Source organism: Lutra lutra, chromosome 5 (genome assembly GCF_902655055.1).
Source record: "Lutra lutra chromosome 5, mLutLut1.2, whole genome shotgun sequence".
In the NCBI taxonomy this organism is placed as follows: Eukaryota; Metazoa; Chordata; class Mammalia; order Carnivora; family Mustelidae; genus Lutra; species Lutra lutra.
In genome coordinates this window covers 54,352,018-54,424,106 of record NC_062282.1, presented here as the reverse complement: position 1 = coordinate 54,424,106, position 72,089 = coordinate 54,352,018, and the positions used below count along the sequence as shown (strand labels likewise).

Here is a 72,089-nt window from a genome sequence, read left to right as displayed (position 1 = left end):
CCCGGAGCCCCAGCTGAGCCCTGAATAGGGCTCAAGGCAGAGTCTGCTTCAGATTCCCTCTCCCTCCCTCCTGGCTCCTCCCCTAACTCACTCCTGAGCACTCTCTCTTTCTAAAATAAATAAATAAAATCTTAAAAAATAATAAAAATAATTGACAGTCCAGAAAAAAAAACCACATACATTTATGGACAATTGATTTTCTTTTTCTTTTTCTTTTTTTTTAAAGATTTTATTTATTTATTTGAGAGAGAGACAGTGAGAGAGAGCATGAGCGAGGAGAAGGTCAGAGAGAGAAGCAGACTCCCCATGGAGCTGGGAGCCCGATGTGGGACTCGATCCCAGGACTCCGGGATCATGACCTGAGCTGAAGGCAGTCGTCCAACCAACTGAGCCACCCAGGCGTCCCGAGGACAATTGATTTTCAACACGGGTGCTAAGATAATGCATTGGGAAAAGAATAGTCTTTTCAACAAATGACATTGGAACAAGTGGATATCCACGTGCAAAAATTATCCCAAAATAGATCAAAAACCTAAATATAAGAATTAAAAGCATAAAATTCTTCCAGGAAAATATATGTAAATCTTTGTGACCTTGGGTTAAGCAATGGATTCTGAGATATGACACTAAAAAAATGAGTAAAAAGAAATGTTAGACTTCATCAGAACTGCAAACTTTCCTGCATCAAAAGACATTTTCAAGAAAGTAAAAAGGCAACCTACAGAAGGGAGAAAATATTTGCAAATCATATATCTGATAAGAGTCTAATGTCCAGAATATATAAAGAACCCCTATGACTCAACCACACAAAACAAACAAGCCAATTAAAAATGGGTAAAGGACTTGAATAAACATTTCTCCAAAGAATATATACAAATGGTCAATAAGCACATGAAAAGATGCCAGGATTATTAATAAAGTACAATTTCACTTTACAGAAAAAAAAAATCACCATGAGGTATCACTTCATGTGCTTCAAGATGGCTATGATCAAAAAGACAGGCAATGGGGGCGCCTGGGTGGCTCAGTGGGTTAAGCCGCTGCTTTCGGCTCAGGTCATGATCTCAGGGTCCTGGGATCGAGTCCCGCATCGGGCTCTCTGCTCAGCGGGAAGCCTGCTTCCCTCTCTCTCTCTCTGCCTGCCTCTCCGTCTACTTGTGATCTCTCTGTCAAATAAATAAATAAATAATCTTTAAAAAAAAAAAAAAAAAAAAGACAGGCAATGATATATAGACTTGGAACCTCCATACATTGTTGGTAGGAATATAAAATGGTACAACTGCTATGGGAATAGTTAAATCATTCCTCAAAGTGTTAAATGTGGCATTTCCATAGGACCCAGTACTTCCAATATACCCAATAGAACTGAATACATATAGCCACACAAAATGTATAACAACAGCAATATTCATAGTAGCCAAAAAGTAGCAACAACCCAAATATCCATCAACTGAGGGATGAAGAAACAAAATGTTGTACACCCATATAATGGAATGTTATTCAGGTATGAGAAGTGAGGAAGTACTAACACATGTTACAACATGGATGAATCTTGAAAACATTTTGCTAAGAAACCAACCAAACAAACAAACAAAGGCCACATAATGTAGGATACCATTTCTATGAAATGTCCAGAATAGGCAAGCCCACAGTGATGAAAAGTAGGGTTATGGTTGCCTTAGGGTTGAAGGGAGTGTGGGGGATGCAGTGGGACAGGAGGTGACAGCTAAAGGGCACAAGGTTTCTTTTTGGGCTGATGAAACTAGTGCAGAATTAGTGGTCTTTAACTGCACGACTCTGTAAATACACTAAAAAAACACTGAATTGTATACTTTGATTGTATACTAAAAAGAGTACATTAAGTATATCTCAATAAAAAAAAATAAGGGTTGGGGATGCCTGACTGGCTGAGCCGGAAGAGCATGTGACTCTTGATCTCAGAGTCCTGAGTTTGAGCTCCAACTTGGGTGTAGAGATTACTTAAAATAAACAAACTTTAAAAAATAATAATGAGGCTTGATCACTGTGGCCCAATTCAGACAATGCAGAAGTACATCAGTGTTAGAGTAAGCATCTGCGTTCCCTTTCCCCCACAGGATTTACTAAATTCTTGTCCCTGGGCTCCACATCTGCTTTCCCGTAATCTGCTTTGTGATGATACTTTATTTGGGACGTTGCACCTGGCATTTCTCATAAGAGCGAGATTAGGAAGCAGGATAAGAGAAGTCTCACTTCCTGTTGGCTTGCTGCCCCTCTCAGCATCACTCCAGCAGCCATGGGAGCCACGGGGTGCAGCTCCTTCTAGCCCCCTGTGCCCCCCCAACTCCCCCACCCTGTCCCAGTCTTGAGCGTCCACCAGCCCTTCTAGCACCTTCGCCACAACACCCCTTTGAAAGGCACCAGGGGAAAGCAAAGCCTTGCCCCCTTCCCAGTGGCCAGAGTCCTCCTCTGAGGTTCCAATAACATACAAACTCACCTTTCTTCCTCACACCTAGATGTCGTCGCTGCTTTCCACACTACTGTCTTTGCGACACCTCAGTAGCCCTCCTGCTCTTTGAGCACTTCCAACCTTGTAAGCATGTCTCTATATGAAATCTCTTATGTTGAGATATTTTGTGTGGTTTCTTTTTGCTTAACGGCATCCTGACTGACAAAGCCCATCGCAGACATATATTCCTCTAAGTTCCTTCCAATTCATATTGAAATATTACCTACCATTTTTCTTTATATAAAGGGATAGTATGCTAAACCATACCTGTTTTATATTGTGGGCATCTTTTTCAGTGTACTCTGCATCACTTTGTATACAGTTTATCATTTTTATGGTAATTGGATCCAATTCATCTTCTCACATGATGTTCATTGCTCTGAATTTGTCTAAAGTATATTGATCTTTTAAGGAACTTTAATTGTACTGAATTCTAGTTATATTCATTTATTTATGAAGCACCTACTCTGTGAAATCTTTATACTGAGTGTTTGAGGAGATACAGGTAAGTCAGACATGGTCTTGTCCTGAAGGAACTTGAATTTCGCGGGGAGATGTGAACTATAATTAACACTATAAAACTGAATTTTTAGGACATTTCTAATTTTAATTAGTCTGTGCGTCCCCTCAAATACACTAATTCTCAAACCTGGATTTTTATTTTCAAAACCAAACACAAACCTCCATTTAGTGGCTACTATGCAACTCTTTACCCTCATGTTCATCTGTCCCATAAAAAGAGGGAATCTGTTCATAGCTTGTAATGGTTTTGAGATAGGAAGAAATTCTGAGAATGTACCTAAATTTAATTCTTCTCCAGACAGAAAGATGAGAGTTCTTAGGGGATATAAGATTTATCAAGCTGGAAAACAAACATTAATATAATTACACTTCATATTATACTGGTTTTCAGAGAATTATCTGAACCAAACTCAACTTTGGCCCTACTGGAACTTAAATAGCCTCCTACTGGGTCACCAAAAGGTATTTTCCTAGACATCCTAACAAGATCGTTTTTCTTAGTCTACATTTTACCCAAGGGTGAGATATCAATCCTACATTTCATTTACAACTGGGAGAAGCCCAAAGGCCCAGAATAATTTATTAATGACATTCTCTTTTAAATAAGCTCTCTTCCTAAGTCCATAACATATTCAAAAGAAAAAAATGGGAACAAAATAAGCTCATTGGACATTACTAAATGTTGCCAACTCATTACTTTGGAATTTGACAATCAAAACAGAACAAGAGTGCTTGCCTGGCTCAGTCACTAGAGCATAAGACTCTTTTTTTTTTTTTTAAAGATAATAAATCTTATTTATTTTAGAGATAGGAGTGGGAGGAGCAGAGCAGAGGGAGAGGGAGAGGAAGAACCTCAAGCAGACTCCACACTGAATGCACAGTCTGACCTGTGGTTCAATCCCACACCACTAAGATCATGACCTGAGCAGAAATGAAGAGTCAGACACTTATCCAACTGAGCCACCTAAGGCATCCCTAGAGCATGCAACTCTTGATCTTGGAGTCATGCATTCAAGCCCTACATTGGGCATAAAGCTTACTTGAATGAATGAATGAATAAATAAATAAAAGGGAAAAAATATCAAAATAATCTATAACTTTCTAGAGTAAATATATTCCAAGATAATAAAATAGACTTAGGGAAAGAAAGTTTTTCTACTGAAATAATTCCAGCTAATAAATACATAAGAAATGCCAGAATTCAAATATTACCATTTCACAACCTTCAATGAAACCACCAAATCCAGGAAACAGACATTGTGCTAATTCTCTAAGGCTGCTGTAACCAAATCCCACAGCCTGGGTGGCTTAAAACAACAGAAAGGTATTCCCTCACAGTTCTGAAGGCTGGTGGTCTGAAATGCAGGTGTCAGCAGGGCCTTGCTCCCTTTGTGACTCTGGATAGAGCCTTCTTCCTCATCTCTGGTGGCGACCCCATCAATCCTTGTGCATTCCTTGGCTTGCCCCTGTATAATTCCAGGCTTTGCCTTGTTTTTTTGTTTTTTGCTTTTTTTTTTTTTTTAACTGGAACCATGAACCCATTTTTATTGTCAGTAAGAAACAGCAACACTTTAGAAAGATCAGCTAGGAAAAAAACTAGTTGTTGTATTAAAAAATATAAAGTACAAAACTATTAACCAAAAATAAAATAAAAGGCCTTTTTTTTAAGGGGTGTTTGGGTGGTTCAGCCAGTTAAGTGTATGCTTTCAGCTCAGGTCACTATCTCAGGGTCCTGGGATAAAGCCCCAAGGCAGGCTCCCTGCTCAGTGGGGAGTCTGATTCTCCCTCCTCTCCTGCCACTCCCCCTGCTTGTGGGCTCTCTCTCTCAAATAAATAGATAAAATCTTTAAAATATATATTCTTTTAAAAAAAAAGATTTTATTTATTTGACAGAGAGACCATCAGAGTCACCCAGGCACCCCAAAAAGAATATTTAAAAGGCTTTTCTGTTAAGTGCTAGGATTTAGAAAATGAAATAAAAATACAGTTCCTGGAGCAAGATGGTGGAGAAGTAGGAGACCTAAATATCATTGATACCAGGAATTCAGCTACATAGTTATCAAACCATTGTGAACACCTACAAACTCAACAGGAGATCAAAGAGAAGAAGAGCAGCATTTCTAGGAACTGAAAATCGACCACTTTCTGGAATGTGGGACCCACGGAGAAGTGAATCCAAGGTGATATATGGGAAGATAGACTGTGGGGGGAGGGTCAACTCCCGGCAAGCAGTGGAGCAATGGAGCACAAAATCAGAATTTTAGAAGTCTGCTCCACTGAGGGACATCACACCATAGGCTAAGCAGGGGGTGGAGCCCTCACAGGGACAGTGTGGTCTCCGGACCAGTGTCACAGAAAGACTAGGGGTGTCTCAGTGTGACAGAGCCTCCAGGTGTCAGAGTGGGGAAGCTGGCTGCAGAGATGGAGCGGAGGAGTGGGCTCTCAGCTCAGGGATTACCTTAAACCATGATCCAAGGCACAGTCAGGCCACTGCTCTTCAAGAGGGACCCCATAAGTGGCAGATCCATGGAGACCCCTCCTTTCTTCTCTGGGAGACACAGTGCAGAGGCGCGCTGCAGGAATCTGCTGGGTCCGGGGACTCTGGAAGGAGCTGTGCACCAGAGATAAAAATGCTCGTTCACACGCCAGGTGAGCACGGAGCTCAGCCAGAGACCAGAGAGACAGGACGGATTGACGGCTTTTCTCTGAGGGCACACTGAGGAGTGGGGGCCTGGAACTTTTGGCTCCTACGGCAGGAGACTGGGAGGCCGCCATTTTCCTTCCCGTCCTCCAAAGCTGTATGGAAAGCGTTCAGGGAACAAAAGCTCCAGAGAACAAAACCAAGCATATTAATTAGCCTGGCCCCTGGCAAGGGTGGTGCAATTCCACCTTGGGCAAAGATGTTTGAGAGTCACTGCAACAGGCCCCTCCCAAAACCAAGTTTACTGATCAATGAGAAATGCAAAACTTCAGAACTATGAGAATACAGCACACAGAATTCAAGGCTTTTTTCCCATAATTCTTTAGTCTTTCAAAGTTAAATTTTTTAATTTTTTTTTCTTATTCTATTTTTAAAAAATTTTCCTCTTTCCTAGTTTAATGTTCTTTAACTATTTTATCTTATCAATACCTTTTTAAAAAGCCTTTTTTAATTTTCATTGTTAGAGTCATATTCTATCTCTTCTTTGTATTTAACCTTATTTTTTATATACATATAGGTTTTTCTTGCTTTAAAATTTTGGGATACAGTTTCTTCTGATAGATCAAAATAGACCCTAAATCTAGCACATGACTTTGTTCTAGTCTCCAGCCTGATCACAGTCTTTCCTCTTTGTTTTTCTTTTTCCAACCAACTTCTTATATTAACAATTCCTTTTTTAGAATCTTTTTTTAATTTTCAACTTTATAGTCATATTTCATCCCTTCATCATGTTTACCCTTATTTTTGTATATGTATATTCTTTTTTCTTTAAAATTTTGGGACACAATTTCTTCTAACAGACCAAAATACACCCAGAATCAAGTGTGTGGCTCTGTTCTGTTCATCAGCCCCCACCACCCAGTTTTGGGTCTCCTCCGATTTGGTTAGTGTATATCTTTCTGGAGTCATTGTTACCCTTTTAGTATTTTGTTCTCTCATTCATCTATTCTCATCTGGATAAAGTGACAAGGTGGAAAAACTCACCTCAAAAAAAAGAACAAGAGGCAGTATGGAAGGCTAGGGACCTAATCAATATGGATGTTAGTAAGACATCACATCTGGAGTTCAGAATGACGATTATCAAGGTGCTAGCTGGGCTTGAAAGAAGCATGGAAAATACTCGAGAATCCCTTTCTGGAGAAATAAAAGAACTAAAATCTAACCAAGTTGAAATAAAAAAGCTATTTATGAGGTGCAATGAAAAATGGAGCCTCTTACTGCTAGGATAAATGAGGCAGAAGAGAGAATTAGTGATACAGAAGACCAAATGACGGAGAACAAAGAAGCTGGGGGAAAGAGAGCTAAACAACTATAGGATCACAAAGAGAGAACTGAGAGATAAGTGGTACTGTAAGATGAAATAATATTAGAGTAATTGGGATCCCAGAAGAAGAAGAAAGAGAGAGGAGGGCAGAAGGTATGTTGGAGCAAATTATAGCAGGGAATTTCCCTAATATGGCAAAGGGAACAAGCATCAAAATCCAGGAGGCACAGAGAACCACCCTCAAAATCAATTTAAAAAGGTCCACACCCCATCATCTAAGAATAAAATTTATAATTCTCAGTGACAAAGAGAAAATTCTGAAAGCAGAGAGAGAGGGGAGGTCTGTAACAAACAATGGTAAAAATATTAGACTGGCAGCAGACCTATCCACAGAGACCTGGCAGGCCCGAAAGGACTAGCATTATATATTCAGAGCACTAAACGAGAAAAATATGTAGCCAAGAATACTATATTCAGCTAGGCTGTCATTGAAAATAGAAAGAGAGATAAAAAGCTTCCAGGACAAACAAAATCTAAAGAAATTTGCAAACACCAAACCAGCCCTAAAGGAAATATTGGAAGGGGTCCTCTAAGCAAAGAGAGAGCCTAAAAGTAACAGATCAGAAAGGAACAGAGACAAATACAGTAACAGTCATGTCACAGTCAATACAATGGCACTAAATTCATATCTTTCAATAGTTAGCCTAAATGCCCCAATCAAAAGATATAGGGTATCAGAATGGATGAAAAAACAAGACCCATCAATATGTTGTCTACAAGAAACTGATTTTAGACCCAAAGACACCTCCAGATTTAAAGTGAGGGGGTGGAAAACAATTTACCATGCTAATGGGCATCAAAGGAAAGCTGGGTGGCAATCCTCATATCAGATAAATTAAATTTTAAGCCAAAGACTATAATAAGAGATGAGGAAAGGGACTATATCATACTTAAAGGGTCTGTCCAACAGGAAGATCTAACAATTGTAAATATCTAGGCCCCTAACATGGGAGCAGCCAATTATGTAAACCAAATAAATAAAAATCAAAGAAACACATTGACAATAATACAGATACTATGATACTTTCTGTGGAAAACCCAAAAGACTCCACTCCAAAAATGCTAGAACTCATACAGGAATTCAGTAAAGTGTCAGGATACAAAATTCAAATTAAGGAGTTGATCCCATTTACACTTACACCCAAAACCATAAGATACCTAGGAATGAACCTAACCAAAGAGGCAAAGAATCTGTACTCAGAAAACTATAAAGTTCTCATGAAAGAAATTGAGGAAGACACAAAGAAATGGAAAAACGTTCCATGCTCATGGACTGGAAGAACAAATATTGTGAAAATGTCTATGCTACCTAAAGTAACCTACACATTTAATGCAATCACTATCAAAATACCATCAACTTTTGTCACAGAAATGTAATATATAATCCTAAAATTTATATGGAGCCAGAAAAGACACTGAATAGTCAGAGGAATGTTGAAAAAGAAAACCAAACTTGGCGGCATCACAATTCCAGACTTCAAGTTCTTACACAAAGCTGTCATCATCAAGACAGCATGGTACTGGCACAAAAACAGACACATACATCAATGGAACAGAATAGAGAGCCCACTGTTCAATGCGACTGGAAATCTATCCTTCTTTCTCCCCCCTTCCCTTATAAATTGAGACTATGGGGTAAGAGAAAAGTGCACAACCCACCACCCTTCTTCCCTTCCCCTATTCATTAAAATCCCTTATTTTAACCCCCCCCCTTTTCTTCCCACTCCTTTTCTGGCAAAAAGGAGTCTTTTCCCCTCCTTGACCCTAAGAACATACTGCACAGGGGAAATTGCCCCCATCTGAACCTGGCTCCACTCTTAGTTTCTCTTCTCCTCTTCTGCTCTTTTCCTGGTGCTATTTTTCTTGGTGGTGTGTGGGTAATAGAACAGCCATAGGCTTTGGGGGAACTTTAACTATTTTTTTTCTTTTTGGTTTATAAAAACACTAAACATTCAATTCCAGAGAACCAAAAATCCCACCTCCCACTGAACACTACTAATGGACATGTTTTCTGCTCCATACCTTTCCTGTTTTTCTCTCTCTCTTGTTAATGCTCTTAAAAACAAATGAGTTTTTTTTTTAAAGATTTTATTTATTTATTTGAAAGAGAGAGATCACAAGTAGGCAGAGAGGCAGGGGGAAGCAGGCTCCCCGCTGAGCAGAGAGCCCGATGCGGGGCTCGATCCCAGGACCCTGAGATCATGACCTGAGCCGAAGGCAGTGGCTTAACCCACTGAGCCACCCAGGTGCCCCACAAATGAGTTTTTTATATAAATAAAGTTTTTAAAGTATGATTTAAAAAAAAAAAAAAAAAAGAATAGAGAGCCCAGAAATGGACCCCTCAACTCTATAGTCAAATAGTCTTCGACAAAGCAGGAAAGAATGTCCAGTGGAAAAAAGACAGTCTCTTCAACAGATGGTGTTGGCATAATTGGACAGCCAGCCACATGCAGAAGAATAAAATTGGACCATTTCCTTACACCACACACAAAAATAGACTCAAAATGGATGAAAGCCCTCAATGTGAGACAGAAATCCATCAAAATCCTTCAGGAGAACACAGGCAGCAACCTCTTCGACCTCAGCCCCAGCAACTTCTTCCTAGAAACATCGCCAAAGGCAAGGGAAGCAAGGGCAAAAATGAACTTTTGGGACTTCATCAAAATCAAAAGCTTTTGCACAGCAAAGGAAACAGTCAACAAAACCAAAGGACAGCTGACAGAATGGGAGAAGATATTTGCAAATGACATATCAGATAAAGGGCTAGTATCCAAAATCTATAAAGAACTAATCAAACTCAACACCCAAAGAACAAACAATCCAATCAAGAAATGGGCAGAGGACATGAACAGACATTTCTGCAAGGAAGACATCCAGATGGTCAACAGACACATGAAAAAGTGCTCCACATCACTCGGCTACAGGGAAATACAAATCAAAACCACAATGAGATACCACCTCACACCAGTCAGAATGGCTAAAATTAATATGTCAGGAAATGACAGATGCTGGTAAGGACGCGGAGAAAGGGGAACCCTCCTACACTGTTGGTAGGAATGGAAGCTGGTGTAGCCACTCTGGAAAATAGTATGGAGGTTCCTCAAAATGTTGAAAATAGAGCTAACCTATGACCCAGCAATTGCACTACTGGGTATTTACTCTAAAGATACAAATGTAGTGATGTGAAGGGACAGGTGCACCTGAATGTTTATAGCAGCCATGTCCACAATAGCCGAACTATGGAAAGAGCCTAGATGTCCATCAACAGATGAATAGATAAAAAGAAGTGGTATAGATATACAATGGAATACTATGCAGCCATCAAAAGAAACGAAATCTTGCCATTTGCAACGACATGGATGGAACTAAAGGGTATTATGCTAAGCGAAATAAGTCAATCAGAGAAAGACAATTATCATATGATCTCTCTGATATGAGGAATTTGAGAGGCAGAGCGGGGGGGGGGGGGGCTTGGGGGGAGAGGAGGGAAAAAATAAAACAGGATGGGGCCAGGGAGGGAGACAAACCATAAGGGACTCTTGGTCTTGGGGAACAAACTGAGGATTGCTGAGGGGTGGAGGGTAGGGATGGGGTGGCTGGATGATGGACATTGAAGGAGGTGAGGACATTGAGGACATGTGCTATGGTGAGTGATTTGAATTGTGTAATACTGATGAATCACATACCTGAAGCAAATAATAATATAAATAATACATTATATGCTAATTTTTAAAATTCTGGAAAAGACAAAATCCATGGAGACAGTGAAAAGATCAGTGGTTGCCATGGGTCAGAGAGAGGGAGGGATGAAGGGGTGGGGGATATTGACAATGGGTGAAACTGTGTGTCAAGCAGGGAGTGTATGGGAAATCTCTGTATCATCCCCTCGATTTTGCTGTGAACCTAAAACTGCTTTTTTTTTTTTAAGATTTTATTTATTTATTTGACAGATATCACAAGTAGGCAGAGAGGCAGGTAGAGAGAGAGGAGGAAGCAGGCACCCTGCTGAGCAGAGAGCCTGATCCGGGCCTCGATCCCAGGACCCTGAGATCATGACGTGAGCCGAAGGCAGCAGCTTAACCCGCTGAGCCACCCAGGCGCCCCCTAAAACTGCTTTTTTTTTTTTCTAAAACTGCTTTTTAAGTGTAGTCTTTTTAAAAGGGAAGCTCTTTGCATCATTATTCTTACCAGTATTTCAAAAGCTTATAATTTTATCAAAATAATGTTACCCACACCATGAAACCAGAGCACTCTCTCTGCACATGCACAGAGAAAAGGCCATGTAAGCACTCTGCAAGAAGGTGCTGTCTATACCACAAACAGACGTGTATGGAAGAGGTCAAGTGAGAGAAGGTAGAAGGAACTGTGGTCTAAAAGGATTTCAGATCCTGCTTGCCAGTCTTTAAACTGGTTTTGTTGTTCCTCTCCCTTTCTGGAAATGTTCACATTTCAAAGTCTTTTTGTCTATAACCCTGTATAAGAGAGAATTTTCAGATAGTTAGAGAAAGAAGAAGAAGAACGAGGACGAGGAGGAGGAGAAGGAGAAGAAGAAGGCGGCCCTGATACCTATTGTAAAATCGAGTTTCAGAATATAGACATTTTGGTTCTGATTTGGCAGAACATCCAGGAATGCTAAAAGCAACAGCATAATAAGGCAAGCCACAACCTCAAAAGCCGGCAGTAGGGAACTGATTAAATACCTCGTGTTACATCTGCAGCCTGAATTAGTATGAAATAGATATTTTTAAAGATTATTAACTTTCATGATTAAATGTCTATAACGGCAATATTGAGTAAAATAAGGTATAGAGAAACCCATACAGGTGAATCAATCTATGGGGGTGTGTGGATGGGGAGTACCCTAAGTACATTATCTGTACTTAACTATATTATCTGTATGCATCATAGTAGTTTCTAAGAATGGAAGTTAATGAGGTCTATCTCTCATGAATGCACAGTATTTAACACATAACAAATACCACTTAAAACAAAGGCCAGGTGAAAATAAGCCAAATGTTAACAATGACTATTTCATCGTGGTAAGATGATGAGTTTGCTTTCTTGTGTGTGTGGTTTGCTCTTCCTCTTCTTCTTCTCCTTCCTGTTTCCTATGATGATCATCCCCAATCTTTTTTTTTTTTTTAATCAGGAAAAATAAATAAATTTTCTTCTCCAGGCCATGCTGTTTTTACCTGAAGGTTAAAGAACCACTAACTGACCAGACATAAGGTTCCACGTAGGCATTCCGAGAAAGTCCTATAATTGAAAAAACAGACCTGATTTCACCAGCAGCAAGAGCATGTATGTCCAAAGAGAGCACAATTATTCCCTTATGAAGACTGAGAGGCTTGACATATATAGAGTAGAATGAGGCAGGTTAAAAAATTACATGAACTTGGGACGCCTGGGTGGCTCAGTTGGTTGAGCAGCTGCCTTCGGCTCAGGTCATGATCCCAGCGTCCTAGGATCGAGTCCCACATCGGGCTCCTTGCTTGGCGGGGAGCCTGCTTCTCCCTCTGCCTCTGCCTGCCATTCTGTCTGCCTGTGCTCGCTCACTCTCCTCTCTCTCTGACAAATAAATAAAATCTTTAAAAAAAAAAAAATTACATGAACTTGAAGTTTCTCAAAGAGCACAAGGAAGACTACATGACTCCTTGACAAAAGTGGTCATTAGATATGCATTAAATCCAGTTCAGAAATACATGTTTAGCTTGGTTGGGGACTGACACTAAAGGTAAAGGAAAAGTTGACTTGGTTATTAATAAATATATTTCTTGGGGAGCCTGGGTAGCTCAGTCAGTTGAGCATCTGACTCTTGATTTTGGCTCAGGTCATGAACTCAGGATCCTGGGATTGAGCCCCACATCTGGCTCTGTGCTCAGCACAGAGTCTGCTTGAAATTCTCTGTCTCCTTCTCCAGCTGTCTCTCCTGCTCTCTCTCTTTCTCTCCCCCGTCAAATAAATATATAAATAAAATCTTCTTTAAAAAAAATAAGTGGTTCTTCTCTTAAGTAAACAAACAAATATGTTTCTTACTTAAGAAAGAAAGAGGAGAACTATTGGTAGACTAAAGTATTACATTACTCTGTGGAAATTCTCCAGGCTTGAGTCTGGGCACCCTCGCATAGGTAGTGTGAAAAGTTTCAACAAGCACCTGAACATGGTGTTCTGGGTCTACATGAATGCTTTGGTCTGAGGCTCTGTCAGCACTAAAAAGTCCCATTTCAAATTATCATTCCCCTCCCTACCCACTTCAGTGATAGAGGCTACACGGGTTTTCACACTTGGGAAGAGCCCTTTCAGAAAGATCCCACACAAAAGTCCCTCAGGATTATTCTATCTGTTATGGATTGAATTGTGTCCCTCAAAACTCAAATAGCAAAACCCTAACCCATAACGTGACTATTTTTTTTTTTTAAGATTTTATTTATTTGACAGAGAGAGATCACAAGTGGGCAGAGAGGCAAGCAGAGAGAGAGAGAGGAGGAAGCAGGCTCCCCGCAGAGCAGAGAGCCCGATGTGGGACTCGATCCCAGGACCCTGAGATCATGACCTGAGCCGAAGGCAGAGGCCTAGCCACTGAGCCACCCAGGTGCCCCTAACGTGACTATTTTTGAAGATAAGGCCTTCAAGATAATTAAAGTTAATAAGGTCACAAGGATGGGGTCCCAATCCAATTGGACTAGTCCTTATAAAAAGAGGAAAAGAAACCAGAGCATTCTCTCCAAGCATGTGCAGAGACAAGGCCATGTAGGCACTCGGGTGCGGTCTGCCAGCTTGGAGGAGAGCTCTTAACAGAAACCCACCCTGACAGCACCTTGATCTGGGACTTCCAGCCTCCAGAACTGTGAGAAAATGAATGTCGATTGTTTAAGCCACTCCAGATGGTGATACCTTATGATGGCAGCCCAAGCCAACTAACACATCTCCTTTTCTTTATAACCTACAAAAATTCCACCCTTATATAGTAAGGGAATAGATTCTACAATAGTCAGACTTACCAAATTTTGAACTTGCACTTCTTAATTCCCTTCCCATAAAAATAAAGCTAAAAGGATGTTTTCCTCTAATGTGGATCGTTTGTAACACTTGATGGTTCACTTTATTCTGACTTTACTTTGTTTGTCTAAGGAATTGGATGTATAAGAAACAAAATAACTTCCCCTGATTACCAAATAAATGCATAATGAAAATATGCAGAAGCCACCAGGGTCTACATGAAGCCATCCTAGATATCATTATTGCTCCCTTCAAACCTACTTAGGTTTAAATTAGAGAAAAATGTTGGGAAATTTCTTTAAGTTGTTTAGCTGTGATGCTTAGAAACACAGAAGGGATCATGGAGATTTTATCTTTGACACTAACAGAAAAGAACTTCCACTGGAAAGCAAAATGCTTTTATGCTTCAACGCTCTCTAAAATGACCAGGAGGTCACTCGAAAATTGACTTCTGATAAAGTGTCAGATTTTTAGTGACCTCATGTGAGCCAGATTTTGGTTAATTAGCTCATCTATGAGGAGACATCTGAAAGTTCATTGCGGAACCATAACAACTTTTTGAAGAGGTTTCTCTTCATCTGTGGGCTGATGGAGAAGTCAGATAGTATTGATATCCGTCCCTTTTTCTTCAGACACAAAAGTCCAGCTTTTGCCACAATATGCGTTCAATGAGCTGGTGACTTCCGAAGGACGTGCTTTTGTTGGCCTCCTTTATTGATTTGCTTGACCCCAGAAATACGCAACAAATAGCTTTCCGCTCAACTTTAAAAAGAGAAACCAAATTCCCAACATTGTCCATCCAGTCTAAATCCTTCATTGATTAAAAGAAAGAAAGAAAGAAGCAACAGCAAAAGAAAAACCACAAAAACAGCAGGCAGCAAGCCAAAGGCAAGACCATTATAAATAAAATGACCTACTTCAGAAAGGAGGCCTGGTGTTCACCACCTAATTTAAAAATTGTCCTCCATTGAGCTAATAATCAGATCACGTCTTTATATGGTATGTAAAAAGGGGAAACCAGGAAGACAATCAGTGACAGAGCAGGAAGCGTACATATATTGGAGGAGAGGGGGTCCTTGATCTCCTCTTGACGCACTGTGACCTCAGCCTGCTACCCTGATTTTGCTGACAGTAATGTTTGTAGTATAACAGGTGTCCTTCCAATTAAGAGCAATAAATCTAGACTTATTTAAGTGATTCTGCTCACTATTTGGCATTATATTTATTTTTACCCATATATTCCTTTGGAGCTCAAACCAGAATCAAAGCCATCAAAGACAGGGTTTGTATCTGTCACCTCCATTTCCTCAATATTTGATGAATAAATAAATTAACGAAGGAAATACAAGACGTTGAGACTGCTACAGTTGCTTTCAGAAAGCCCTTAAGGATGAAATGAGAACTTAAGAGATCTAAAGAGAGGGAAACAGAACAACTACTATAATCAGAACATTACCCCTTAATCATTAGGCAAGAGCTAGGAAAAGCCATCTGGTATAAAATAGGGAGCTCTCGTTGGGAACTATCAAAGGACAATGCATTCCATAATCAATGACTATGTATATAAACCATAATATCAATACAATGGGGAACCATGTAGCCATTTTAAAAATCAGAGCACAGAATATATTTTAAAGGGGAAAAATGGTGACAGTGTTTATTATTAGGTGAAGATGGCAGGTAGTAAATACATAGAGTCATTCTGTTTATTTGATAATCTCAAATCCCACACCACTTTATACTCAGTAATCATCAGATTAATTTGGTAGGATTAGATTTTTTTTGCATTTATTGCTGCTTTTACAGATGTCCGCAACAGATACGTATTCATTCGGAATTAGAAATTGCTCAAAAAAAGAAAAGAAAAGGAAAGGAAAGGAAAGGAAAGGAAAGGAAAGGAAAAAAAGTTGCTCAGTAATGTTCAAGAAGACTTTGCCTCAGCCTGTAGCTCATAAATAGATCACGGGACTAAATTTACTGCCCTCATATTCCTGTCATCTACCCTTTGGAGACAGCATGGGTAAATGAAAGCAATTTTCTTTTTTAAAAATAGGACTCTTTAAGGAAACAAACAAAAATAAGTCTACCTCTGTTTTGTGCTGGTCTCAGCCTATCAATAGTGATGCTAGAAATGCCTAGGGGCACACACCTGTGCTTCCCACACACACCTTTCCAAACCAATGTTACCACTGGACTGACCCTTGTGGTTCTTATTATGATAGCAAGAAACCCTTCAGCAACAACCACCCGGAAACTTTAAAAAAATAAAGGTTTATTATTTACAAGACCTGGAAATTACACAGCACACCTGGGGCCACACAGCGAGGTCTCAGGGAGGAGTAGAAGGGGGAGAGGGAGAGAGAGTGAGCACAGGAGAGTGCTGAGTGTTCTGTTTTTATTGGGGTTGAAGGTGAGGACCTAGGGTTTCATGGCCTCTCTTTTTATTGGAGAATTGAAAACATAACAGGGGGAGTGTAAGTGCAGGGAAGGAAAAAGACAAGTGGCCCAAATGATCAGTCACCAAAATCAACCAAGATCTCTAAAAACCAACAAATCTCAGGGTGGAGAGGTCGTCTGGTTCTTAATAAAATTATGAATTATGTGGCTGGCATTTGTTTCTGAGAAATAGCCTTCTTTGAAGTGGACGCCTCTTTGAAAGGGATGTCTGCGCTATCAAAGCTGAAATCAGGTACTCATATCGCGACAAACAAACACCACCAATCAGGGTTTATGCCACACTCCCAACCTAATCAGTCCAACTCCGTGGGACCCACCCAGGGACAGCAACGTGGCTCTTCCAACTATCCTCAGATCCTGATCCTTTTCTCTCTCTTTGGATTTCCTGTCTGTGGAGCAGAGATTCACTTCCCCACTTGTCCATCACAGATCTCTGTGCTTCTTGCGAGTGCAAAGGGGATGGCTCCTGTCCTATCAGAACCTACCCAGAAACTAAGACTCAAACTGAAAACTCATCATCTCCTACTGCCTCGGGCTTACTAATGCCTGGCGAGTAGCATTGTCTCAAGAACAAAGTGGTAATCCCAACCCGAAATCCCACAGCGCTGGGCGGGGTTGCGCAGAAGTTCCAGAGGATATCCCCTTAAACTGAACTCAAGAGTTACCTGGGGAGCTGGGTAAAAGACAAGTTTCCACGACCTGGCTTCCGAAGTTTTTTCGGTAGGTCATTTTTAATTCGTACACTGAATAGGTTTCTAAGGCAATTCTGCTGCAGGTGGCCCACAGATCACACCTGGAGAGACTGTGCTCTCAGTCTTCATCTAATGACACAGGGCAGACTGTCAGGACGACGGAAGCACTTCAAAGTTTTACCCCATCTGTGAATGAAGTCAGGAGGCTTGCCTCTAGCTAGCTGTAAACAAGTTGAAGTGGAAAGTAGATTTTCTGAGCATTTGGGACCTAGATCTCAATTTCTCCTTTTAGGAATGTGACAGTGCTCTCACCTGGAGACTTTAGTCAATGCTGTTTTGCATTTATAGATTATTTTGCTCGGTAATTATTCGCAAAGTGTTTTTGCAGGGTATGTTTGGTCTCCCCAGCTTGATCGTAAACTCCTGGGGTAGTTGAAAGGCTTTCAAAATATTTCTTAACGACATGGAAAGAAAGAAATTATGCTTAGCGCAATGTTGTTGACAAAAATGCATTCAAGGTCATTAGGTGTATATTTCCTCTACACCTCATTTAGTTCTAAATCTGGAGTAGGCTTCCTTTTAAATTGAAGACCAGGAGTAGGAATGTGAGGTAGAGAACATAAACTTTTTAAATAGTAAAGAAAGCTTACATTTTGTAATGAGGGGAAATTTTGTTTTGATGCAGTTGTCCTTAAAATGCAGTCCACAGGGGCGCCTGGGTGGCTCAGTGGGTTAAAGCCTCTGCCTTCGGCTCAGGTCATGATCCCAGGGTCCTGGGATCGAGCCCCACATCGGGCTCTCTGCGCGGCAGGGAGCCCGCTTCCTCCTCTCTCTCTCTCTGCCTGCCTCACTGCCTACCTGTGATCTCTGTCAAATTAAAAAAAAAAAAAAAAAAATGCAGTCCACAGCCCTGCAGAATTAAAAAAGAAAGTGATCTTGTCAAAAATGCAAATTCTTGGGGCGCCTGGGTGGCTCAGTGGGCTAAGCCTCTGCCTTCGGCTCAGGTCATGATCTCAGGGTCCTGGAATCCAGCCCCACAGGGGCTCCCAGCTCAGCAGGGAGCCTGCTTCCTCCTCTCTCTCTGCCTGCCTCTCTGCCTACTTGTGATCTCTTTCTCTCTCTCTCTGTGTCAAATAAATATTTTTTTTTTTTTAAAATGCAAATTCTCTCAGGGAGCCTGGGTGGCTCAGTTGTTAAGCATCTGCCTTTGGCTCAGGTCATGATCCCAGGGTCCTGGGATGGAGTCCCGCATCTGGCTCCCTGCTCAGTGGGGAGCCTGTTTCTCCCTCTCCCTCTGCTGCTTGTGCTCTCTCTCACTTTAATAAAAATAAATAAAATCTTTTTTAAAAAGTGAGCTCTGTAACAAAATACCATAAACTGAAGGGGACGTGGGTGGGTGCTTAAACAACATCTATTTCTCACAGTTCTGGAGGCTGTAAAGTCCAATATCAAGGTGGTGGCAGATTGAGTTCTTGGTGAGGACACTTCCAGGTTTGATGAAACGTGTCTTCCCGCTGTGTTCTCACACAGCCTTTCCTAGGAAATAGTATTCCTATAAAGGCACTATATCTATCATTACAAGGGTCCCACCCTCAAGATATAATCTTAATCTAATTACCTCTCAAAGGCCCCACCTCCAATTCCATCACACGGAGTCTTAGGGCTTCAACCAGGTAATTTGAAGAGGATATATTCTGGGGTGCTTGGGTGGCTCAGTTGGATAAGCCTCTGCCTTTGGTTCAGGTCATGATCCCAGAGTCCTGGGATCGAGCCCCGCATTAGGCTCCCTGCTCCTCAGGAAGCCTGCTTCTCCCTCTCACCCTGCTGCTCCTCACTGCTTGTGCTCTGTCTCTGTCAAATAAATATATAAAATCTTTTTTTAAAAATGAAGAGGATATATTCAGTCCATAACACACTGAAATGTGCACTTAAAAATGGGGTTGGAAAGGATGGGGGAATCTGTTCTATGGATTTTAGAAACCAAAAAAAACAAAACAAAACAAAAACTTGAAGACTATAAAATAATAAAGCTACCACGTGATCAACATGTGCAATCTCCTTGCTAGAAATCCAGAAAGTGTCAGATGTTCATGAAAAGAGATTCTCCTGTCTAAGAAATAAGTAAAACAAATACACAGCAACAACCGAAAATATCTCTGCTGCATTTTACAAAGTGTTTTGTCTCACTTGATCTCAAGGGTGTCTCCTCACTTCCTTGAGATGAATATTAAGTCCTATTATTTTCCTATATTACAGCTAAAGATTCTAAGTTCAGGGATGACCTGGGGAAGAGCCACATGGGTACCCAGAGGTGCCTAAATTCAATATTTAGTTCCCTCCACCAAAAAGCATTCCCCTCCTTTATTATAACAAATGAATTCCCCCGTCCCTTCACCCTGCTTTGCAAGGATTGGGGTAAATGTTATCTTCCAGAGCTCCTTGCTAAGTTTGTTTGTTGTCTTTAGACCTTTATCTTCATTCACAAATTAACAGCTTGTCCTCATATTAACCAGATGGATGGCTGCACCTGATTAATTGCAGTTGTAAGATGGATAAGTAGATTAAAGAACACAGCTCACTGCTGGCCAGACATAATTAAGAAAGGAGGAGTGAGCAAGTTCTGCTGGGGCTTCCATGAGGGAAAGCCTCAGTGGACTGATTTCCTGGAACTGCTTCAACTGCTAAATTATGAGAAGCACTTGCTGCCCACACTGGGAGAATGTTGAAATCCTGCTGCTGAGAGGGCACAAATCCTGCTTCTTCCCTAAGATGTTCAGCATTTAAATCAATATTTCTCGGAGTGTGTTGTTTGACCACCTGTCTCAGAATCAGGTGGGTGTTTATTAAAAATGCGTATTTCTGGACCTCATCCAGGACCCACTAATTTGGGAGGGGGTGGGGGACCAGGAATCATTGTTAACTACCTCTAAACCACTGACTTACTGCTATCTTCAAATGTGTAGAATTTCCAATTACCAAAAGGACTGCACAAATCCATACTTTGTGAACAATAAAGAGCCCTTGGCTACCAAAAACTCCAGCAACTGAATCTCTAAAACCCCCAAAGATCTGGCAAAGCAGAGACTATGCCAGAATCCAAGCTTTTTTCTCAGAAGTCTCCAGATAGCCTTGCTAGAGATGCCAATTCTAGGCCTCAGCCCAGACCTACTGAAACAGAAACTCTGGGGATGGGGTATCCTTCCGGATGAGGTATATTAACATTTGAGGATTCCTGCTCTAGACCTGTGCTGCTCAAACTTCAGTGAGCACATGAATTATCTGGGGAGCTTGTTAAAATGCAAATTCTGTTCCAGTAGGTTTGGGAACTAATAATCTCCCAAGTGATGTTAATGCCACTGGTTCACACACAGATCACACTTTGAGTAGCAAAACTCTAGGTAACTTTTCATCTAATGTCATGAAAGAAAATTCATATGCACACACACAAAAAAAAACAATGTCAGAGGCAGGTCCCCAGAGCACCTGGGTGGCTCAGTGGGTTAAAGCCTCTGTCTTCGGCTCAGGTCGTGATCCCAGGGTCTTGGGATTGAGCCCCGAATCGGGCTCTCTGCTCAGCAGGGAGGTTGCTTCCCTTCCTCTCTCTCTGCCTGCCTCTCTGCCTACCTGTAATCTCTGTCTGTCAAATAAATAAATAAAATATTTAGGAGCGCCTGGGTGGCTCAGTAGGTTAAAGCCTCTGCCTTCAGCTCAGTTCATGATTCCAGGGTCCTGGGATCGAGCCCCGCATTGGGCTCTCTACTCAGCAGGGAGCCTGCTTCTCCCTTCTCTCTCTGCCTACTTGTAATCTCTGTCTGTCAAATAAATAAATAAAATATTAAAAAAATAAATAAAATATTAAAAAAAAGAAGAAGAAGAAGAAGCAGGTCCCTAGGTCTGGGCTGAAATGGTTGGTTAATCAGCACACTCCAACTGCAGGAAGGGGAGCTGCTAAATCACCATCCCTTGGCTTTGAGTTTTGAATACTGAAGAAGCATGTGTACTGACTGGCCTACATGCCATCCTCCAAAACCCTGATAATTAAGTTCACCAATTTTTATGTGGCTGGCAAAGGAAGCCAAAATAGCTTTGTAAGAATCAAACTCGCTTTGCCCCAACTTTCAAACAGCTAATAGGCTCCAATAAAGTATACTAAACCCTCTGTCTAGTGACACGGTGTTGTGTAGCCAGCTCTGTCAAGACCTTGGAGAGTGGTACTAGCCCATATCACTTCAATGGGCCTTGATGTCCTTGTTTACTGAGTGAGGGGCTTGGGGTCTTTGCCTACCCTTAAAAGTCCATGATTCTATGACCCATTCAGTCCTTTCTACTGACTACCCTCCCTCTATTGTTTCTGGTGCGTGAAGACTGCCACAGCCTACCCTCTGTACTTAGGAGTTCACTGAAAGCGCAGGCGTTTTGTTCTGAGTGAGCCTCTCTTGCTGATCCAGGGATCACAAGCTTTGGCAACATGTGTATGAATTTGGATGCTACACGGTTCTTGTGTTTGTACTTTTCACCTTTACCTTGGTATGTTTTAAATTATTCAGCCTTGATGTTCCATCACGCTAAAATTACTAATTGGGAAAATGGTCACATACAGGATTAGTTTGCCAGGCTGTCAAGGGTTTACTAAGTAGCCGATGTCCACTGAGATGAGGTATGTATAAATTAGAGAGTGAGGATTTGCTTCTAATAGAGGCCTACCAGAATAATTTGTGCAATAAAGACTTCGAATAGCTAGTAGGTTTATAGAATTTCTCTAGTGTAATTAGGAGAGGCATTGTTGTGTAATGAAGAAAATTAATTAGAACTAAATGTTTAGGGAATGTGTAGTTAGGTAACCAAAGGCATATTTGCAGCCTAATTGTTTTTTGGCAGCTGGAGGCATTTTATACCCTTTCAGGGTGTTCAGTTAATAGATATTTTAACATGCCCAACTGTTTGCTTTTTCTTAAATTTAAACTACTCCCATATAAAAAAAAAAGTTCATCAAAGGCTTAAACCAAGTATGTATCCCATTGGAAAAATGCCTCTGTCATCTGGTTTATTAGATCATACTGTCTGTCAAATGTTAATTATTTTCAGAGGAAGTCCATACTGAGGCTAATTGGTATGCCCTCCTATACCACATTATTAGACAATTTTAATGTTTATGCTTATAAAAGACAAACACCAAAATATTTTCCAATATTTTGCCAATATTTCTCCTAACCTGTACTCAAATCTCAAATATTCTGCTTCAAGTCTCTGGAACAAGGTAGAGTTTTTGAAAATACAGTAAATTTTCACATAAGCTAGATTGCTTATCCAGTTATTTTTTATAATATGCATAAAATTTTGAAGTCGAGCAGATGTAGATTCAAATCCTGGCTCTGTCATTTACTATGTGATCTTGGGAAAATTATTTAAGCTACCTAAAGCTTTATGGGACTGTTGGGAAAATTCAACAAAATAAGTATACTTTATTAAATTACAGAATTTTTGGTTTCAGATGAGAGAAACTTAAAATAACTTAAAATGACAACAAAGAGAGGAAATAACTTTTATTTAGAATAACTTTAGATTTCTGAATTACAAAAACATTACTCAATTTCCATATAACCTTCACCCAGCTTTCCCAAAAAATAAACAAATTAACTCCCATAAACTTTTTTTTTTTTTTTTAAAGATTTCATTCATTTACCTGACAGACAGAGATCACAAGTAGGCAGAGAGGCAGGCAGAGAGAGAGGAGGAAGCAAGTCCCTGTGGAGCAGAGAGCCTGATGCTGGGCTCGATCCCAGGACCCTAGGATCATGACCTGAGCGGAAGGCAGAGGCTTTAACCCACTGAGCCACCCAGGCACCCCAAAAGAGAGAATTGATGGTCACAGCAAAAAATCCCACAAACAGGTCAGAATAACACAAACTGGGTCATATGCCCATTTCTGATCCAATCCCTTTGGCCAAGGAAATGGGGTACTCTGCCTATGTACCGATTAAATGACCATTCCTTGACAGGGAGGGATGAGGAAGGAGTCTAGTCTCATGAGAACCACATGCAATGGGTTTTCCCCAAGAAAAGTAGACTCTGGTGTGGTACAGATTGGCTTCTACCACACACTACAACTACAAAGCTATTTGCTTAGTGTACCGCACAGCGAATATTATACAAAGTCTTTTCCATCAACTCACTCTTCTGGCTCATCTCATCACTTCCATTTCCAAACAGGCAAATTGGAGATGAGATAAAATTCATATAAATCAATCTGGTTACCTATTGGCAGTGCTGGCCAAAGATTTTCAAAGTGAAAAGAGGAGTATAGTGTTGTTACATTATGGGGGTCTAAGCCCTCTATCTATCTACAACAAAAAGCTACCTGGAATGGCTGAGTACTATTCTAATTAACATTGTGGGTAGGTGTGCACATATACGATTGCCTTTATGTACATGACATTCAGATCCACAGTTTTCAAAGATATAGAGGTAGTGTGGCAGAACAGAAATACTAGGCCTTTAGATACAAATAGATCTCAGTTCCAACTCTGCCACCCTGTATGATCTTGGGTGAGTTACTTAGTCTCCCTGAGCTTTTCTCATCTGTAAAATGGGGTAATACATACCTCACATGATGTGAAAAGTCAATGACATAATGCATATAAAGCATTGAGCACAACAGTAAGTGCACAAGAAAATTTAGAATATGGATAAAAATAAAGGGAATATATAGAAAAAAATATATATAGGAAAAAACTAGCATGAATTTTATCTTTCTTCAGCAATAATACCAGCATATTGGAATTTCTAAAACATCACTATAAACATCAGTTATTAATGAATAAAAATGTGAAAATTACCAATTAAAGTTTGCTGAGCATGTTATATCTCTTTTTATGTTGCCTTAAAACAAACAACAGCAAAAACTAGAGTGAGGAAAAAGAAACAAGAGAATGAAAAGGCAGACTGTAGAATGGGAGAAAATATTTGTAAGCCATATGCCAAATAAGGATTTCGCTTCTAAAATATATAGAAGCTTGGGACGCCTGGGTGGCTCAGTTGGTTAAGCAGCTGCCTTCGGCTCAGGTCATGATCCCAGCGTCCTGGGATCGAGTCCTGCATCGGGCTCCTTGCTCAGCAGGAGCCTGCTTCTCCCTCTGCCTCTGCCTGCCATTCTGTCTGCCTGTGCTCGCTCTCTCTCCCTCTCTCTCTGACAAATAAAAAATAAAATAAAATAAAATAAAATAAAATAAAATAAAATAAAATATATAGAAGCTCATACAACTCAACAGCAAAAAAAGCTAATAACCCAACTTAAAAATGGGCTAAAACCCTTATACAGTCATTTCTCCAAAGAAATAGCCAATAGGAACATGAGAAGATACTCAATGTCACTAATAATCAGAGAAACAAATCAAAACCATAATGAGATCACCTCCCACCTGTTAGGGTGACCATCAGACTAACAAAAATAAGTGTTGGCAAGGATGTGGAGAAATTAGAACATTGTTGTTGGAATGTAAAATGGTATAGTCACTATGCAAAACAGTATGGAGATTCATCCAAAAATTAATGGATTTATCCATAAAAATGAAATGAGGAACTGGAAGAGATTATCAGTACTCCCATATTCAATGAAGCATTGGTCATAATAGGCAGGATATGGATACATCCTAAGCTTCCGTCAATGGATAAATAAAGATGTCATATATACACACCATGGAAGAGAATTTAGCATTAAAAAAGAAGGGGCAGGGGCGCCTGGGTTGGTCAGTTGGTTAAGAAACTGCCTTCAGCTCAGGTCATGATGCCAGAGTCCCGGGATCGAGTCCCGCATCGGGCTCCCAGCTCCATGGGGAGTCTGCTTCTCCCTCTGACCTTCTACCCTCTCATGCTCTCCCTTAGTCTCTCTCTCTCTCTCAAATAAATAAATAAAATCTTTAAAAGGAAAGAAAAGAAAGGGCAGACAGTCTCTGCTATCCTGCTGGCAGCTTCCTTGCTTATGTATTCAATAAACTTCTATTTCTTTCGTTCTGCCTTGGGTGAATTCTTTCACTGCCCATGCTACCAGTCTCTAAATAATTGGTAACCCCACATTTGGTGGCCCCCATTTGATCAGGAGAGACATCACACTTGGTGGCCATATTGGCCAATTTGGTGGACCCCACACTGGGAGCCTTTGCCAGCCCCGGGGTCTCCCTGGATTCTCTGGGAATTTCACAGGACTTTCCCCTAGTGGACTGACTCTAGGACTCCTTGGGGAACTGATGACCTCCAGCCAGGGTTACTTCTCAGTGAGGACCCAAAGCCCCAGGGGAAACCGGCCAGATCTCTCTTGCCCAAAAGGGTGAAGGATATCTCTTTTTGTCTTTGAAGGATCCTTCCTTCCCTCCCTCCTCTCCATTCTCTTTTCAGCCCTTCAGTAGCCTATCTTCTTTAAAAAGAAAAAAGGAGGGGCACCTGGGTGGCTCAGTGGGATATAAAGCCTCTGCCCTCAGCTCGGGTCATGGTCCCAGGGTCCTGGGATCGAGCCCCGCATCAGTTTCCCTGCTGAGCAGGGAGCCTGCTTCCTCTTCTCTCTCTCTCTCTGCCTGCTTCTCTGCCTACCTGTGATCTCTGTCAAATAAATAAAAAATCTTTAAAAGAAAAAAAAAGGAAGGAAAGAAAGAGAGAAAGAAAGATAGATAGATCCTGCAACATGAAACAGATGAATCTTAAAGACATGATGCTAAGTATAATAAGCCAGTCACAGGACGAATACTGCATGATTCCACTTGTATGAGGTATCCAAAATAGTTAAATTCCTAGAAGCAGAGTAAAATGGTGGGTGCCAGGAACTGGGAATGAGAGGGTGCAACAGGAATGAGGAATTCCTAATCAACAGGCATAAAGTCTCAATTATGCAAAATCAGTACATTCTAGAAATCTGCTGTACAACCTTTGTGCAACATTAACAATAATGTATTGTACACTTAAAACTTTATCAAGAAGATATACAATGTGTTTTGGGGCACCTGGGTGGCTTAATCAGTTAAGCAACTGCCTTTGGCTCAGGTCATGATTCCAGGGTCCTGGGTTTCAGCCCTGCATTGGGCTCCCTGCTCAGTGGAGAGCCTGCTTCTCCCTCTCCCTCTGCTTGCCACTCTGCCTACTTGTGCCCGCTCTCTCTCTCTCTCTCTCTGTCAAATAAATAAATAAAATCTTAAAAAAAAAACTTTATCAAGAAGGTAGATCTCATGCTAAGTGTTCTTACCACAATAAAATAGAATTTTAAACCTACAGTGATTGAGGAAGTTGAAGCCCCACTTTCAAATGTGGGTAGAACAGCGGGGTAGGAACTACACCTACTGTTATTTGTGGCCATGAAACATGAGAGTGCTGCTTTATGGAAAATTACTCTGACAATTTCTCCATACACAGAACCCCTTTAACATTTTCTTAACATTCATTTGGTATGTTGATTGGACTATGATTTAATGAGGCTGTTTTTCTTAAGCAAATAAGCCAGAATATAAATCCAAATAAGTGTCAGCACCTTCAAAATAAAGATATAAATTTGTTTTAATGAAGTTCCAAATTTCTGTATCTAATTTTTTTTCTCATTAAGAGCAGACTTTTTTGAACATGACATCAAAAACGAATGATATATTACATGTTGGCTAATTGAATTAAAAGAAAAAGAGCAGACTTTTTGCAATCAATTAAAAGCCATTTAAATCCAAGACTCAGGTGAGTGGGCAAGTTTGATGTACACGTTTGGAGTTTAAAAACAATAAGGCAATAATAAAAGAAAAGAACTGGTTTCCATTTAATAGGATACTATGAAGCTGTCAAAAATAGTGAAGCATAGGAGCGCCTGGGTGGCTCAGTGGGTTAAAGCCTCTGCCTTCGGCTCAGGTCATGACCCCAGGGTCCTGGGATCGAGCCCCGCATCGGGCTCTCTGCTCAGCGGGGAGCCTGCTTCTTCCTCTCTCTCTCTCTCTCTCTGCCTGCCTCTCCGCCTACTTGTGATATCTCTCTCTCTGTCAAATAAATAAATAAAATTTTAAAAAAATTAAAAATAAATAAAAAATAAATTAAAAAATTAAAAAAAATAGTGAAGCATAAAAAAAATAGTGAAGCATATATATGTGTGTGTGTGTGTGTGTGTGTGTGTGCAGTTATGAAATGGCCTAGAAAATATATTGTCCAGTGACAAAACAGCCAGAAACCTAAGAGGATTACAGCACGCTTTTAACTACATTAAAAAAAAAAAAAAAGATGTATGTAAATATGTGCTTCATCAATGAACAAGCTAGCTCCGGAAAGATACCTAAATAATCGGTATTTACAAATAGCTGTTGTTCCAAAAATATTAATATGCTTGTGTAGCATCTTTACATGTTTGATACTTAGCACTTACTAGATTTCAAGATCCTTTAGGACAAGAATTATGCCCCAATCCTCTTGATATTCCCATATGCACAGGAGATTACGTAGTACTCAATAAATGGCTGGGGATAAACATGATCCGATTTATATATGGTAAAGCCAAGTAAAGAAAGGGGTGCAGAGAGAGGGATTCCTCCAAACTAATAATGAAAACAATGTGAGGGCTCATTTGAGGAAGTATTTGAGTACAATACAACCACCTCATATTCTTCTTATAAAAATAAGTATAACTGATTTGGCAAAGAGCTTCTGCATTCTACTTGCTATTGTGGTAAGTCACAGAAAAAACTTTCTATTTGGTCCCCAGAAACTGGATAACTCATCAGGTGGATTCTGCAACCCAGTCTCGCACACAGACATCTGCAGTTATATTTGCCATTGTAAAATTAATAGACCGTGTGATTCCCAGAAGGAGTCCAGCTTGGAGAGAGAACTTCCCACCACACAGCATACAGTTAGAAACAGCTGGCCCCAGGGCCAGGGAATATGCTGACTGCTGCGGAAGCATTTGCCATGGGTCATTGCCATTCTTGGAGCACTAGACCAGCCCACCATCTCTTCCTGACACGATAGAAACCCACAGGCAGGTGGTTGCTGCTCCACTTCATTTCTTCATTCAAAATATTTTCTGAAGATCATATCCAAGAGCACATGTCATGTGAAATATTAAAGTTTCAGATCAAAAACCAATACACCTCAGAACATGTAACTTCGTACAACTTCAGAGATGTCCTTGCCTAAGTGGACTGAAGGGGTAAAAAGTCTGCCAGCCTGAAAAGTCAGGATGCCTGAGGTTACCTCAGAGAGAGGAAATATATTGAACCATTTCCCCCAACAACATACAGAAATCAACCAGTATCATTTGCAAATTCCATAGAGAGAACACTGAGGGAGATAAAGGGTTAGCTACACTTTAACATTCTCAAGCACTTACTGTGGCCATGGAAGCTGATAAGGGTTATCTGGGTTTTGCACACAAATAGATACTTACTGTTAAGGAAACTAAAGCTCAGAGAAGTTACTTCATTTTCCCAAGGCAAAACAGCCTTTAAGATATCAGGATCTGCCTTTAAGCCCAGGTCTATCTTACCTAAAGTTGATGTTCTCCCCACTCTAAGAGCCAATGAAAAGCAAAGGTGAACAATATGGGCTCTGGGGCCAGATCACCTGGGCATGAACCCTGACTCTACCAACAGCCAGATGTAAGGCCTAAGTAACATGCCTCATTGTGTCTCCCATTCCTCCATGGATAAAATAAGCACAAGAAGTCAATACCCCAGAGGGTTATTTTGAGCATAAATGGCTTTGTACTTTTCTGTACTCGGCAAGCATTATTACTGTTATTATGTCAAATGCTGACTCTGGAGAGAATCAGGACAAACATACTTTGATGAGAGATGGAAATTAACATGATCAAGTTGTAAATCAGGAGAAGGCAGATCAAGGTAAGAAATAATGAGGTATGTAGCTGTGATGGTATTTGAGGATGGATAGGAGTGGGGGAAAGCTCACCAGGAGAAAACATGATGAAACTGGAATAGAACATTAATGAAGACAAACTTAGAAATCAGAGTCATCGTGCTGATTGGAATACCCTGAGGTTTGTTTTTCATTGGTTTGTTGTTCCCCTTCTCTGTTCTTTAAACAGAAGAGACATCTCTTTGTTGAACGATCTCAAAAGCAATTGTGTAAAAAGTAAAGTCTATATAGTTTGAACTCCTATGAGGGATTTAGTCCACCTTCCTCAGCTCAGGCAAAGGCTTCCAGAAACAAAGCACCAACTTTGATTCCTAAATGAGCATCAGTCCCTGTGGCTGTTACTCAAAGCTTCGGAGCAGCACAGAACCTAATAGTTCGTGCTCCACAGCTGGGTTCTGAGCCTGGGGCTCCCAATGACTTTTTAGAGAGCTTCATGATTGGTTTGCTTCCATGGGATTTGGATCAAGATGAAAAATGAGCCCAAGGTTATTTGGAAACAGTTCATATTTAAGAGACCTTCAAACACCTCACAAATAAAAAGTGGTCTATAAATATTGTATAATAACCGTAGAATAACTTCCCACTTGCTAATGTTTATCACTGGGGAAAAATTAGCAATGGGCACACTCATACTTCAAAAGTTAGGAAATTGAGGATAAAAACCAAGTAGTTTGGAAGAGTTGAAATAATTTTACTCAGAGGGGAACAGCAGTTCATAAGGGAAGGAAATTGTGTTTGAATTTCTCAGCAATGAGTGTGATAAAAGTACTCTATCTAGATGATACCTATTTCTCACTGAGCATCCCTAGCCTCCAACACCCAACCAACCTCTCACCCTACTAACTCATTACTGGTCATCCATGGAGATGGTCATTAGTCACAGGAATAGGGTTATGCAGATTGAAGATCACCTATCTTTCATGCATAAAGTAGAAACCAAATGCAACAATCTCGTAGACACATAACTAAATGTCTTTTCAATCATCATCCATTACCACCCTTCTGTGGCATGGTGCTAACCCTGACCCTTTATTCTGGTGAAGGGTGGCCCTTTAGGGCCTGTGTTACATTAGTGAGTCGAATCGGCCATTTTTTCATTACAGATCTGCTGCCTTAAAAATCAGCATTTACAAAGCAGCTTGTGATGCAGTGAAGAGCCCAGACAGAGATGTAATAAACAATGTTTTAAATTACATTGTGGACATTTTAAAATGCTCTGGGCTCAATTTCATAAGGCATTTGCATTTGTAATGAAAAAAATCTCTGAGCTTCAGTCTCAGGTTAACAGCCTCTTTTATGTTGTAAATTTTTTGCAGGAGCAATTACAAATTATACACAGATTCATTATTTCTCAAGTACTTTATCAGGACATTTCCCCATACATCTAATTTGTCCTGTCTGAAATGTAACTTGACATAAGGGATTTTCTTAATTGCTTTTGAAGCCCTTCCAAGATAATCAACTGCTTTTTGGAGCATGATAAAAGACAGTAGACAATATTGCCAGTCTGTCTTAGGATCACACGCTGAAGTTTTTGGGTAAAAGCAAAGAAAGGCAACATTTGCCTCCTAAACTATTCAGTATCTCCATTTTAATTTGACTTCCCTTTAAATGATAGTGTCTAAGAATACAGAAAAAAGAAAATGTCCCCACCATTTTTATCTGCCCCATTGCAATGGCTGTCACTCTGGGGGTAGATGCAGTCAATATTTAAAAAAGGACAAAAGGATAGCCTGTGTTATTCTGAAGAATCTTTCTTTTTTTTTTTTTTAAGGTTTTATTTATTTATTTGAGAGACAGAGAAAGAGAGAGAGAGAACTGGAGTGAACAACAAGCAGGGGAGCAGCAGAGGGAGAAGCAGACTCCCCACTGAACAGGGAGCCCAAGGTGGGGCTCGATCCCAGGACCCCAGGATCATGACCTGAGCCAAAGGCAGATGCTTATCTGACTAAGCCACCCAGGCACCCCATGAAGAATCTTAACCCAAAGACTAAATAAAGATTGCAGCGGGGTGCCTGGGTGGTTCAGTCAGTTAAGCATCTGCCTTTGGTTCTGGTCATGATCCTGGGATCCTGGGATGGAGCCCTGCATGGGGCTCCCTGCTCAGCTAGGAGTCTGCTTCCCCCTCTGCCCCTCCCCCTGCTCATGCTCTCTCTCTAAAATAAATAAATAAAATCTTAAAAAAAAAAAAAAAGATTGCAGCAAAAATAAAATAGCCAAATTTGGGGAGGAGAAGGAATACTGTCAAAAGGAGGTTGTTTTTGCTACCCTCATTTAACAGATTTAAGTAAATGATGGAACACTTACTTACTTTAAGGGAACATTTCTACTTGTGTTTTTAAGCTGCCAATTCTAAATAATTTCATTTTTTAGTTACAGAACTACATTTAATGGCAGGCAGGATTATGCTTAACAACAGATGCCCACACCCTTGTCCCCAGAGCCTTAAATGGCAAAATAGACTTTGTAGATGTGACTAAGGCCACCAGCCTTGAGATGGGGAGATTATCCTGGATTATCAGGGAATATGCAATCTAAGCATATGCCTCCTCAAATTTGGATAGCCTCTCCCAGCTGTGGTCAGCAAGATGAGACAGAAGGGTTGGAGAAATTCAATATTCAATCCACTGTTGCAGGCTTTGAAGATGGAGGAAGGGGGCCACAAACCAAGAAATGTGGTGGCCTCTAGAAGTTGGGACTAGCAAGAAGGGACTGAGTTCTACCAACTACCTAGGTGAGCAGGAAACTTAATCTTCCCTAGAGCCTCCACAAAAAGGAATACAGCCTGAGAACACATTCTTTTTAGCCTAGGAAGAGCTGTGTCAGTCTTCTGACCTACAGAAATATGATAATACATTTGAGCTGTTTAAGCTTCTACATAGGTGGTAATGTGTGAAAGCCACACATAAAATCAATAGTGTCTATACTGTAATATCCTATCTTTTAAAAAATCAGCTCTCTGCCCAATGTGGGGCTTGGACTCACGGCCAAGACCAAGAGTCACATGCTAGATCTATTGACTGAGCCACCTAGGTACCCTGTAACATCCTATTTATATTCCTCAATCATCATCACACCATCTTTATATACCTCGATCATCCTTGAAGTACCCAAATACAAGAGATTTAATATTAACTGTATTATCATATAGCATTTAGTACCACCCTGTGCAATGGAAATTCAAATACCTCTTGCTGAAATCAAATTAAATTGTATCTGACAAATGGAAAACATGAAGAATCTAGTGTCCTTCCAGGAAGCTGACATTATTAACTTAAGGACAGTAATTAGGACAGTAGGTAAAGGATGAAAAGCATTAGCTTTTTTTTTAGATTAACATTGTTAATATTCCATGCTGATCCTTACTCATTTCCCAAGAACTGTTCTTGGAAGGAATAGAACTGATTCTTCTTAATTTTAAAGCTTAGCCTTGACAGTCTGTAACAAGAGGTTCACGGGAATTCAAGGAATATTAGATCTTTTCAACTAAAACCACTCCAAAATAATAGGAATCATCCCTAATAACAGCATCACTTTTTCTAGGTGAATGCAGACAGTATTAATAACCAAAAATATAATGGTTAGTTTGTTGCTTCATTTGTATTAAATGATGGATGACCTCATCTAAGGTACTTATGTTCCAGGTGTAATCAACTTTCCCAAATACATAATGGCAAAGAATAGCCATTAAAGTGAGCCAGGACATTATAAAATCTGCTACGGAAGGCATTAAGCTAAAGAAAACTGAGAGTGTTTGGCTCATAACCTGGGTTAGGAAGAGATTCGTGATGCAAGCCTATGAAAATCAATGTAAGTATGGTGCTCCATTTTAAGATAGTGGATGGAAGGCATGTATCAAATTTGGTTTCCTCCCAAAACCTCAGTGAAAAATCTTTTTGAACAAAAGACAAAATAACAAGGACAGGGAGAACAGGAAAGCAGACAATAGTGACAAAATTTTGGAAGCTAGAAAGCAAAGAGGACTAATGTAAACCATTCAACCACCCCAAAAAGCTGAATTATAGCCAGTGGCTGGGAGAGCTGAGAACCATAATTTATTCTGAAATGGCCTGATCCCTTCCCAACACACCCATATTATTGGACTTCTATTCTATAAAGACCCGGACTGGAAGGAATGTTAAGGATGGAGGTACTGCACAGCAATGAAAGGATTAAGTGAACAGATGAAAGCTAAATGCTAATCACAGTAATTTTCAACTGTATGAGAGCTGTCACATAATCTAGCAAAGAACCCAAAACTGTTTACACTGTATTTTGGGACTAGGTTTCTACTGGATGAACTGCACAATCTTAAGAAAGCCTATTATATATAAGGTGAACTTGGTTCTGACAATAGTCTAAACAATTACTAATTATGGAATCTCTAAGATGAATTAGCATAAGTAGGAAGCAGGAAGTGAGAGAAACCCTGGGTGCTATGAGTGCCACCAGCCCCCAGGCTGGTTTCCCTCCTGGCCCCTGTATCTCCAACCTCTCAAGATAGCTCAAAGGTAGGGCAATGACATGCTGACAGGCTTACCCAACTCCTCCCGTAGCAACACTTTTTTTGTGGTAACTACCACAGAAAGAGCTTAACAGCATTGATCCCAGGCTTCATCTCCCACCGAACCACCAGATACCAGGCAGTCAAATCTTTGCCCTTCAAACAAGGGACAGGAAGACCCTTTTCTGAGAAATCTGACCTGTCCAAAAGGGAAAAAAAACTAAAAATAATGACAGTGGGAGGTCCCCAATTAAAGGGAACCCTTCACATAGACCAAGAATAGCTGTTTTTGGTTGGGTTGACTTTGCTCCCAGGGAACATTTGGCAATGTCTGGAAATATTTTTGACTTTTTTTTTTTTTTTTTAATTGGATAGAGAGAGATCACAAGTAGGCAGAGCAGTAGACGGAGAGAGGGAAGCAGGCTCCCCACTGAGCATAGAGCCGGATGTGGAGCTGAGGACTCTGAGATCATGACACAAGCTGAAGGCAGAGGCTTAACCCACTGAGCCACCCAGTGCCCCCATTTTTTACTGTCTTAACTAGATGGCTGTGGTTGGTACCTAGTTAGCATAGGCCAAGGATGCTGCTAATCATTTTACAGTTCACATGTCTGTCTCCTGCAGGCATATATTCAGCAATTCCAATAATCCTCTTAGTGTCTCAATTCCAATCACAATCAGACAGCCAAAGGTTACAGGACAACTTAGCAAAGCCTTAAGAGCAAAAAAAAAACCCAGACCCAGACAAAGAAACAAAAGCAGTTTGGAGGAAGAGAGATCTTGCAGCCAAAAAAAAAAAAAAAAAGAAAAGAAACAAAAACAAAAATTATCACTAATATTTCAAAGAAGTAAGAGTCCATACATTCATGAACATGATAATGACAGTTTTTGTTTGTTTGTTTGTTTTACAAAAAGGAAATACTGAGGAAAGAAAAAATGCTCTTGGAAACTAAGGTGGCAACAACAACAAAAAGGAATAACTTAGTAGAAAAACTGAGGAAAAAATTTTTTAAAGCTAGGGCAATCTCCCAGAATATAAAAAGATAAAGAGCTAAAATATAGGAAAGAAAATAAGAGTCAGAGATCAGAGTACAGTTAACCTTTGAACATGGACTGGAACTGCATGGGTCCACTTATATGTGGTTGTTTTAAAGTACAGTGCTATAAATGTTTTTTTTTTTAAGATTTTATTTATTTGAGAGAGAGAGCAAGTGGGAGGGAGAAGGAGACACAATCTGAAGCAGACTCTACACTGAGGGCAGAGCGCAATTTAGGGCTCGATCTCACAACCTTGAGATCATGACCTAAGCCAAAACCAAGAGTCAGACATTCAGCCAAGTGAGCCACCTAGGCGCCCCTGTAAATGTATTTTCCTTATTATTTTCTAAACATCCATTTACTCTAGCTTACTGCATTTTAAGAATCCAGTGTATAATACATGTAACATACAAAATGTTTTAATTGCCTATTTATTAATAAGGCTTCCAATAAAAAATATGCTACTACTAGTTCAATTTTGGAGGGTGGAGGGGGAGTCCAAAAGTTTGACAGATTTTCAACTGCACAGGGGGTCAGCGCTTCTAATACCAACATCGTTCAAGGGCCAACTATATTACTTCCTATTGCTGCTGTAAACATATTACCATGAATTTGTTGTTTTAAACAATTTATTATCTTACGGTTTGGGAGATTAGTCTGAAATGGGTTTCCCTGGGCCAAAACCGAGGTGTTGGCAGGCTCTTCCCTCCAGAAGCTCTAAGGGAAAATGTTTCCTTACCCCTTCTAGCTTGTGAAGGCTGCTGCATTCCTTGCCTCCCTCTTAAAAGGACCTGTGACAATACTGACTCACTAGGACAATTCAGGGTAACTTCATCTTGTTGATTCTTAATTATATATGCAAAGTCTCTTTGTCATATAAAGTAACATTCATAGGTTCTGGAGATTAGCACATGGACATCTTGGGGTCAGAGGCACTACTCAGCCTACCACAATCAAAATATGAGTTACGATAACCATGAAGTAGGATGAACAAGAAAATGGGGAAAAGACAGCAATGCAACAGCGAAGGATGTAAGTTTAAAGACAGAGGGGCTCAGGGCTAAGCAATATGGATAGAAATAGATCCACAATAAAGTATGCCACCATAAAATTTCACAATACCAAAAACAAAAGGAAGATTCAACAAACTTCCAGAGAGGAGGAAAGAAACATAACAAAAAACAAAAGATCACAATGGCTCTGACCTTGATACCAGCACAGGAGGCACAAATATAACGGAACATGGTCTTTAAAAATTTGGGAAAAAATTATTCCCCTGTCAAAATATTACACCCAGGCACTGAGTCAAGTTTAACATTTTTATCTCTTATGGACTTTTTCTCAGGAAGCTACTGAAGATAAGAAAAATGAAATATAGGAAAACAGGAGACCCAACACAGAAGGAACAGGGGAAATTAAAGGACAACAGTGAAGGGAAATCAGAAAATACAAGGTAATGGGTCCAGATTAGAGCGATCTGACTAAAGAAAATTGAGGGCTGTTCCCACCAACATGTTTCTGCAATTATACCTACCAATTTTTTTAAAACCAGAGAATGCCAGATGAGCCCAAGCAAAATGTTCATCGATTCCTACTCTGTCCTTCATGCTGTGATGCCTGCAATAGGTGGGTATCCTCATCTTACTCCCCCGAAAATGTCTAAGAGCCAGAGGTAGGCCATGATGAGCTTAGTCCCCCTTACCACATTACTACTGGCCATCCAGTCACTGGCTCATAGTGTTATTCTATAGTAGGACCAATTTTCCTTTCCCTTATGCTTTTATCCATTGAATTCCCAGGAGTTCTGTACATACTCAGGAAAGGTAAAGCCAGAGGCATTATGGTTCATCACCTCTGGGTGCTGTCACTCGGCTATGGCAATATTACCTTTTTCTTCCCTGGCCAGCTGTATGCTTATTATCCATTTTTCACAATGACATAAATATATAGCTAGAGATACATATATAAATTGCAAATAACCATAAAAATAATCAAAATAGTGACAAATGCAAAGGTTAGGATACTACCTCAGAAGGATGGTAGGACGACTACTATTTTTTTTTTTAAGATTTTATTTATTTATTTGACAGAGACACAAGTGAAAGAGGGAACACAAGCAGGGGGAGTGGGAGAGGGAGAGGGAGAGGCAGGCTTCCCATAGAGCAGGGAGCCCTATGCGGGGCTTGATCCTGGGACCCTGGGATCATGACCTGAACCAAAGTCAGCCTCTTAATGACTGAGCCACCCAGGTGCCCCAGGATGATGACTATTAAACAGAAAATAAGTGGGGTGCCTGGATGGCTCAGTGGGTTAAGCCTATGCCTTTGGCTCAGGTCATGATCTCAGAGTCCTGGTATCAAGATCCGCATCGGGTTCTCTGTTCAGCAGGGAGCCTGTTTCCCCCTCTTTCTCTGCCTACTTGTGATCTCTCTCTGTGTCAAATAAATGAATGAATGAATAAGTAAATAAATAAGTTTACTTATTAACAGAAAATTAAGTATTGGAAAGTCTTGTACATGGTTAGTGGGAATGTAAAATGATGCAGCCACTATGGAAAACAGTATGGCAGCTCCTCAAAAAACTGAAAAATAGAATTGCTATATGATCCAGCAAATCCACTTCTCAAGTATGTACTCAAAAGAACTGAAAGCATGGTCTCAAAGAGATACTTAACAACCATGTTCACTGAAGCATTATTCACAATGGACAAGAGACGGAGGTGTGAATGGATGGACAAAATTGGCATATACAATACAAAGGAATTTTTAAAATATTTTAAAAACCTTAAAAATGAAAAGTTCTGACACATTACAACATGGATGCATGTTGAGGACATTATGCCAAGTGAAATAACTTGGTCACAAAATGACAAATATTGCCTGGCTCTACTTATATTAAGTACCTAGAATAGTCTAATTCATAAAGAGAGAAAGTAGAATGGTGGTTCCCAAGCCTCAGTGGGAGGGGGGAGGAAGGAAATAGGTTTAATGGACACAAGAGTTTCAGTTTCATAAGATGGAAAGCGTTCTGGAAATTTGTTGGCAAATACAATCAACACTAGTGAAGTATATATTTTAGCATGGTTAAGATGGCAAATTTTATGTTATGTGTATTTTACCACAATTTAAAAAATTGGGCGGGGGGTGCCTGGAGGGGTCAGGTCATGATCTCAGGGTCATGTTATCTAATGCCACATCCAGCTCCACAGTTAGGGTGGAGCCTGCATGAGACTCTCTCTCTCCCTCTCCTACTCACATACTTTCTCTCTCCCAGATAATGAATAAATCTTTAAAAAAAATTTTTTTTAAGTGAGGATACTGGTTGACTCTAGAGGGAAAAGTGGCACTATAGTGGTTAATTTTATGACAATTTGGGTAGGCCACAGGGAGCTGAGATATTTGGTCAAACATTATTCTAGTTGTTTCTGCGAGGGTATTTTAGATGAGATTAACATTTAAGTCAGTGGACATTACCTAAAGCAGATTGCCCTCCATAATGTGTGTGGGCCTCAATTCAATCAGCTGACCAAGCAGACTGCCTTCACATTTTATTTGCAAAATCAGCTCTCCCCGGTTCTACAATGGATTGCATTTGACCTCAAACTGGAAGACTGGCTCCCTGGGTCTCCAGCCTATGGGTCCAACCTTCATGTTTTCAGTTTGCCACCCTTCATAATCACATAAGCCAATTCCTTATAATAAATTTCTTTCAACATATATACACACCCTACTGGTTCTATTTCTCTGGAGAACCCTAATGCAAGTAGACTATTAGAAAGGCATACAGTAGTCTCCTTTATCCATGTGGGATATGTTCCAAGACTCCCACTGGATGCCTCAATCAGCAGACAGTACAGAATCCAAGCATTACTATTTCTCCTATACAGGCATACCTATGATAAAGTTTAATTTGTAAATAGGGAATGTAAGAGATTAATAATAGCATAACTATAATACACTGTAAAAGTTACACCAATGTGGTTCCTCTCTCAAAATATCTTATTGTGCTGTACTCACCCTTCTTCTTAGGATGATATGAGATGAGAAAATGCCTATGTGATGAGAAGTGAGGTGAGTTTAAACTGTATAATTTTAAAACTTTAACTGTATATACTTTATATATATATATATATATATATATATATATATATATATAAACTGTATATACATCTTATGCACTTTTGTACATATGACTTACCACAATTAAAAGCTTTTTTTTTTAATTTCTAAGATTGGGATGTAATCAAATTATGTCCTGAGGTTCACATCCAGATTTTTTTTTTTAAGATTTTTATTTATTTATTTGACAGACAGAGAGAGAGATCACAAGTAGGCAGAGAGGTAGGCAGATAGAGGGGGAAGCAGGCTCACTGCTGAGCAGAGAGCCCGATGTGGGGCTCAATCCCAGGACCCTGAGATCATGACCTAAGCCGAAGGCAGAGGTTTAACCCACTGAGCCACCCAGGCACCCCACACATCTAGATTTCTTAACCCTTCCAGATTTTAAATAAGTAACCTGGGCCTACTAAGCTCATCTGTAGCTGGAGACAAGTGCTAACTTGGTTTAGCTGACTTAAGTGGATCACGGGTGATAGATCTGCAAGGACTCAATAGGAGAACTTAGGAATGTTCTGAGGTTGACATTATTAAAGAGGATTATTCCTCATGCTGCTGAGACACATGTAATCAAAGTAGGCAGACAATGGTGCTGTTTCATATGGTGTTACCTCACACAGCATATATTTTTTCCAATCATCCATCCTTATCTTATAGTTTCGGGTGAATTCTAACGACAGAAGAACATTTCCAAAGGGCAGAACCCTCATCACTCTTTCAATTCAACTAACAACCTAATAGGTATTAAGCACATAAAACCTAGAGGTGAGAATAAAATATTATTCTCAGCCCTACAACATGCCCAACTATTTTACTTACCCTGGATAACTTCTGGCAACACATATTAAAACATCTTGAAACTGGGGAGCCTCGCTGACTCAGTCAAAAGAGCATGTGACTCTTGATCTTGGGGATCATGAGTTCAAGCACCATATTGGGTAAAGAAATTACTTACATAAATAAACTTAAAAAAAAAAACTTTTTGAAACCTCGATAACAAGTTTACAGTTCAAAGGCAACATTTTTTAAGTTCTATAATGAACTGGGGAAAACTTGAAATTGTTCCATGTTGCATGTTTGTCAAAAATCAGAATGAAGATGGGGTCCATAGAAAACAAAACAATTGTGGGAATGAGCTAAACAATTTCATGGGCATCTTTTGATATTAAATCAATTGTAAAAAAGAAAACAAACCAGAGAATTAGGTCAAGATGGCAGAGGAGTAGCAGACTGAAATGACATCAGGTCGCAGGAGTTCAGCTAGATAGTTATCAAATCATCCTGAACACGTACAAACCCAACAGGAGATTGAAGAGAAGAAGAGCAGCAATTCTAGAAATGGAAAATACCACTTTCTGAAAAGTAGGATGTGTGGAGAAGCGAATCCAAAGCGACAGGAAGATAGACCGTGGGGGGAGGGGTTGGCTCCCGGCAAGCAGCAGAGCAACAGAGCACAAAATTCGAACTTTTAGAAGTCTGCTCCACTGAGGGACATTGCTCCAGAGGCCAAGCGGGGGTGGTCTCAGTTCCCGCGGGTTCACAGAAGAACCGAGTGTCTGACTGTAGCAGGGCTCGCAGGTAACAGAGCAGGAAAGCTGACTAGAGACAGATCCGAGGAGTGAGCTCTCCGCTTGGGGTTACCTTAAACTGTGATCCATGGCACAGTAAAGTCACTGCTCTTTGAGCAGGGACCCCACAAGTGGCAGGTCTGGGGAAACCCACCTTCTTTCTCTGGAGGCAGTAATCCACTGGGTTTGGAGACTTCAAACGGGGTTGTGTGCCAGAGACAGAAATATCTGGTCACAGGCTGGATGAGCTTGGAGCCCGACTGGAGACCAGGGAGATGGGAGTGATTGAGCGCTTTTCTCCGAAGGTGCACTGAGAAGTGGGGCGCGAGCTCTCAGCTCCTCTGGGCTGAAGATAGGAAGGCCACCATTTTCATTTTTATCCTCCAGGGCTCTATGGAAAGCTCCTGAGAGCGAACCCAAGCAGATTACTTAGCTGGACCCCTGGCAAGGGCTGTGCAATTCCACCTCCTGCAAAGACACTTGAGAATCACCACTACAGGCCTTGCCCCCAGAAGATCAGCAAGAACATCCAGCCAAGCCCAAACTCACTGATGAAGGAGAACAGCAGAATTCCAGAGGAGGAGAAAGCAAAGTCATGGAATTCATGGCTTTCTCCCCATGATTCTTTATAGTCTTACAAAGTTGATTAATTTTTTAAAAATTTTTTTATTCTAATTTTTTAAATTTTTCCTTTCCTCTTTTAATGTTTTTAACTAGTTTATCTTAACAATACCTTTCTTTAAAAAAATCTTTTCAAGGGGCGCCTGGGTGGCTCAGTGGGTTAGGCCTCTGCCTTTGGCTCGGGTCATGATCTCAGGGTCCTGGGATCGAGCCCCACATTGGGCTGTCTGCTCAGCAGGAGCCTGCTTCCCTTCCTCTTTCTCTGCCTGCCTCTCTGCCTACTTGTGATCTCTGTCTGCAAAATATATAAATAAAAACTTAAAAAAAAAAAAAAAGAAAATATCTTTTCAAACCTTCATTTTTATAGTCACATTCTATCTTTCATTGTATCTAACTTTATTTTTTGTATATAGGGTTTTTTCTTCTAAAAATTTTTTGGGATACAATTTCTTCTAATAGATCAAAATATACCCTATATCTAGCACAGGGCTTTGCTCTAGTCTCCAGCCTGAGAAAATTCCACATTCGTTTTCTTTCTTTTTCCAACCAACCTATCAATTCCTTAGAATTTTTTTTTAATATTCAACTTTACATCATATTCCATCCCTTCATCGTGTTTACCCTTATTTTTGTATATATGTAAGTTTTTCTTTCTTTAAAATTTTGGAAGATAGTTTCTTCTAAGAGACCAAAATACATCCAAAATCAAGTGGGTGATTGTCTGTTCTATTCACCTAACATACATATATATATTTTTTTAATTTTTTTTTATAATATAATTTTTTAAACCTTTTACCCCCTTTCTTCTCCCCACAATATGCGATCTCTTCTGATTTGGTTAGCGTACATTTTTCTGGGGTCTTTGCCACTCTTTTAGTATTTTATTTTTTCATTCATATATTCTTATCTAGAAAAAATGACAAGGCGGAAAAACTCACCACAGTAAAAAGAACAAGAGGCAGTACTGAAGGCTAGGGACCTAATAAGTATGACATTGGTAATACGTCAGATCTAGAGTTCAGAATGACGAGTCTCAAGGTGCTAGCTGGCCTCAAAAAAGGCACGGAAGATATTAGAGAAACCTGTCTGGAGAAATAAAAGCACTAAAATCTAACCAAGCTGAAATCAAAAAAGCTATTAATGAGGTACAATAAAAAAATGGAGCTAGGATAAATGAGGCAGAAGAAAGAATATAGAGTGATATAGAAGACCAAATGATGGAGAATGAAGAAGTTGAGCAAAAGAGAGACAAACAACTACTGTACTACGAAGGGAGAATGAGAGATAAGTGATACCATAAGATGAAATAATATTAGAATAATTGATATTCCAGAAGAAGAAGGGGGGTGTGTGGCAGAAGGTATATTGGAGCAAATTATTGCAGAGAATATTCCCAATATGGCAAAGGGAACAAGCTTCAAAATCCAGGAGGCACAGAGACCCCACCTCAAAATCAATAAAAATAGGTCCACACCCTGTCATCTAAATAGTAAATTTAACTTACAAATCTTAGTGGCAAAGAGAAAATCCTGAAAGCAGGTCGGGACAAGAGCTCTGTAACATACAATGGTAGAAATATTAGATGGGCAGTAGACTTATCCCCAGAGACCTCACAGGCCAGAAAGGACTGGCATAATATATTCAGAGCACTAAATGAGAAAAATATGCAGCCAAGAATATTATATCCAGCTAGGCTGTCATTAAAAATAGGAGAGGGACGCCTGGGTGGCTCAGTTGGTTGAGCGGCTCCCTTCGGCTCGGGTCATGATCCCAGGGATCCTGGGATCGAGTCCCACATCTGATTCCTTGCTTGGTGGGGAGCCTGATTTTCCCTCTGCCTCTGCTGCCACTCTGATTGCTTGTGCTCGCTCGCTCGCTCTGGCAAATAAATAAATAAAATCTTTTTAAAAAATTAAAATAGAAGGAGAGATAAAAAGCTTTCAGGACAAACAAAAACTAAAAGAATTTGCAAACACCAAACCAGCCCTAAAGGAAATATTGAAAGGGGTTCTCTAAGCAAAGAGAGAGCCTAAAAGTAATAGACCATAAAAGAACAGAGACAATATACAGTAACAGTCACGTTACAGGCACTACAATGGCACTAAATTCATATCTTTCAATAGTTAGCCTGAATGTAAATGGGCTAAATGCCCCAATCAAAAGACACAAAGTATCAGAATGGATAAAAAAACAAGACCCATCAATATGCTGTCTACAAGAAACTCATTTTAGACCCAAAGACACCTGCAGATTTAAAGTGAGGGGGTGGAAAACAATTTACCCTGCTAATGAACATCAAAAGAAAGCTGGGGTGGCAATCCTCATATCAGATAAATTAGATTTTAAGCCAAAGACTATAATAAGAGGGTGCCTGGGTGGCTCAATTGTTAAGCATCTGCCTTTGGCTCAGGTCATGATCTCAGGGTCCTGGGATTGAGTGCTATGTCAGGCTCCTTGCTTAACGGGGAGCCTGCTTCTCCCTCTCTCTCTGCCTGCTGCTCCCCCTGCTTGTGGTCGCTCTCTCTTTCTGACAAATAGATAAATAAAATCTTAAAAAAAAAAACTATAATAAGAGATGAGGAAGGACACTATATCGTACTTTAAGGGTCTGTCCAACAAGAAGATCTAACAATTTTAAATATTTATGCCCGGGGCGCCTGGGTGGCTCAGTGGGTTAAGCCTCTGCCTTTGGCTCAGGTCATGATATCAGGGTCCTAGGATCAAACCCCGTATTAGGCTCTCTGCTCAGTGGGGAGCCTGCTTCCTCCTCTCTCTTTTTGTCTGCCTCTCTGCCTACTTGTGATATCTGTCTCTCAAATAAATAAATAAAATCTTTTTAAAAAAGAGTCTATTTCTTTAATTAATTAATTATCTATGCCCCTAACATCGGACCAGCCAACTATATAAACCAATTAATAACAAAATCAAAAACACATCAATAATACAATCATAGTAGGGGACTTTAACACCCCCTCACTGAAATGGACAGAGGATCTAAGCAAAAGATCAACAAGGAAATAGAGGCTATAAATGACACACTGCACCAGATGGACACCACAGATATATTCAGAACATTCCATCTCAAAGCAACAGAATACACATTCTTCTCTAATCACATGAAACATTCTCCAGAATAGATCACATCCTGGGTCACAAATCAGGTCTCAACCAGTACCAAAAGATGGGGATCATTCCCTAGAGATTTTCAGACCACAAGGCTCTGAAGCTAGAACTCAATCACAAGAGGAAAGCTGAAAAGAATCCAAATACATGGAGGCTAAAGAGCATCCTACTAAAGAATGAATGGGTCAACCAGGAAATTAAAGAAGAATCGAAAAAAATTCATGGAAACAAATGATAACACAACTGTTCAGAATCTGTGGGACACAGCAAAGGCAGTCCTGAGAGGAAAATATATAGCGATACAAGCCTTTCTCAAGAAACAAGAAAGGTCTCGGGGCACCTGGGAAGCTGAGTGGGTTAAAGCCCCTGCCTTCGGCTCAGGTTGTGATCCCAATGTCCTGGGATCTAGCCCCACATCAGGCTCTCTGCTCAGAAGGGAGCCTGCTTCCTCCTCTCTCTCTCTCTCTCTGCCTGCCTCTCTGCCTACTTGAGATTTCTGTCAAATAAATAAATAAAACCTAAAAAAAAAAAAAAAAAAAAAGGAAACAAGAAAGGTTTCAAGTACACAACCTAAGCCTATACCTAAAGGAGCTAGACAGAAAAATAGCAAAGAAAGCCTAAACCCAGCAGGAAAAGAGAATGATAAAGATCAGAGCAGAAGCCAAAAAAAAACCAGAAGAACAAATCAACGAAACTAGGAACTGGTTCTTTGAAAGAATTAAGAAGATTGATAAACCCCTGGGCAAACTTATCAAAAAGAAAAGAGAAAGGACCCAAATAGATAAAATCATGAATGAAAGAGGAGAGATCACAACACCACCAAAGAGATACAAACATTATAAGAACATATCATGAACTATACGCTAGCAAATTTGACAATCTGGAAGAAAAGGATGCATTCCCAGAGATGTATAAACTACCAAAACTGAACCAGGAAGAAATAGAAAACCCGAACAGACCCATAACCAGTAAGGAGATTGAAACAGTCATCAAAATATCTCCCAACCACCAAGAGCCCAGTGCCAGACAGCTTCCCAAGGGAATTCTACCAAACATTTAAAGAAGAATTAATACCTATTCTCCTGAAACTGTTCCAAAAAATAGAAATGGAAGGAAAACTTCCAAACTCATCTTATGAGGCCAGCATTACCTTGATCCCAAAATCAGACAAAGACCCCATCAAAAAAGAGAATTACAGACCAATATCCTTGATGAACACAGATGTGAAAATTCTCACCAAAATACTAGCCAATAGGATCCAACCGTACATTAAAAGGATTATTCACCATGACCAAGTGGGATTTATTTCTGGGCTGCAAGGTTGGTTCAACATCTGCAAATCAATCAATGTGATATAATATATTAATCAAAGAAAGAACAAGAACCACATGATACTCTCAATAGAAGCTGAAAAAGCATTTGACAAAGTACAGCATCCTTCCTTGATCAAAACTCTTCATAGTGTATGGATAGAGGGTACATACCTCAATAACAAAGTCATCTATGAAAAACCCATAGCAAATATCATTCTCGATGGAGAAAAACTGAGAGCTTTTCTGCGAAGGTCAGGAAGACGGCAGGGATGTCCATTATTACCACTGCTATTCAACGTAGTACTAGAAGTCCTAGCCTCAGCAATCAGACAACAAAAAGAAATTAAAGGCATCCAAATCGGCAAAGAAGTTGTCGAACTATCACTCTTTGCAGATGATATGATACTTTATGTGGAAAGCCCAAAAGACTCCACTCCAAAACTGCTAGAACTCATAACAGGAATTCAGTAAAGTATCAGGATACAAAATCAATGCACAGAAATCAGCTGCATTTATACACCAACAGCAAGACAGAAGACAAATTAAGGAGTTGATCCCATTTACAACTGCACCCAAAACCATAAGATACCTAGGAATAAACCTAATCAAAGAGGCAAAGAACCTGTACTCAGAAAACTATAAAGTACTCATGGAAAAAACTCAGGAAGACACAAAGAAATGGAAAAATGTTCCATGCTCATAGACTGGAAGAACAAATATTGTGAAAATGTCTATTCTACCTAAAGCAATCTACACATTTAATGCAATCCATATCAAAATACCATCAATTTTTTTCAAAGAAATGGAACAAATAATCCTAAAATTTGTATGGAATAACCAGAGGAATGCTGAAAAAGAAAGCCAAAGTTTGGGGCACCTGGGTGGCTCAGTGGGTTAAGCCACTACCTTTGGCTCAGGTCATGATCTCTGGATCCTGGGATCGAGTCCTGCATCGGGTTCTCTGCTCGGAGGGGAGCTTGCTTCCCTCTCTCTCTCTCTGCCTACCTGTGATCTCTGTCAAATAAATAAATAAAATCTTAAAAAAAAAAAAAAAAAAAAAGCTGAAGTTGGTGGCATCACAATTCCGGACTTCAAGCTCTATTAACAAAGCTGTCATCAAGAAAGTATGGTACTGGCACAAAAACAGACACATTCATCAATGGAACAGAATAGAGAGCCCAGAAGTAGATCCTCAACTCTTTGGTCAACTAGTCTTTGACAAAGCAGGAAAGAATGTCCAATGGAAAAAAGACAATCTCTTCAACAGATGGTGTTGGGAAAATTAGACAGCCACATGCCGAAAAATGAAACTGGACCATTTCCTTACTCCACACATAAAAATGGACTTAAAATGGATGAAAGATCTCAATGTGAGACAGGAATCCATCAAAATCCTTCAGGAGAACACAGGCAGCAACCTCTTCGACCTCAGCCCCAGCAACTTCTTCCTAGAAACATCGCCAAAGGCAAGGGAAGCAAGGGCAAAAATGAACTTTTGGGACTTCATCAAAATCAAAAGCTTTTGCACAGCAAAGGAAACAGTCAACAAAACCAAAAGACCACTGACAGAATGGGAGAAGATATTTGCAAATGACATATCAGATAAAGGGCTAGTATCCAAAATCTATAAAGAACTAATCAAACTCAACACCCAAAGAACAAACAATCCAATCAAGAAATGGGCAGAGGACATGAACAGACATTTCTGCAAAGACATCCAGATAGCCAACAGACACATGAAAAGTGCTCCACATCACTCGGCATCAGGGAAATAAAATCAAAACCACAATGAGATACCACTTCACACCAGTCAGAATGGCTAAAATTAACAAGTCAGGAAATGACAGATGTTGGTGAGGATGTGTAGAAAGGGGAACCCTCCTACACTGTTGGTGGGAATGCAAGCTGGTGTAGCCACTCTGGAAAACAGCACAAAGTTTCCTCAAAAAGTTAAAAATAGAGCTAACCTATGACCCAGCAATTATGCTACTGGGTATTTACCTTAAAGATACAAATGTAGTGATCCAAAGGGGCATGTCCATCCTAGTGCTTATAGCAGCAATGTCCACAGTAGCCAAACTATGGAAAGAACATAGATGTCCATCAATAGCTGAATGGATAAAAATGATGTGACACACACACACACACACACACACACACACACACACACACACACACACAGGAAATACTATGCAGCCATCAAAAGAAACAAAACCTTGCCATTTGCAACTACGTGGATGGAACTAGAGGGTATTATGCTGAGCGAAATAAGTCAATCAGAAAAAGAAAATTATCATATGATCTCCCTGATATGAGGAAGTTGAGAGGCCAAGTAGGGGGTTTGGGGGGTAGGGAAGGAAAAAAATGAAACTGATGGTATCGGGAGGGAGACAAACTATAAGAGACTCTTAATCTCACAAAACAAACTGAGGGTTGCTGGGGGAAGGGGGGTAGGGTGAGGGTGGTCGGGTTATAGACATTGGGGAGGCTATGTCCTATGGTGAGTGCTGGAAAGTGTGTAAGCCTGACGATTCACAGACCTATACTCTTGGGGCTAATACATTATATGTTAATAAAAGATAAATTTTTTTTTAAAAAACCCACAGCAATTAAAAAATAATTTAAAATAGAAGCTACGAAATTCCTGCTATGTACAGAACTCTCATGAATAAGTAATTTGGATTAAAGATGAAATTAAAATATTTGTGTTTTAAATAAACAAATAAAAATAAAAATAGAAAACAAAAACAAAACAAAACGCCGCCTACAAATGTTGGAAAAAAGAGTATGGGAAGACACCCAGCTGGCTCAGATAGTAGAGCATCCAAGTCCCGGCCTGAGGGTCACTGAGTTCAAGCCCCACGTTGGGTACAGAGCCTACTTAAAAAAAATAAAAATTTAAAGATAAATAAACCAATTACAAATACAGGAATTTTAACATCCAATTTCTAGAGATAGAATTAGGTACATTTAAATTCAATTTACAATTAGGAACATATAAATTCAATTCATTTGCATGGCAAAATACAGAATTTCAGAAGTACTTAGGCTAAAGAAGTTACAGGAATAATTTATCCTCTTTAAAATTTTTTAAAGGCTCCCAGGTGCCTCAGTCAGTTAAGTGTCTGACTCTTGATTTCGGTTGGAATCATGATCTCCGGGTTGTGGGAGTCAGCATGGAGTCAACTTATCCCTCTCCCTCTGTTCCTCCCTCAGTTGCACACTCTCTCTAATAAATAAAAATCTTTTAAAATTTATTTCTAAAATATTAAATGCTCATTATAGAAAACTCAGAAAATATTAAAAAATCATGAAAAAAAACCCACTTGTAATTCTACTTATGGAGGAAAACTCCTATTGTCTTATGTCAGAAAGTACAGCTAGCTCAAGAGTGTAAAAGCACAGGCTCCTCCACACACCCCCAAGCTCTTCCTCTAGGCACTTGGTAAGTCCACTGCTACTTTCTGTTAATCACCTGTGCTCTAGGCATTTCCACAATATAACCTGTGAAATAGATAATATTACTCCCACTTAACCCTAAAAGGAAACTTGAAACTCAAAGGAAAATTAACTTGCCAGAAGCAAGAGGTAGAACCACATTCGAAATCAGATTTGGCTGTTTCTTATTTGCTACACCTAATACGGTCCTCAAGTTAGAAAATTCTCTCTTGACTAATCTACACAGTTGAAGTAAAATCTACTGCCTTATTTAAGGCTAATGATATGATGTGGTTTGCAAAGAGACAGAATTTAGACTCTAACAGTAATTTATCCCAAAGGTTTTAATGGACAGTTGAATGTTTCCTATTTCCTGCTGAAAGTGTCTCAAATGATTATTATTTTATATTAAAACTCAAAATAAGCAAATACCTTTAACTACATAGGACAGTGGTTTAAACATGTAACAAAAATAGTCTGAGAAATATTTAAGATACATTCTGTTCTTCACACATTCAGGTTGATTGATCAAGCTCTTTTCCTTTCAGCTTCCTATGAGCTTTTGGTTATGATCTGTGGATATACAGTAGAACATAAGGTCTCACAAACTTGAATGTTTTATACATTGGGCTCATTAAAAGCATGCTCTAAAATTCCACACAACCTAAAGTCCATCATTAAAGAAACTAATAATTAAATAAATTGTGGTTCATTCATTGATATATATACCACCATCAAAGAATACCTAGTTCCTTCCCTTTGGTGCTCTGCAGGTAGGTTTGTGGTAGCTCCTGTGGCTGTTGGTGCAGTACACTGTGTGGGCTTGGGGAGGGAAAGAGTGGCCTCAACTAGGTACAGTAACTGTCATGGTCACTGTCATCGGGGCCATGGCCCAGGTGTCAGAGATGCTCAATTGGCTCATGGAGGTCTGTGATGAGGGTAGCAGAAAAACTGTGTGATCAGAATGGTTCTTATAGATAACTTGAGCCAAGTGGTAAGGATATTAAGAATTACAGGAACTAGATTTCTCACGTCAGAGAATGGAGCTGCACAGAAAAGAATGGAGCGATATTGGCATTGAAGTATCAATGTGAATTTCTTTTATAGAGAGATGTCAGAAAAAGTCAAGATCATGAAAGAGAACACAACACTGAATAACTGTTGCAGGTTGAATCCTAACCAAAATGGTAAGAAATGCCACAAATAATCCTGGACTGGATAGACTTATAAAGGACATTACTGAGACAATGCATGTGAATGGGGTCTGTGGACTAGATAATAGTGTATCAATGTTAATTTCTTGATTCTGACGGTTATATTATGGGGTTATGTGGAAGAGTATCTTGATTTTTAAGAATTATACACTGATGCTTATATAGCAGGTGGGTGACTTGGAATCATGTCTCCAATTTACTCTTGAACAGCTCAGGAAAAAAAAAATACTTTGTGTATGTAAAGAAAAGAGAAAATGATAGGATAAATGTGGCTAAATGTTGATAATTGCGAACTATGGAAGGGGAATACAGACATTCTTGTGCTATTATGACAACTTTTCTGTTAAGATTGAAATTTCAGGGGCTCCTGATGGGCTTAATCAGTGGAGCACATGACTCTTGATCTCAGGGTTGTGAGTTCAAGCCCCTTGTTGGATGTAGAGATCACTTAAAAATAAAATCTTAAAAAAAAGAAAAAGGATTGAAATTTCAAAGTGAATAGTAAAACAAAACAAAACAAAAAACATAGACATTCTTTATAACTAATTTGGAATAAACTCTAAGGCATATAAAGTTTTTAAAAGCACAGAAAAATTTTTATTTTATGATGCTATTTGTATAAAGAAGGGATGGTGACATACACATGTAATGAGTGTATTCTTATCTTACTATACAGAGTGCCTGCAGAAACATACCAGGATCTGATCTACATTGATTTCTCCCACAGATGGAAAATCAGTAGCTAGAGAAGAATGAGAAAGATTTTTTACTCTGAAACTTTTCAGTTTTGTCCTATGTGCAATTAAATAACTTTAAAAAAAAAAAAAAGGAGCTTTAATCCAGTGGTTGCCAAATCCAAGTACCAGGCTGCTTACTTTGGAAGCATCCACAGAAAATTTAAAATTAAATTAGCAAGTCTCAATTCCAGAAATTCTATTTCAGTGAGTCCAGGTTAGGGGTTAGGTACCACCAAAATTTCCCTAATTACAAAATATAACATGGTGTGGGAATTGGTCCTTTAAACAAATCATCAAAACCTGATTCTTTCTAAACCTAAAACTCTAAGTAAATTAGGAACTTAGAAATACTTTTTTTTAGAAGTACTTTTTGTCCAATGGATGACAAAATCATAACCTAGGGAAAGGATACCCCAGAAGTGAAATCAGAAAACCAGGATTCACAATGAACCCTCAGTAGAAGCCAAGTCATACACCTGATTCTACCATGCTGATTCCTTATTAAGGACCAAAAATATCCTTGAGGCTAAGGTCACTTCAATGTTACTCTGCATAGATAATACATTCAAATACTCTGCATTCTTCAGAAGGAACATCCTACGTAAACATGTGGCAAGATTACATAGTTATTTTTAAAAAACAATCAGATGGCACAAGTAGATACAGTATCTGTAACATTCTAGGTCTCAAGCAGAGTTCACCAGGGTCCATTTTATTATTTATATCTCAATAGATATCAACTGTATTTTCTTATATGCATCAGATGTTACATAAGAATGTAATTTTTAAAAATTAAAGCAACAAATAACAGTGAGTTTAGATACGTGGTCCTTATGGTTATAAAGTAAATAAAAGAAAACTAAGCGTTACCATGCCAACAGTACATATTTATTACTCTTGAATGGCCAAAAGACTTACAAGGCCCATCATTATTAGTATAACCACAGATATGAAATATCACTTAGTGACATGGAGTGAAAAGGACAGTTTTACACATATTAAAAAAATACATACACATACACACACACTCTCTGTCAATTGCTCACCATACACTGCTACAAAAGCAGGAGGCATCAGGCTACAGGAGTTCCAATATACATAACACGTTGAAATATTTCAAGCTTAAAAACTGCATGTAAGTTGCAAAAATAAAGTTTCTTTCTTCAAACATTTTGATCAGAGCTCAAGCAATGCAAATAATGAACACCAATGATTTTTGTACTACTTAACTCACTTTAAAACATAAAAAAGGTCAACAGTTGCAAAAGTCCTGAAAATGTAGAGGTTATAGGAATGAATAATGCATTTCATCCTAGAGAAAGTCTACAGTAGATCTGTCTCATCCTGGCTTGTAAATATTTAAGAATCATAATTTACTATACTCAAACAAAGTTAAGCCAGAACAAAATGATAAAAAGAAAAATCATTACTTCAACTGAGGCATTACTGCCCTTAGTTTCTTTAGACAATTTCACTAGTGCAAGAGCATCATTTACCTGAAAGATCATGAGTCACAATTAAAGAGCACTCATACAAAATTATTTCCTTTTTTCTTTAAAAAGTGCCACATACTATACTTCTCAATTAAAAAAAACCAAAAACTGCACATACACTAATGAAAGACCGTTTGCCTCCATCTCTTGTCAATGAGGAAAGGCCAGAGTGATTCTTTGATTCCAATTCTAAATGGTGTTCTCTGGCCAATGCCCAAGGTCTCTAATTTGGTGCAGTCAAGCTGAGCATTTCTTGGACGTTGTGCTCCTAAGACGGGACTGTCAGTTATCTTTAAAGAAAAATAAAAACAAAAAAATTAAAAATAAATACATCTATGTTGCAGTTTTATAGTCTCTATTTCACTTTGCCCTTAACTGCACATCTGATCTGATCCCTGGAAAAATACAAATAATCAAGATAAGACTTTTCCTATAAACTTCACCAATACTCATGGGCTTCCTTGTACAGGATAATTTAGAGGTAAGTAACAATATAAACCACCAACTTACAAGTTCACTTTAATTAGTACCCAAAAATGAAGTTACCCAGTATTTCTAAAGCAACATGAAAAGTTTTCTCAGTAATACAAACAAAACAAAACAAACAACAACAAAAAAAAAACAAATATAGTGACAGATCTGGGCTTTCAACAAGTGAGGTTTAGAACACCATGTACTGGGGCCCCTGGGTGGCTCAGTGGGTTAAAGCCTCTGCCTTCGGCTCAGGTTATGATCCCAGGGTCCTGGGATCAAGCCCCGCATCAGGCTCTCTGCTCAGCAGGGAGCCTGCTTCCCTTCCTCTCTCTGCCTGTCTCTCTGCCTGCTTGTGATCTCTGTCTGTCAAATAAATAAATAAAATCTTTAAAAAAAAAAAAAAAAAAAAAAGAACACCATGTACGGGACGCCTGGGTGGCTCAGTGGGTTAAGCCGCTGCCTTCGGCTCGGGTCATGACCCCAGGGTCCTGGGATCGAGTCCCGCATCGGGCTCCTTGCTCAGCGGGGAGTCTGGTTCTCTCTTGCCTCTGCCTGCCTCTCTCCCTGCTTGTGTGCTGTCTCTCTCTCTCTTCCTCTCTGACAAATAAATAAATAAATAAAATCTTAAAAAAAATAAAAATAAAAATAAAACACCATGTACTTACAGGTCTTAAGTGACTGCTGGGAAGGTTGAAGGCATCTGCAATTGCACATGCCATTTCATACTTAGTCATCTGTTCATTGCCAGACCAGTGAAAGGTTCCCTTAATTGATGGATCCTAATAACGACATAAAAATTCAAAAAAGTTTCAACTTTTTGAGTTGAGTGGAATAACAGATTGGACAAAAAAACTAATTTAAAAGTGCAGGAATTAAAATGCATCCCTCCTTTCTAGAATGCTCCCCAGGAGATATCTAAAATCAAATTCCTATAAATATACCCAGCTAAGCATGAGAAACAATTTCTAGAATTTAGGCCTAAGAATTTTTTTTAATAAAAATATAAATGGCTCCAAATTTTATTTAGTGGGAATCCTAAGAATGATTACAGATTTTTATAGAAACACAGGCCAATTTAATGAGTATTTCTAATTATCCTCAGCTAAATCAAAATGTAACAGAACCATTTTGCAGTATGAGCTAATTAGGCATGATATCCTTAAATAGTTCCATAGTACATATTTAAAATATACATTTTTATATGTTAAAAAACTACAAACTATTATTAACATCCTAAAATCAATCACTCTCACTTTTCTATTAATATTCTAGTCAGAGACAGAGTCCATAGTGTATGAGAAAAAAATTCAAACACAAGAGCATAATATTTTTACTATTCACAAATATAGCCCACTATCTGCAAACTACTTTCATTTGGTCGCCCTGTAGTTTGAAAAAAGTTTTACATAAAACCTTGTAGTTATTGGGGCACCTGGGTGGCTCAGTGGGTTAAGCCTCTGCCTTCGGCTCAGGTCATGATCCCAGGGTCCTGGGATTGAGCCCCGCATCGGGCTCTCTGCTCAGCAGGGAGCCTGCTTCCTCCTCTCTCTCTGCCTACTTGTGATCTCTGTCTGTCAAATAAATAAATAAAATCTTAAAAAAAAAAAAACTTGCATTTATTTATATTATTATAAAGATATATATTATTATGTATAATAATAAAGGAAACAAAAACACTTTGACGTTCACTTGTTGATGGCAGTTAAGAACTCCTCCTTCCAAAGATTCTCACCAGCATTCTCTTTTCTGCTAACTGGCGACATACAGTAGCTACATCTTTGACATGTGTAGGGAACCTCTGCTGCCAGTGGTCCATGTTAGCTGACTTGTTACTGAACTGCACTTTATCAAACATAACAGTCACAGCACTTTCTTCAAGTTTTTCAACTTCTCCATACAGAACAGGAATTCTCAAAACAGCAGCTCCTAGGAATTAATAAAAACAGGTAATTTTTTAAAGCTGACTGGTTCTTAAATCTTGATATTAAATGAAAGTATGTAGACTTAAATAATACTGCCAAAGGGGGATGCCTGGGTGGCTCACTTGGTTAAGCATTAGCCTTCAGCTCAGGTTATGATCCCAGGATCCTGGGATGGAGCCCCACAACATCAGGGTCCCTGCTTAGCAGAGAACCTGCTTCTCCCTCACTTTCTGTTGTTCCCCCTGCTTGTGCTTGCATACCCACGCCCTCTCAAATAAAAAAAATAAAAATTTAAAAAAAATACTGTTGTAGAAAACTTGCAATATGCCAAAATGACATAGTTCACCTATAATAACGCCCATTTAACAAATATTATACTGAGTATTTTTAAAGGTCTCTGTCATTTGGGGTATTTTTATATTTTATTTTTAACAGTCATAATAATGAACAAATTAAACTGATATGACAACTAAATGCAATGAGTGATCCTTGACTGGATCCTAGATTAAAAAATAAAATGCAATGAAGGACATTATTGGGACAAGTGGGAAAATTCCTACATAGATGATACATTATAGTATAACACCATATTAATGTTAAATTTCCTGAGTGTGATAACTACACTGTAATTATGTAAAGAACATTCTTCTTAGAAGATAAATAGCATAGGGGTGCCTGGGAGGCCTAGTCAGTTTAGTGTCTGACCCTTGGTTTCGGTTCAGGTCATGATCTCAGGGTCGTGAGACTGAGCCCCACATACGGCTCTGTGTTTGGTGGGAAATGTGCCTAAAGATTCTCTCCCTTTGCTCCCCCCCACCCCAAAATCAATCAATCAATCAATCTTTTAAAAAAGATAAACAGCATGGTGAAATATTTTGGGGTGAATTTAAACTAATTCCCAACAAGTTCGGTGAAAAACACACACACATACAACCACGACACATTAACAAGTGGTGAATCTATATAAAAGTTATGTGAGTGTTTCACCACATTATTCTTGGAACCACTGATTAAGGAATTATGAGCTTTCAGATTTTATGTAGGCCCCTACTGAGCAGTTACAACAGGCTTTGGATAATGAACACTTTAACTGAAAATTAACAACTTTTTAATTAAATTAACATATTGGATAACCACGTATAGATATGTATTCAAGGATGATTCCTGCAGGATAATTTATAATACCAAAGGGGAAAAAAAACCCACCTGGAAATCTAAATGCCATAAGCATGGAATCTACACTACAGGATGCTTCTCAAAGACTGTATAGTCTAAGGCAGTGCAAGGAATCATTAAATCAAGTATACTATGCACCACTGATAGGAAAAGATAATCCAGAGATGACTCAATATGTAGTGAAAGACAAATATTCGAGGGACCAGATTATAAAACGAAATCCTCCGTTTTTAGAAAATTCACAAAAAATGCTTTCATACCTAACCACATTTGGTGCTTCTCAGAGGCAAGATTATAAAAGAACTTCTACCCTTTACAATTTTGATTTATTTTTTTTTCCAATAAGGGTATTACTTTTTATATTCAGCACATATATGTGTGTGTATATACACAAACACATATAGGGGGAAAGAAGAGCCATACAAACAGAAATTCAAAACCTGGGGCACCTTGGTGGCTCAGTCAGTTAAGCATCTGACTCCTGATTTTGGCTCAGGTCATGATCTCAGTGTTGTAAGATCAAGCCCTGCCCTGGGCTCCACACTGGATATGAAGCCTGCTTGAGATTCTCTCTCTCCTTCTCCACCTGCCCCTCCCCCCAACCCTCTTATCTCTCCAGATCTTAAAAAAAAGAAATAAATAAATTTAAAAATTGTACAAAAAATAACAAATACCTCTATCTAGGAGAAATGATACAGACCTGTTTTTTGAAAGTATATTACAAATATTTATACTATAAGATTCCTGTCCTTTATACAGTAACATTTTTTAAAATCTAAGCTCTATGCCCAATATGGGGATTGAACTCACGACCCCAAGATCATCAAGAATTATATATTCTACTGACTAAGCCAGCCAGGTGCCCCTATACAGTGACATTCATGTATATACTAATACTGGAAAAAGTCTGCAAGGATTCATAAATTCATCATGATTTCTAAAATTCTTATTTTTCATTTTTATTAACTACATTCTCTAATTTTTCCTCCAATGATTTATGCTAATTTTTTCAAAATTTTGTATGTCTCATATATAGCATACCATATATATATATGTATATATATACATACGTGTGTGTGTGTGTTTCTCAATATCATAAAAGGAATCCTCAAAACAATCAAAACTATCAGGAGCTAAAGATATTTGTCTTACCTAAATTGTTCTCTAGGACAGCCTTTTCTCCTTCTAATTTCGTTTTGCCATACAGATTTAGGGGACTTGGTACGTCTTCCTCTCTATAAGGTGGATTTGTTCCATCAAATACATAATCTGAACTAATGTAGATTAGAAACGCTCCAATTAAAGCTAAAAAAGACAGACAGACATAAAAGAAATAAAATAATCTATCAAATTATTACATAACATCACTCTGCACTGGCATTTATAATAGCTTATTCATCATATATAAACAAATCTCTTCTAAGCGATTTAGAAACCTTTGACTTTTATAAACTCAGCAATTATTTAATATTTTGCAAAGATTTTATAAAGTCATCATTCATTACCTGCTTCCTTTGCTAAATTCCCGGAAGCATCCACATTAAGCTGAGAAGCAGCATCTGGCTGATTTTCCACAACATCTGGCCTTCTCTCTGCTGCACAGTGTACTATGACATGGGGCTAGAAGGTAAACATTGATGTATTTTAAAAAAAAAAATTTTTTTTTAATTTATTTGACAGACAGAGATCACAAGTAGGCAGAGAGGCAGGCAGAGAGAGAGGAAGGAAAGCAGGCTCCCTGCTGAGCAGAGAGCCTGATGTGGGGCTCGATCCCAGGACCCTGGGATCATGACCTGAGCCGAAAGCAGAGGCTTTAACCCACTGAGCCACCTAGGCACCCCACTGATGTATTTTAACCCAAAAGGAATAAAACAGGGGAACCACAGCCTTCCAACAGTAACTCAATTCATAAAAAAAGTTTGCTAAATCAACATTCCTTCAAGTAAATAATCGCTATAATTTTTTTAATTTTTTTTTTTATATTTTATTTATTTATTTGACAGACAGAGATCACAAGTAGGCAGAGAGGCAGGCAGAGAGAGAGGAGGAAGCAGGCTCCCTGTTGAGCAGAGAGCCCGATGCGGGGCTCGATCCCAGAACCCTGGGATCATGACCTGAGCCGAAGGCAGCGGCATTAACCCACTGAGCCACCCAGGCGCCCCTATTTTTTTTTTAATTTTTTTTTTTAGAATTGCTATAATAGTTTTGTCATGCTTCTCCTTTCCAAATTTCAAACTTCCTTAAAATAAATGTAGGTGGGGTTACTAGGTGGCTCAGTGGATTAAGCCTCTGCCTTCAGTTCAGGTCATGATCTCAGGGTCCTGGGATCCAGCCCTGCATCGGGCTCTCTGCTCAGCAGGGAGCCTGCTTTCCTCACTCTCTCGACCTGCTGCTCTGCCTACTTGTGATCTCTCTCTCTCAAATAAATAAATAAATCTTTAAGAGATAGACAGACAGATAAATAAATAAATAAATAAGTGTAGGCCCCGAAAAGGAAAGAGCAATTTAGTAATCTCTAGGCAAAACCAAATAAACACAATGTCAACAACTATTATTTTTCCATCAAAATAAGCTTTATTCTCTAATTTGGATGGGAGAAAAGAGCTTAACATTTATACAATTAATATGACCTAAATAATTTATGGTAAAAGAATACCAATTTCAAGTTAAATAGATAAATTCAAATCTCTTATATCAACCATTTAAAGAATGTTAACTATTGGGCGCCTGGGTGCCTCAGTGGGTTGAGCCTCTGCCTTCGGCTCAAGTCATGATCTTAGGGTCCTGGGACTGAGACCCATCTTGGGCTCCCTGTTCAGTAGGGAGTCTGCTTCTCCCTCTTTCTCTCTGCCTGCCCCTCTGCCTATTTGTGATCTCTCTCTCTCTGTCAAATAAATCCAATCTTAAACAACAACAACAAAATGTTAACTATTCATTTAGTTTGTTGCCTGTATACTAACCACTGTGCAAGGAGCAAGGATTTCATAATCTACTGGAAAAGAAGGATATGTAAAGAGACTGTTTCAGTAGTATGTGACATATATCAAGACAGAGGAATGGGGCACCTGGCTGGCTCAGTCAGTAGAGGATGTGATTCTTGATCTTGGGGTAATGAGTTCAAGCCTCATGCGCAGCCTAGAGCTTACTTAAAAATAATAATAATAATAACTAAATTGAAGATATAGGAATGCACAGGGAGGAGGGGTATCTACTTCCCAGAGAAGATGAACCCAGGTGAAGATTCGGTAAAACTACTGACAGGCAGGGCTAACACACAAACATGCCGGACTATCTCCATTCTTAACAACTGCTGAGGAAGCATAATCTTAGAGTTGCTTTAAAACTTGAATGTGCGGGGCGCCTGGGTGGCTCAGGGGTTGAGCCGCTGCCTTCGGCTCAGGTCATGATCTCAGGGTCCTGGGATCGAGCCCCGCATCGGGCTCTCTGCTCAGCGGGAAGCTTGCTTCCTCCTCTCTCTCTGCCTGCCTCTCTGCCTACTTGTGATTACTCTCTGTCAAATAAATAAATAAAATCTTAAAAAAAAAAAAAAACTTGAATGTGCATAATCTGGTGCATCTTACAATGTCCTGGGCCCCATACAGACTTACTTAAAATTTCTGGAAATGAGATCTAAATAATGAATTCCCCAAGTGACTAATGCAGGTGTCCCTTGGACATTGTTGAAAAGAACTTTAACTCTCACAATTTGATCAGAGGTAGAACAAAAGTTAAATTTTTCAGTAACTTTACTACAGCAATGGTCAACAAGTTATTTAACCCGAGCCTTTGTCATCTCTAAAATGGAAATGATTATATCTACTTTGCAGTGTTATGGGTTTACAGATAATATTAAACAGGCATTTGCATAGAAAGTCATATTTAACAAGAGAACCTCACAAACATAAGCTTTTTATAAAATGCTTTTTTTAATTCCCAAGTTTTGTCAACCTGTGTTTCAACGCAATCTTTTGAATGACTGCATATACTTTGCCATGCTAAAAGAAAAAAAAAGTGCACTATACACTTGATCGTGGAACATGGGTTTGAATTACGAGTCTATTTATATGCGGATATTTTTAAATAAATAAAATACCATAAATCTATTTTCTCAGTAACATTTTCTTCTCCACAGTTTATTTTATTATAAGAATATAGTATATAACACATACGGCAAAATATGTGTTAATCAACCAGGCTTCCAGTCAATAGTAGGCTATTAGCAATTGTTTTGAGGAAGTAAAAAGTTATACATAGATGTTCAACTATGCAGGGATCATTACTCCTAAGCCCTGCACTGTTCAAGGGTCAACTGCATACTCTTGCTGCTTAATAGGTTAGAGCTTAAGTATAGAGCTCTTAATAGGTTGAGAGCAAGAACATTTTCTAAATCATCCAGACAATTGTTTTTTTTGTTTTGTTTTGTTTTAATTTTCTTTAAAGATTTTTATTTATTTATTGAGAGAAAGGCAGTGAGAGAGAGCATGAGCGAGGAGAAAGTCAGAGGGAGAAGCAGACTCCCCGTGGACCTGGGAGCCCAATGCGGGACTCGATCCCGGGACTCCGGGATCATGACTTGAGTGGAAGGCAGTCGTCCAACCGAGCCACCCAGGCGTCCCCATCCAGACAATTGTTTATATAGTTTACAGACAATTCTTAGCATAGTTTATATATGTGTTAAAACAGACAACCATACCTGAAAATCATGAATGATGTGATGAACCGCTTCAGAATCCAAAAGATTAATCTGTTCAAATTTTGGTCTTGCTCTTCTAAAACCACAGCCAAAGGCATGCCAATTATTCTGCTTAAATTCTTTATACACAGCTCTGCCAAGAAGCCCAGTGGCACCAGTAATTAGAACCCGCCTATTGGGAACATTAACTTCCTCCTAAAAGGTGAATAGGAGAACAAAGGATTACGTATTTTGAAAATATTCTCTCTACAAAATTAGTCACCATTATTGTTCAATAAATACTTCCACTCTAAGTAGTTTGTTTCATGTCCCATATTTATTAGATAATTCTTAAGTTAGAACAAAGATCAAGCTGCATCAATAATTATATCACTTAAGAAAACGTTTTACTGGGGCGCCTGGGTGGCTCAGTGGGTTAAGCCGCTGCCTTCGGCTCAGGTCATTATCTCGGGGTCCTGGGATCAAGCCCTATATCAGGCTCTCTGCTCAGCTGGGAGCCTGCTTCCCCCTTTCTCTACCTGCCTCTCTGCCTGCTTGTGATCGCGCGCTCTCTCTCTCTCTCTCTCTCTCTGTGTCAAATAAATAAATAAAATCTTTAAAAAAAAAAGAGAGAGAGAAAAAAAAAAGAAAAGTTTTATTAGGGGCACTTTGCTTGCTGCGTCAGTATAGCATGTGACTCTTGATCTCAGGGTCATAAGTTTAAGCCCAGGTTTGGTATGCAGCCTACTTAAAAAAAAATTATTGCATTTTATCAATTCGCAGTCTTTTTACTTCAAGTGCTATGGTCACCTATTCTGAGATGTCAAAAACTTCAAACAAGCACGGTGCCTGGGTGGCTCGGTGGGCTAAGTGTCTGCCTTTGGCTGGGGTCATGATCCCAGGGTCCTGGGATAAAGTCCCACATGGGGTTCCTTGCTCAGCAGGAAGTCTGCTTCTCCTCCCTCTGCTACTCCCATGCTCATGCCCTCTCTTGCTCCCTCTCTCTCAAATTAATAAAATCTAAAAAAAAAAAACACACACTTTAAACAAGCATACAATAACTAAAGATCTTTGTTAGTCCTTAGTTCAGCAGAATAATTTAGCACTAGGCTTTTTTTTTTTTTTAAAGATGGCCACCACAGGCGCCTGGGTGGCACAGTTAGGCCTCTGACTCTTGGTTTCAGCTCGGGTCCTGATCTCAGAATTGTGAGAATGAGTCCAGTATTGGGCTCCATACTCAGCGGGGAGTCTGCTTGAGATTTTTTTTCTCTCGCTCCCTCTGCCCCTCCAGCTTGTATGCACATGCATGCTTGTGCTCTCTTTCTCTGAGATAAATAAATAGTAAAAAAAAAAAAAAAAAAAAAAAAAAAGAAGAAGAAGAAGAAAAAAATAAAAAGCCACCTAAATTAGGTATTCCTACCATACGAAAAATCTGAAATGAAAGGGCTGACAGAAACAGCATGGGGCGGGGGACCCTGGACCTGGTATCTGATCAGGTCATAATCTCAAAGTAGTGTGATGGAGCCCCAGATTGGGCTCTCCTCGGAGTCTGCCTGTCCCTTTCCCTCCCCATTTGCAGAGGTGCTCTCTCTAAAGTGAATAAATAACATCTTTAAAAAAAAGGGGGGGGGGGCACGCCTGGGTGGCTCAGTGGGTTAATGCCTCTGCCTTCATTCAGATCAGGTCATGATCCCGGGGTCCTGGGATCGAGCCCCACATCGGGCTCTCTGCTCAGCAGGGAGCCTGTTTCCGCCTGCCTCTCTGCCTACTTGTGATCTCTGTCTGTCAAATAAATAAATAAAATTAAAAAAAAAAAAAAAAAGGAGACCGCAAAATGGTAAACTCTTAAAGATATTTTTTCCTTAGTTCAACCATTCCAAACATTTTAAAAATTGAAGGAAAAATCATCTAGGCTCTCAGTGGTAAAACCTGGCCCCAAGCCAAACTGATCTATGAAAACAAGGATTTCAGCCAGCAAAATATTTTCTTTGAATTTTGGCAAGAAAACAGCCCTACAAAGACTGATTTGTAAAGAAGAGAGAATATGCCAAGTCTAGTAGATACAATCAGAAAACAATTTACACAGGATAAATACCATAAAGATCCCTGAGAAAATATAAAAGAGCTATGATTTGGTTTCTTCTGAGTTTCTCACTTTTTATTACTTCACATTAAAGAAGCAAAGGCGTATGTTACAGTTCTTAGTTGGTGGTTCTTAGGGTTCATTATGTATAAGAATCATGCAGGAGGCTTTCAGATTTAGTATATCTGGGATAAGTCCTGATAATTTGTATTTCTAATAAGTTCCCAGGAATGTGCTGAAGATGGTGATTTGGGAACTGACCTTTGAGAAGTGTAATCTTGAACTCCAGGAAAAGTCCAAGGTTCTTCTAAAGAAACATTTATCTTATTCAAAGAAGCCAAAAAATGTCATCTACCTTTCCAGATCTACCTTTCCTTCCCTCTTCTCCCGTAAAAGGAAAACAAGAGTAAAGTCAAAGAACAAGTATATGTATTACACAAAGGTTACTGAACAGTGGATTCCAATCTCTGCGTACTTCACTGATTGCATAAAGCACACTTTTTCCTCACTTTAACATCCCTGTTAAATGAATGAAACAGATGCATCTTCTTACTGTGTCATACTCTGGCAGTGTCTTTTGCATTTTAGTGCATCTTAAAATCAGAGCCCAAATAATCAAGTACATTTTAGACTTGATGAAATACAGCATTAAATTACAAGGACAGCAAGGCTCTTAGGGAATTTAATACTCTTAACTTTAAAACAGAATGTGGTTGCATGGAAAAAAATACAATCTTATGTCCTTAAAGCCTGGGGTAATTTGTAAGGTCCCTAGAAGAAAAGAGGAAACAGTCCACGGTAACCAGTGAACAGAGGTCAATGCTCGAGAATTTTCTTTATTAAAAAAAGCAGAGATCTGAAGTGCAAGCATTTCTTAAAATGGAAATGATACTGCACAATCTTATATCTGAAAACCATCCAGTATTATGTAAGCCTACATCGTAACTTCTGATCATAAGAATAGCCTCATTAAACATGCAGGGCAAATACTATTTCCAAACTGAGGAATCTGAAGCCCTGAAACGTCAGTCTTTACCCACAAATGGAAAAGGTTGGGCCCTTGTTTCTAGCTTCTATGGTCCAGCCAAATACATACTGAGTTTTGTCTTAATCCTTTGACCTTCTATTTGATTTCATAATGATTAAATTTTAACTATACTGCCATGAAATGTGGTACTGAGAAGTTACTGAAATCTCTATTGATCAAATTCCTCATTAGTAAAAAGAGGAATGTGAATATAAGATGACTAAGGCTCTTCCAGCTTTACAGTTTTATAATTCTAACATTTTCCATATTACACTTAACACAGAGGGGACTGAAGAGTGAAAGGAGCCTCATTTATTTAAGTAATTTTTCCTCTTTTCACAGAGTTCTCTCTAGAGACTCAATGAGCACCTTCTGTCACACAACAGGAGCCAAGACAAGATTTCTGTCATTTGGTGGTTGGCAAATAAAATATGCCTCACTCTGAAATTAAAAGACGCCAAACAAAAATATTTATTTTTTACTTTCTATATATAAACAGAAATCCACCTCAAGCTTTTTAAAAGCACACTGTTTTTAGGGGTTTTTTTTGTTTGTTTTAAAGATTTTATTTATTTATTTGTCAGAGAGAGAGCACAAGCAGGCAGAGTGGCAGGCAGAGGCAGAGAGAGAAGCAGGCTCCCTTTTGGACAAGGAGCCCGATGTGGGACTCCCTCCTAGAACCCCAGGATCATGACCCGAACCGAAGGCAGCGGCTTAATCTACTGAGCCACCCAGGTGTCCCTTTATTTTTGTTTTTAAAAGAAAAGGACTATTCCTCTAAAAAATTACTTAGGACTATTACTCCATAAAATACTTTAGTCTTGGAAAACTCAGGAATACCCATGTACTTCAAAGAACTCAGAATGAAGAAACTGTAGTTAATCCAAACAACAACAAAGAGTTGAAAATACTGTTTGCCTGAAAACTTAACTTATACGTACAGTATGAGGTATCACTTTAAGTTACTCTGAATGTATTTGCCTCTAACTACATAAACTCTTAGAAGTATGGAACTACAAGTGAACAGATTTATAGTCACCCAAAGAATTCCTGAAAAATTAAATACATATAAATAAATGTAGAGGTACAAGTTTCATTATGCTACCAAATCAAATGACACCAAACTATAGGTAATTATACAAATGGCTCTTTGAAAATGGTCAAACACTACTCTGGGACAGTGATTTCCACTTTAGTACACTAAAGTGGAAATTGCATTAACTTCTAAAAAATGTCCCAGAAAAAGAATGAGACATCAGTAACATTTAAATAGAGATCTTCTTAAATTTTAGTGGTAAATAAAATACTTTGCTCTTTTTAGAACCTCTTAGATATGGCAGTTTCCTCTTCCTTTCTTTAACTGATCCTCTCATACAACATTCCCCTGGAGGCAGATCTCTGAGTAGACATTACCAGACACTAAGAAACTCAAGATTCCATAACTATCTAGGTGACACTGGTCTAACTGCTACTGTCACCCTATTTCTACCCTTCAAGACAGTCTTTTTTTTTTTTTTAAGATTTTATTTATTTATTTGACAGAGAGAGATCACAAGTAGACGGAGAGGCAGGCAGAGAGAGAGAGAGAGAGAGAGAGGGAAGCAGGCACCCCGCTGAGCAGAGAGCCGGATGCGGGACTCGATCCCAGGACCCTGAGATCATGACCTGAGCCGAACGCAGCGGCTTAATCCACTGAGCCACCCAGGCGCCCCCGCTTCAAGACAGTCTTAACAGGTACCACCATAGTCACCTTCTTCAATGTAAGCAGTAAGGCAGTCCTCATTCTCACAAGTGAATTTTAATTCTACATGTTTTGAGAGAGCAGAAAATACGTGTCAAGATTTAGGGTGGAGGCCCCTGGCCAGCTCAGTCTGTACAGCTTTACACTCTAATCTCAGGACTGTGAGCGTGAGCCCCACTATGGGTGCAGATTATTTTAAAATTAAAAGAATCCTTAAAAAAAAAAATAAGATTTAGGGTGTATCGTTTTTAGTGAAATCATGAAAACCTATTTTCATTAATCTACTGAACTCCTACTGTGAAACATTAAGCTTTACACACACACACACACACACGCATACGTATATAAACAATATGTAACATTATGCATTCAGTACTTTGAAGGGCACATAGGAACAATACATGAGTTTTCATAGTCCATCTAGCCTAACTTTACCCCCCAAACACCAAACTGATTAGAAACACTAAATATACTCTTGGAAGCATAAAAATTCTGCAGTATCAAAAACAGCCATCTCCCGCAGCTCTTATTTCCGTAAGACATATCGGTCTAGGCATTAACATTCTTCTTTTCGCCACTCCTAGATACATTCTGTGGATTGAATGCTGGGAGGCCCAGAAATGAAACACAAGAAAGCATGGAGACGGAAGACGTCTGGGATAGTTCTCCCACAGTAACAATCTTCCTTTATGTAACCTCCATAGTGGTTCAAAGCCTGAGAAAGTGAAAGAGATTTGTATCTGAATCCCGGCTCCAAGCTTACTGAATGAACTTGGCCGAAGGCTCATCCTGTAAACCTCAATTTTCTCCTCTGTAAAATGGAGCAAAAACAGTATCTCACTGTTATGACGATTAAATGATGCATGTAAAGTGTATACATAGTGCCTTGCACTAAGATTTCAGTAACCTGTCATCTCCAAATCCGCTATTTTTAAAAAATCCCTTTCCCCTTCGTTCTCAGATAAGAACTGGTAAGATCGAGAGATACGAACAAAGAATGAAGAAGAAATTCAGAGAGATAAAACAAAACCGAAAGAGCTCTGAAAGCCCCTCTTCGTTTCCGGGAGGGAAGACCGAAGACACCAGAGTGAAACCAGACCCACTCGCTTCCTGCCGCAGGACTGGAAGAGCAAACACCGACGGGTGTGCACGGAGGTAAACAAACTCGGTGGCGCCGCCCTCTCCAACCAGCGCTAGGAAGGAGGTGCTGCGGCGATTCAGAGTCAGGGGCTGGGATTTCTGCAGGATGCGCAGGGTAAATCACTCGAGCCCCCGCGACCTGGCTCGTCCCCCTCTGCATTCCCGATTCCTACGAAACCCCCGGGCCGACTCCCTCACCTCCACCAGCCGGCAGCTCCCGGGAACAAAGTGGATGGAGAGCTCGTTCTCCCGCCCCACCATGCCCGCCGTCTTTGCGCCGCCGCCGCAGCGACCGCCACTTCCTCCAGCCCAGGATCGCCACGGGCCGCAGCGGCGTCGCCCTCGGCCCGCCTCCCTAGGTCCGGGCCGGCCCCCGCTCTCCGCTTCCGGCTTCCGCCGCCAAGGCCTCGCCCGTTGATTGGCCACGCTCAGCCGATGCCCCAGAAAGGGGGCGGGCGCGTTCAGTACGCTCCCAGCCCACTCGCCAACTCTTAAAGGAATACACAAAACAAAGGCCTTGGCCTTAGGCACTGAATACAAGTTTTGTGTGGGGAGGGGTTGTTTCTGTACTTTTTTTCTGTCTTTGCTTTTGTTCTGGACTAGGGAAGAACTGAACTGGATTGCCTAGAGTTTCAAGTTTCCAGACTGCCCTGTGCGTAAGAGCCAACTGGGCACGTAATACATAAAGTAGGAGAAAACATTTTAAAGCCAGGGGGTAGGTTTGGGGAAGACCAGGAAGAGGGAGGACAGTAGACCTCCATCTCTGCAAAATTTGGAGGTTGTTGTTGTTGTTGTTTTTCCCAGAGATTTAGAAAGACAAAGAATAAAAATACAAGTGTTGGCATCTGAGTCATTAACACCTCAACAGCCCATTTTGTCTTTCTGCGATGCTAAAAAGTGGTACGTGTTAAATTCTAAATAAGTCAAACTATTCTTAACCAGTTAAAAAAAAAAAGTTGGTGGGGGTGGGGGTGGGGGAGGAATTATCCGGGAGCCTCTTCAAAATAGATTCTCAGACTGTACCCGTAAATACATAACGAGAATCTGTGGTAATAGACCCGGGAACTGTACATTTTAGTTAGCGGAAGGAACCGGACCCTACCGACCCCCTTGGAGAAGCACTCGCGTCAGGAACTGCCCGGTCCGGCCAAGCCAGCTTGGCCTCCGCAACCGCCGCAAATTGAAGAAACCGAGCAGAGTAACGCTAGACCCTCCACCACTTGCACGGCTTCCTAAAAGCACGAATCAGAAACAACAGCCCTGAAGGCTGAGAAAGACCTCGCAGGCAACTGGGTTTCCCTCCCAGCTCAAAACAGCAAAATCCGCGTCCATTGGGACGTCTGTGAAATTTACCCAGGAAAAAACCCGCCATGGACCGTGTAAGCTCCGCGGGCATGCACCCAACAGTCCCGAGTGTTATGACCCAGACACGCCGGACACGGGCCTTAAAAGTCGCCCACAGGCGTGACCGCGGCTTGGATTTTTCTGAAAAGGCCTTATTTTCATAATCCCTTTTGGTTTATTTCAGAGCTAAAGACTAAGCAGCCTTTTGAAAAAGTTTTTCTTTGTCTGAGCCCCGTGAATTTCCTTTCTACTCAACCCCCCCCAACAAGAACTCATTTCTTAATTCGAGTAAACAGTCTTTCTTTGGAACGGTGGGGGAAGAGAGCCTGACCCCCCCCCCCAACCATCCACCCCGCTTTCCGATTTTTGTTTTTCCCCAAACTGTTACTGTTAATCAATTTAGCATTATTCAGAGAGTCCTCGAGAGGGCTGCCCCAGCATTAAACATTCATAATCTGCACACAAAGAAAAGGTGAGTGTCCGTGGGTGGGTAGGGGAGGCAAATTCAAGATCCTCCTAATCCTCTTTAAAAACTGGGATTTTTGTTGTTAATTTCTAGAAGCGACGTGTGATGCAACCTGATCGTTCTGATTTTTTTTTTAAAGTGTACAGTGCGAAGATTTAAGGACATGCATATGCAATTACTATTTTTTTGATTCTCAGAGCAGCTTTGTCCAGAGTTAAGAACAAGAGTTTTCTTGCCTACCTTTGAGAATTTGGTGTGATACCTCCCAGTAAAACCAGAGTATAGTTCTAGAGGTATATGTTCATGTGTAGTTTTTAATCATTCTCTTTAAAGATTAAAGTTTCTCTGTGAACAAAAATGCCACCGTTGTACATACAATATCCAAGTTCCTGTGGTGGCTAAGTCTATAAATTCAAAGAGAGCAGCCTGGAGCTAAAGTTTTATTAGCAGATTCAGTTCATGCTAAGACAAAGGCAGGAGCACACAATTAAAGATAAAATCCTTACTTATATAGAACCTTCACCTACATCACTGCAAATAATTTGGTAAAGTAAACTGCTGTTCTGTTTTGCATTTTTTTTTGTCAGTTAATGAGACTTAGCTGAAAACCTGGTTCCCAGAGTCAATAATTAAAACTGGTTTATCCTTTCATGTCCCAAAGTTACATGTTTTAAATAAATGAATGACACCCGCTTCTTTTTTTCTTTAACACACCGTTTTGGTTTTTACCAGACATTCACTGGGATGCTTTTTAAAGACACTAACTCCAGAATGCTTCATTTCTTGAACAGCTAGCTCTTACCTGTTCCATGTCCTCCGGCATTTCAGGCATGATTCCAAAATTATCTCAGGAAAACAGATTTGGGGTGAGTCTCAGCCTCTGCCTCTTCTGCCTGGGTCTTTGTTCTGCCTCAAGAGAGCGCAGGCACGCAAAAACGTGAGCTTCAGCTTCACTCGACCTTTTAAATTAGCATTTTGATTCCAATCCCAGAATCTCATGCAGTTTTCCACATTGCAGTAAACTGGCAGCTGATTCCCCCTGGCAGTCTTGAAAATACCCAATGAGAAGTTTCATGTTTAATTGCATGTCAAGTTAGGGTCCATTAGCAAAACTATTGGGAGAACCAGTTTATTTAAAAAAGAAGAAGAAAGGCAGAAACAAAAAAACTTCCTGTGAAGTGAAATTGCAGTTGCAATTTTCTCTTGCAGAAGAAAAGCAAGAGCTCACAGTTGGAAAGCACGCAGATCGTGCAGTCGATTTCGTGTCCTGAAATATTTTTTTCAGTTGTGCCGTATTGCAACAGAATCTAAGTAAAGTTTTTCAGTGCTTTTCCACCCAGTGCCTTCTAATTATTTCAAAGCATAGTAAAAGGCACTGGTGGTAACAGCACCCAACAATTAAAATGCAACAGGTCATTTCTATTAACATTATGCCTCCTTCGCACTGAGAAAATGGTAGGTGGAGCAGCTTTAAGTATAGATTTCTAGATGAATGATTTGCAAACCTGCCTGCACCATAGAAACTATGAAACAAAACTCATTCTGTAGGAGTGAAGCCCTGTAATCTTACTTTTAACAATTTCTAGGACAATGAATACACTCCATTACATTTTGAACCACTGTTCTGGACTATGGCTTTGTAACAATTTAAGAACAACAACAAAATGCCATATAGGTAGAACTAAGAAAAACACACTTAACTAAGAAAAATACACTTAACTCTTTATATTCTAGACACTTAGAGCACACAGCACATAGTAAACTCTGAGACATGCAGAAAATCTTTAAGTCATGGAGAACTAGCAATTTAAAAAAACTGATACATTTTACCAAAATAAGAAATTTATATCCATCAACAGACAGTATTAAGAAAATAACTAAGCAAATCACAAACTGATTGGGGGGGATCTTTATACACACAAATGAAAAGGACTCATAGTCGGAATATTTAAAGAACCCCTACTGAAACTGCTTAAAAACATAAAGTTGAGGGGGGCCTGGTGGGCTCAGTTGATGGAACACCTGACTTGATTTCAGGTGGGGGGGCGGCGAGGGGGTTGAGTTCAAGCCCCATGTTGGGTATAAAGATTATTTAAATAAATAACTTTTTTTTAAAATGCATAATGGACACCTGGGTGGCTCAGTTGGTTAAGTGATCCACTCTTGGTTTCTGCTCAGGGCATGATCTCAGGGTCTCAGTGCTCAGCAGGGCATAAGCTTGAGATTCTCTCCCTCTCCCTCTGTTCCTCCCTTTACTCTCTCACTGTGGGGTACGCTCTCTCTCTCTCAAATAAATACATGAAATCTTTTTAAAAAAATTAAAATGAAAAAAAAATTTAAAGCATAAAGTTAAGCAAAAATCAAATGGCTGCACTAATGCTTTCCCAAAGCTTGATTTGAAACTGAGTATCCTTTAACCTCTCTTCCACAAACCTCCCTCCTCCCTCTGCAAACCTCCCCTCTTCTGTTCTCAGCCTTTTGTTTCAGGAACCCAGTACCACCCTGAAAACTACTACAGAGGCTGGCAGCACCTTCCCAATTCCTGTCGAAATTGGCGAGATCCTCTTTTTTCCCTATAAAACTCCTAGCCCCCTTCTGTAGGGGGGCTTGCAGTTTTTGAAGGCCTTAGCCTGCTGCAGTTTCCTTTGCCTGGCAAAGCAGTAAAGTTCTTCTTTATCCCAAACTCTATCTTTGTGTTATATTTTGGCCCCTAAGCACAGAGGTCAGTTACCAACAGCACAACTGAGTAATTTTTTAAAAAATTATTTTTAAAAGGGACACATTTCAACAGATAACTTCACAAAGACATAAGAATGGCCAATTATCACGTAAAAAGATGCTTGGCATCTGGGAAATGCAAACTAAAATCATACTGAAACATTGTCATCAGCCAGACCCAAGACTTGACTTTTACTGCTCACCTATTCTTACTCGCTGACCTTTGTCCCACATTTTTCCTTAAGCTCCTCTTTGCAGCTTAGCTCAGACAAAAGACCTGCCGGAGCTGCATAGCACCCACACTGTGATGGAAAGTGAAACTACCCTTCAAGAAATAAGGAATGACTGGGCAGAGTTCCTCTGAATACCACCCAGAGCAGTTTGAGCTCAAACCCTGGCTCACACCTGCACAGATGGGCCATGGGTTGACCTGTGAAGTGATCCAACAGTTAGCTTTTCCTCATTATAATACTCTATTATTATATAATACTATATGAAATCTCTCCCCAAGGAAATGGGAACACAAGCCTCATTTACTCAACATATAATATATGAATAGCATGTTTCTTTTAGGTGCATGTGCGACCCTATGCCTGCCTCTACATGCAATGCCAGGCTTCCTTCAGAATATTCTTCCTAACCCTAAATAAAAGGAACCACATTCACCCTTTCTTAGGGACTCAAGGCTTTGGAAGTTATTCTCTGTGATCTCTTTATTTGCTGCAAATAAAGTTTACTTTGTGTGACAACTCCACCTGGTTGTGACACACCAAAGAGGGAACTTAAGTTAGTTCAGTTACAATACCATACCTAACAGATACGGTTACATACAATACATACCTAACAGAATGGCTAAAATGAAAAAGACTGATAACTTCATATGCTAATGAGCATTTTTGGCAACTAGATTGCTTATTCATTGCCAGTGGGAGTATAAAATGACACAACCATTATAGAAAACTGTTGGGCAATTTATTATAAAGTAAAACCCTTAACTTAGTAATCCCATTTCTGGATGATTACCCAGGGGGAATGAACATATATGTACATAAAGACTTGCGCAAGAATATTAACTGCAGCTTAATTCAAAATA

The 72,089-nt window shown here is 39.7% G+C and overlaps 1 protein-coding gene across 4 annotated transcripts; it reads right to left on the bottom strand.

Moving 5' to 3' along the window:
- Positions 1 to 50,572: 50,572 nt before the first annotated feature.
- Positions 50,573 to 69,226, bottom strand: MAT2B (methionine adenosyltransferase 2B). 4 transcript variants are annotated; one of them, XM_047729004.1, is made up of 7 exons: positions 69,081 to 69,226; positions 60,499 to 60,693; positions 57,311 to 57,425; positions 56,958 to 57,110; positions 54,440 to 54,633; positions 53,373 to 53,486; positions 50,573 to 52,523 (listed from the first exon to the last, which is right to left on the bottom strand). In XM_047729004.1, the coding sequence occupies exons 1-7, from the start codon at positions 69,108 to 69,110 to the stop codon at positions 52,353 to 52,355; spliced, it is 972 nt and encodes a 323-aa protein (XP_047584960.1). In that variant the 5' UTR covers positions 69,111 to 69,226; the 3' UTR covers positions 50,573 to 52,352. The 4 variants fall into 4 exon arrangements, with proteins under 4 accessions (XP_047584960.1, XP_047584958.1, XP_047584959.1 ...); XM_047729002.1 differs by lacking the exon at positions 69,081 to 69,226 and adding an exon at positions 66,667 to 66,825; XM_047729003.1 differs by lacking the exon at positions 69,081 to 69,226 and adding an exon at positions 61,327 to 61,372.
- Positions 69,227 to 72,089: the final 2,863 nt, after the last annotated feature.

Excerpts from the sequence above, each read along its gene's own strand:
- MAT2B (XM_047729002.1), bottom strand. The coding sequence starts at position 66,729 with ATGGTGGGGCGGGAGAACGAGCTCTCCATCCACTTTGTTCCCGGGAGC. Across the intron at positions 57,111-57,310 it reads GAATTTAGCAAAGGAAGCAG|CTTTAATTGGAGCGTTTCTA; the intron begins GTAATGAATGAT and ends TGTCTTTTTTAG. Across the intron at positions 53,487-54,439 it reads TAGCAGAAAAGAGAATGCTG|GATCCATCAATTAAGGGAAC; the intron begins GTGAGAATCTTT and ends TGTCGTTATTAG.